Consider the following 69,501-nt stretch of genomic DNA (forward strand, 5'->3'; position numbering starts at 1 on the left):
AAATCAGCAGTCAGGGGCCAAACCCTTGGGGTGCTGAGCCCTTCTGCTGCTCCTGACCTGGCTGGCTGTTAGAGCCGCTCAGCCCTTCGCCCTCTTGCTCAGCACTAACCAGATTCAGCCTCCTAGGGTCAGCGGCTGCCATTGCCTTCAAGGTTAGTAGCTTTAAATGGCTGCTGAAACATAAAAAGGCTGTCAGCCTTTGTCTCCCTGTGCAATTATAATGCAGCAGTTCTTGTCATAGCAGTCATGAGTGGCTCAGTCGTGATTTTTCTCAACATTGTTTTCGACTGCCCTTGAAAACTTGCCAACAGAGAAAAAAGGAAAAAAAAATGCTTGCCAAGAATGCAGTGATGAACAGGAAGAAAAGATGGGAATGGTGTTTATTTATGGTTAAGGGGAAAATAAGTGGATATCATTTTGCTAAACTGGTGAACAATTATGAAATTAATTCAGTCATAATATCCTGGTGGATAGGAAGCCTGTGACACTGAGTTAATAGTAATAAGATGTGAGTCTTGATGAAGCATATCATAGCAGCAGCATTTTACAATAATGTAAATTTTTTTCTTGATGGCTTCCCCTTTCCAATTTATATGTGTTGGATTAGACCTTAATCACATAGAAGAAGGGGAGTGGGGCTCCTCCCAGAGTCTTCCTTCCTTGGGCTACTTGACCTTGGTATGAGGTCTACTTCTGTTGCCTAAATTTAAGTGCCATTCAAGACATCCCTGGGGTATCTGAGACATCCACATGGGGCTGCAGGTATTACACAGGAGCTAGGAAATATTTATGCTCTTTTGAAGAGGCAGTTTGCTGCCAGGTATCTGGCTGAGATGCTTAGACTTCACATACAGAAGACTGCAGGCAGAAAGCGATGGGTTAGGATGGAGCTGGTCTCAGCCAAAAGCATATAGTTTTGGGTAATAAAATGAGACAGGTATGCAGCAACTGTCAGCTCCCGAACCTCCCTATTTCTTCTAGTATTTATTTCCAAATGTTACTTTTATTGCTCCAAGAAACTGAAATATGTGTATGAGAGAAGATATAACCAATGACAAGAGAAGACTTTTTGTTACTGTAGTTTTATGTCCCCTGTGCTTGATTCTCTGATGTCCCACCATACCAGCTGTGATGGGTTGACCGTGGCTGGCTGCCAGACTCCCACCCAGCCGCTCTCTCATTCCTCCTCCTCAGCAGGACAGGGGGAGAAGGTAAGGTGGAAAAGCTTGTGAGTTAAGATAAAGGCAGGGAGATTACTCAGCAATTACCATCACAGGCAAAACAGACTCAACATGGGGAAAATTAATTTAATTTATTGCCAATTAAAAATAGAGTAGGATAGTGAGACACAAAGACAAAACTAAAACTACCTTTCCCCACCTCCCCTTTATCGCAGGCTCAACTTCACTCCTTCGTTCCTGACTCTTCTTCCTCCTCCTCCCACCTGCAAGCGGCGCAGGGTTTTAGGAATGGGGGTTGCAGTCAGCTCATAGCGCTTTGTCTCTGCCACGCCTTCCTCCTCACAATCTTCCCCAGCTCCAGCATGGGGGATGCAGTCCTTCATGAACTGCTCCAACATGGGAGCAGGAATGACCTTCATGTCTACAGGGTTGTTTCCCTCATATTTTTATTGCTCCTCTCTCACAGCTGCTGTGCAGTGGTTTTTACCCTTTCTTAAATGTTTTCACAGAGATGCCACCAGCCTGACTGATGGGCTGAGCTTTGGGCAGCTGCGGGTCTCGTTTGGAGTCAGCTGGAACCAGTTCCGCCTGGCATGGGGCAGCCCCTGGTCCCTTCTCACAGAGGCCGCCCCTGCAGTCCCCCTTGCCCCCCACTAACAAAACCTTGCCACAGAAACCCAGTTCATCAGCATCCCCCTTAAGGAGTCCTAATGCTGTATGTAAACTCTGAGATAAGGATATGGTTGAGCCCAGCTAGTCAGGATTATTGTGACAGTATCTGCTTTGCTTGAAGTTCCAAAAAAACCCACCCCAAACACACCAAAACCATCCAAAAAACAACACAAACCCACCATAGTTCCTTTCAGGTCCCTGAATAACTGAATTCCTTTTCAAACTTTCAGGTCAGCATGGAAAGAACATTTTTCAGAAATATCTGTCAAGCTGAAAACACTTCACTGAAACTATAACGACTGGTTTGGATCTTTGCCTAATGAAAACTTGAACAAGTATTCGATTACTGAAAGCATTTTTTACTCTATTAACCTTTCCTTTTACCTCTAAAAGGTTAAGAGACAATTTATATATTTTCTCAATTACATATCTGCCTTTGTCTCCTCATTGGCAACCTGCACTATGACTTGTGAAGGTGTCAAAATAAAACTGTTGTCCAGAAGAGAGTGGAGAAGTAATTAGAAAGTAAAGCATTTATAGCATTTCTCACATACTTAGATCCTCACCCAGCTGTTAAAAGAAGCTTAAGCAGAACAGCTGAGGTCTGGATGACAATTTTTGTCTGGCTGAAGGAGTCACTTTGCAATTAAACTCACACAGCTGGTTGCTCCAGTAGATCCCTGCAATCCCCTGGCCGTACACCTGGCTCATCTCCAATTTCTTGTCTCTGTGGTGCAGAAAGCTGCTGAGTGGTGCAAAGGAGAGACAATGTCCCCTGCCTGGTTTCCTTGTGTTCAGCATCTCCACTCCTTTCAAGGAAGGACAAGCTCCAAAAAAACGTGTCTCTGATGGTAGGAGCACGTTGAAGGGGTCTCTGGTCTCAAAGTATAAGGCCAGACTTGAACTTTTCCTTCATTCAGAGCAATTACAACGTATCTCTCACCCATTCATCACCCGTGTGTGTAATGCTAATAGGAACTTAATTAACGCAGCATTTGTGCCAAATGTGAGGGGAATTAGGTGGTGAGTTCAGACGTTATTGGCAGAGATGTTCACCTAGGCAACTAATGGGACTGCATGGAAAGTAGCACTTTTGGTGACTCCAATTACATTGCTAAGTATGACTTTTATATAAAATAATTTGCTATAAATTTAGTAATATGACCTACAAGATAGGGTTTTGGGCTGGGACTTGGGAGAACAGGAGTCTGTTTCCAGTTCTGATGCAGATCTGCATAGTGACTATAGCAAATACTTTTTCCTCCTGCTGTCTCAGTTTCTGCATCTGTTAAACAACATTAGAGTAGACCACTTTCAACTAGTACTTTGAAATCTGATTTCAAATGTGTATTGGTATTGAAGACCTTAGTCTTATTGTTACAGGGAGGTTAGCAGGCAAACCAATCTGTTTCCCTGAGTTTGAAAAGATCTGAACTATAACAGTCACCATTTATATTGTAACATGAGCTGGTCACTAGGACTACAGCACTTTTGCTCTTTACTAATGTCACCCTAAGATGAGGGTGTTTTCTACACTGTTGCCACAAGTGCTGCATGGCTGCAAAAATACACAGAGTTTATGTCATAGCCTTTACATGGTTCCTCTGGAGGTATGATTTTTATAGCCCAAATCAACAGGATTGAAGTTTATATTAGAACTAATCAGGTTTGTCTAAACCTGAGGTTTTACTTTCTGCAAAAATTTTAAAAATAGGAAGAAGCTACACTTCATCATTTCAAAGTCTTAGTAGATTATCAGACTTGGTTTCATTTCAGGTTTCTATTAAGATGTTTAATGTTACTTGCTTAATGCCTTAGATACAGTACTGGAAACAATCCTGCACTGTCAAAAGGATGAACCAGATGGCCAAAAACTAGACAGCTTCCCATGAATACATGTAATTCTGGGCCATATGCAGTGTTGATAAGCGGGGTAAGTTTTTCGTGTGAGTGCTGAAAAATAAAACATATGTGGTGATGTCTAGATTCCTTAAGGATAGGAATAACATTGGTATCGTATTGCTCTTAAGGCTGAGTTCCTATAAGAAGATTTTAAAAAGCCAGTTAGTTAAACCTGTGTTTTTGAAGATCATCGTCTTGGGGTATGTCTGATTTTTTTCACACTGAGAGCCTTTGTCTCTCATCGCATATTGCCTAGTAGTTGAAAATTTCTAGAGAGAACTGTCTTGTGATATTAAAAATAAATGCCCAGATAGACCCACCTGGGTTCCAGTTTATAAACAAAATGAAACGAAAACCCAGAAGCCAAGGTCCACGTTTCAATCTACTGTTGCCACGGTTATTGGCATATATAACTGAGACATAAAAGCACCTTACTGGGCACGACAGGTAACATTTTCCAAGGACTCTGGCTTGCTTTGTGCAGAACAGGATGGCTCCCAAACATTCCCACATTGGTGGGTTCTCTTCCTATTAGCAAAAGAGAGACATTTGTGTGATTTCCAGTATTTGGAAGTGACTATCTGGGTTAGGTGACGCAAAATAATTTTAGTGGTCACAAGGATGTGTTTTAGCAGTTATGGTCTTAAAAAAGGAATTTGTGTTGGCGACACAAACCTCTCTGTCACAGTCATTTTTCAAATTGACTTAATCTTGGAAAAGTCTTGTTGAGTATAAGTGCCGTTTCTAACCATGCAGACATATTTCAAACATATAGATAATGTATAGATGCCTTAATATATGGATAAATTGCCTGGTTCCTATACACATGTCGTGTTGGTCACCTTTGTTAGGAGCCACTGAATCCAGTAGCCTGAGAGAGGCAGAGCTGCAGCAGCTCCATGTTCCTTGGTCCAGCCAGTGGCACGTATTCCTCGTGGGCACACATGCACATACACGATATACACATATATACATGGACAGCCACACAAATTAACACAGACAGAAACACTCATGCAAACACAGACTGCCTAATCCTGTTCCCCTCTCTGACAGTTCAGGATGAAGGTCTGTTAGTGGGAAAGGTATACGTATATATGACATGGATCCCTGCACTAGCTGGCCCCCGGACCCCCAGTTTCCCCAGTTGCTGGCACCTGCACATGCAAGCCCCTGTGGCCAGCAGCCCAAGTCCATCTGCTGGTGCTGAGACCTACACACACAGAGACACGCACACATTTTGAATCCTCCAGTAACTGGCCTTAGACACCCAGTTTGCCCAGTAGCTGGCCCTGGGTTCCCTGGTCTCCTGTTGCCTCATGCACAAACACACACATGCAAACATGTCTCTCAGTTGACCCCCAGGAGCTGGCTTGGACCTCCTGGTCCCTCTAGTAGCCAACGTGCCGACCCTCTGGTCTTTCCACTATCCAGCCCAGACTTTCTGCTGCTTTGGTGTCTGGCTCCCAAGCCTCTACCCTACTTGCTGGCTAGTCCAGCTGGATATTTGGTAGTGATCACACACTGGCACATGCACCCACACAGTATGCACAGACTCTGGTCTCTCCAGTTGCTGGCACCCCAGGCACACAGCCCCTCTGACCTCTGGTCTGGCTCCAGCTGCTGCACTTAGACCTGCGTACACACACAGGCACACAGAATAGTCCCTCACTCAGAAAAATGGCTAGAAATTGAGTTTAATAAGAAGAGAGGACAGACTGCACTGATCAGCTGACAGGAATGGCCAGACAAGCATATTGACCAATAGCCTAGTTACATGCAACCGGACCCTTTTATCCATTTGTTTTCCCTTACTTGTTCCTCCTCAATCTACCTGGATCCCTCTGGTTCCGCCCCTAAACTTCCTGTAATGTCTTGTACAATCCTAAAATGCTCTTCCCATATCCCATATGGAGTGTCATACCCCTGCAGGCAATAACCCCTCTTAGTCTGAAAGGTGCTCCACAGAGCCCCTCCCATGGAGCCATGGTGATGGGTGTCACCATCAGATCATGAGACTTTTATTGGGGTTCCCCCCTTTCGTGGTGCCTCTGTCCTCTTTCATGTTCATGGAGATGAGCCTTTAATCAAGTAACCTAGCAATTTTCACCTTCAAAAGCCCAACCTATAAACTTCATAAACTTCTTTCCATTTTCTTGGTTGTGAGAACACTCTTTTCTGCCTCTAGCACTCGCGATTTCCCTATGATTATTAGGCCCTGTGTGTATCATTAATGCTGGCTATTTAAATAGCTAGTCCCTTTCTAATGCAATTTCTTCTCACAGATCCTGTGGATGAAATTCTCGGTTACTGAAAGAATGAGTTGCATGGAAGTCTGTAGTGGGAGGGCTTATCTCTTGTTTTGAATTGCTTGATTTCTACCATTGTTACACAAAAATGTATCTGGTTCCTTCTGTGAAGATGTTGGATTTATGCCAATTGATACCAGCTGATGAGCTGACCCCACATCTTTATTGTAATAGAACAATCTCTGCACAGACTGGCACAGTGCAATGTTAAGATTCCCAGAGACGGGTGTGAATCCATTTCAACTTCTGTACTGGGAAGGCATGGAAATGTGGCATGCAATAAGTACTCAGAACAGGCTCTGGGATCTGAATCACTTCTTGTGATTGTAGGAACGCAAAAAAGATCAAGGCACAGATCCAGATCAAAGATGCTCCATACAGGTGGAGATAAACAACACTCTAGGTGCTCAAGCCAACAAAGAGTGCACTATAAATTCTAAAATTCACTTCAAAATGAATCAGAGTGTTTTGTAGTAATTTAGATGTGAACTTTCAGAAAATAATTTCATATTCTCCACTTTTACAAGGTTAATTTTTTTGCAGCCTCTTGGTCACACAGATAACTAATGAACACCCAGATTTAGCTTCTGAAAGCATTTATTTGCCCTCTGGTTTCCTTCAAAGCTATTACAGTGTGTAGTTTAAATCTTCCTTAATCTACTTCGATTCTGGCAGACTGATTAATAAACATTAATTATAAAGGTGCTGAGTAGGCATTGTGAAATAAGAGGATGAAGAGGAGGTAATGGCTGGGGAAGGGAGGGTAATGTAATGATCTTTCTAGTCTGCTATGTATGTCGCTACATATGTCTTTGTGTTCCCTATTACACCAAGTCTAGCAAGCGATCTCACATAACTAACCCCTGACTTCTGCTGCCACACAGTTGAAGCTCCCTCTCATGCATTTGCAGCACTGTCTCAGTCTCTTCTCACCCCCGTGACCAAATGTGCCAGACCTTGTCCATCAAGGGTTCACCGCCTGGCTGTATCTTGCGCTCAGAAAAGCCCTGTTCATGACCATACTCACCTGCTGCACCCTTAGCCTGGGATTTTTCTCACATGGCTTGATACACTGGCTGCATCCTTGAACTCAGAAGCCAGCACAGTGTTGCTTCATGCATCAGAGGTGATATCACCTGAGAAGCCTTTATGCCAGGCACTGGCAGTGAGAATAGGCCTCGGTGGGAACGAATTGCTGTATTCATTTTTGTTTTCTTCTCTATATAACAGGTTTTTTGATGCTTTGTTGAAGAAAAGTTAAGAACAATAAAGTCTGCTTAACTAGACATATAACCACACCATCAGTTTGTGCCCCTGAGAGCTCAAGGGGTAGTGTCAGCAGTGGAGAGTGCTGTGATAGAGCACTGTGGCAGGAAATGCCAAGGAGAAGCAAAGGCATTTATAGAAGAGGCAAAGCTTAAAGATTTTATTTTTCAAGTCAGATAAGCGAATGAGGATAACGTTCTCTGGGGATAGAAGTGGAGAATAAAATTCCAGCTAATAGAACATATTCACTCAGGGAGATATATTTAGAGCTGCTGAAGAACAGTAGCAAATATTTATGGGTATGAATTGTGATTAGCAAAAGCATGTCCTTAATTTCTCCTCGATAAATTCAACTCTTCACTGACAACACAGCATATCATTTTCCTATTTACTCACTGACAATATGATTTTGTGGATGAGCTGGTGGATTGCCACATAGTTATATTAACTTATTGTTGGTCTGACATTAAAATGAAGCACTGTGAGAGGATAATACCTTCAACTTTGGAAGTAAGAGCCTCCACTTTGCCTTCCCCACAAATACCATGATGTTTCTGTTGCTACTGTGGTGACTGCTAGCTGGTTGTCATGTCCTTTGTCTTGTCATTGTTTCTTTATTACACCACATGAAATTGTTCCTTTATTACACCACATGAAATTGCTGCTTGTCAATTGAAAGGCATTGGATGGATTTAATTGCTGATTTAAATCAAAACAGAAAACACTCACTCACTGTTGTCAGTCCTAATGAAGCTTGCAAAGAAACAGACCCCTGAACTTCAGAGAGGTGACTCAGTGAGCAAAGGTTTCTGTTATCCTTCTATCATCCTTCTACCACATGAAGGCTTTGCTGCAGGGTCATTACCTTTCCTTTTTATCTTATATGCCCTACACACTTTAGAAACCATCTTCACTGGACACTTATCTACTGTATTTTTAATGTCTTCTTCTAGATTGTTTGTTTCATCATGAAAAGAACATGAATTTAGATAGCTGCAATGATTGATTGCCTTTTCTGTGTTATTATGCCATAGCATTTTACTTATGTGTTTTCAATTTCATGGTGGATTAGAATAATTTTTTTGTTCACTAGCAGAAGTTGGCATCTGTTTAATAAACTGTCCCAGAGATATATTCATTCCTATGCAGGTGATGTTCTAATGATTCCTTCCATTTTCAAAGCTATTTTGAGGCATTCAAAGTCAACTTTGTTAAGCTGATAGATTGAGACCTGGGATTTAGGCACAGAAAAGCTCAGCACTGCTCAACCTAACGTATGTGTCTAGCCCCCATAGTGTAATTTACAGCACTGCGTTATGTGCCTAGGCACAGTATTTCATAAGGCTCTTAGCTCCTTCTGGCTTTATCCCAAAACACGGAACTTCTGGAAGACAGTTTTTGTTCTCCCTAGACCCCATTTTATTGTACCCATGGGTACAACTCTGTGAAAAAGCTGCTTGTAGTCTTCATGAAATATTACTTTCACATCCTGGCTAAATCTAAATTAATCCAAGAGGCACTGTCAAAAATTCACTCCTATACTTTAGCTGACAGAAATGACTAACTATTATTTGGCAGTCATGGCATTTAAATATTGATAGTCTTCCTTAAAAGCTCTTTTATTTCATTATTTGATATTTGACTGTTTTACTTCGTATAAATGTGCAAGCAATTTGCACCTAATTATGCACTTGTCACTTAACTCCTACTTACAGTTTTCCACACTGGTATTCCGGATAAGCATGAATTAAAATGATTTAGCTGCGTTGGATCAACTATCTTCTTCTTGAAAATTCTTCATATCCAGGAACATTGATGAACAAAAAGTAAGTTAAGTTCTAAGTTAATAATGCAAACTACTGATGAAAGGGTCCAGAATGTTTATTGCTTAAAAATGGCTAATCTGAGGGTTTTTTTGGGTGAATCCCAACATATTACTGAATAGAATTACAAATAATAAAGTTCTAGTATTTGAACTAATACAATAGACCCTTAGTTAATCTTTAGAGTTAGCTCCAAATGAAACCTCCTGATCCTTCTCAATGCTTACACATTTGGGGCATTAGATTACATCTACGAGGAAGACTTCTGGGACAACAGAAAGATATAGATCTGGTTTGACTGAGTAATGTGAGCTCAGATTCAGTGTTCTGGCCAAAGTATCTGAAATAAATATTTTAGGAAGTTAGTTAGTTTAGACTAATTTTCTATAAAGCAGTATCTGCACTTACACTGAATAATACTCAGACCATAGTCTCCCACAAACTTTCATAGATACTATTGTCTGGGCAGTAGTATCTGTTTGGTCTACTACATCCACATATCAGTTGTTTTGGAAGGAAGCTGTGAGGGCAGGGGTTTATATGAGCTTTTCAAATACTGTCATTGGAAATGGAAATGAAAAAATGTTCCCTTAGCACCACTGACTAGACCTCTAACTGAAATTTGGAAAAGCGTTATAGAAAGGCAGGAGCTATGAGAAATCGCTTGGTGAACCAAGTTTTGTTATATCACAGTTCCCCAGACTGAGTCTTACATTGAGGCTTTTTAAAAAAGTTTTTGAAATGAGAAAGCATGATAATAAAAGTCCAAGGCACTTCATAGTAATTCTGGTACACTAAATTTTAATAATACTGATGTATTTTTATGAAGAGTAGGCAAGAATAGTAACAACTTAATAGAGAATGCAATTGCAATGGACCTGGAAAGCATATAAAAATGAGAGGTTGTGTCTGAATTTGTTCTTTAATGAGTTTTCATTGCATATGAAAATATGTGAAGGCACAAATGATACTCAGAGTCACAAAGAATACCTCAAAAGACACTGCAACAAAGTATGAATAGCTAACACGTGTAATGTTAAGAAGTAATAAAGCCAAAAATGATTTAGCTTGTGATCCAAAAGCCATTGTGCTCTAAGAAGAAAGGGTTGCAGGACTGTGAATTAGCCGAGACTTGCCAGAGCACAGAAATTTTCCTACTGCTGCCTACACTGCTAGCTGTACACCAGCGGGAGAGCCTGCATCCCAGCCGGCTGGGCAACTTGCTGAGCAGCTGAAGCTGAGTTCCCTGAAGGGGAAAGGGAATCCCCTGAAGAGGGAATTAAGTTTAATATACTCTATCTGTGAAGAAACCACGTACCCATTAATAACTCACAACTATCTACACATCTTTCAGTATTTATTTTGGGAACTGTTCTCTAGGATGACCGCAGGCTCACTACCCTGGACTTCAGGAGAGCAGACTTGGGCCTCTTCAGGGGTCTGCTTGTAGAGTGCCATGGGACAAAGCCCTGGAGGGAAGAGGGGCCCAAGAAAGCTGGGTAATATTCAAGGATCACCTCCTCCAAGCTCAGGAGCGATGCATCCCAACAAAGAGGAAGTCAGGCAAAAATGCCAGGAGGCCTGCGTGGATGAACAAGGAGCTCCTGGACAAACTCAAACACAAAAAGGAAGCCTACAGAGGGTGGAAGGAAGGACAGGTAGCCTGGGAGGAATACAGAGAAATTGTCCAAGCAGCCAGGGATCAGGTTAGGAAAGCTAAAGCCCTGACAGAATTAAATCTGGCCAGGGACATCAAGGGCAACAAGAAAAGATTCTATAGGTACGTCAGGGATAAAAGAAAGATGAGGGAAAATGTGGGCCCTCTCCGGAACGAAACAGGAGACCTGGTTACCCGTGACACGGAGAAGGCAGAGGTACTCAATGACTTTTTTGCCTCGGTCTTCACCAGCAAGTGCTCGAGCCTCACCGCCCAAGCCGCAGAAGGCAAAGGTGGGGACTGGGAGAATGAAGAGCCGCCCACTGTGGGAGAAGATCAGGTTTGAGACCATCTAAGGCACCTGAAGGTGCACAAGTCCATGGGACCCGATGAGATGCATCCGAGGGTCCTGAAGGAACTGGCAGATGAAGTTGCTAAGCCACTATCCATTGTATTTGAGAAGTCGTGGCAGGCCAGTGAAGTTCCCACTGCCTGGAAAAGGGGAAACATAACCCCCTTTTTTAAAAAGGGAAAAAAGGAAGACCCAGGGAGCTACAGGCCAGTCAGTCTCACCTCTGTGCCTGGGAAGTTCATGGAACAGATCCTCCTGGAAGCTATGCTAAGGCACATGGAGGACAGGGAGGTGATTCGAGACGGCCAGCATGGCTTCACCAAGGGCAAGTCCTGCCTGACTAACCTAGTGGCCTTCTATGATGGAATGACTACATCAGTGGACATGGGAAGAGCTATGGATGTCACCTATCTGGACCTCTGTAAGGCCTTTGACACGGTCCCCACAACATCCTTCTCTCTAAACTGGAGAGGTATGGATTTGATGGGTGGACTGTCTGGTGGGTGAGGAATTGGTTAGATGGTCACATCCAGAGGGTAGTGGTCAACAGCTCAATGTCCAGATGGAGGTTGATGAGTGGCGTCCCTCAGGGGTCCATATTGGGACCGGTACTGTTTAATATCTTCATCAATGACATAGGCAGTGGGATCGAGGGCACCCTCAGCAAGTTTGCAGATGACACCAAGCTGAGTGGTGTGGTCGACATGCCAGAGGGACGGGATGCCATCCAGAGGGACCTGGACAAGCTTGAGAAGTGGGCCTGTGTGAACCTCATGAGGTTTAACAAGGCCAAGTGCAAGGTCCTGCACCTGGGTCGGGGCAACCCCCGGTATCAACACAGGCTGGGGGATGAAGGGATTGAGAGCAGCCCCTGGGGAGAAGGACTTGGGGGGGTACTGGTGGATGAAAAGCTGGACATGAGTCAGCAATGTGCGCTTGCAGCCCAGAAGGCCAGTCGTATCCTGGGCTGCATCAAAAGAAGCATGGCCAGCAGGTCGAGGGAGGTGATTCTGCCCCTCTACTCTGCTCTGGTGAGACCCCACCTGGAGTACTGCGTCCAGCTCTGGAGCCCTCAGCATAAGAAAGACACGGACCTGTTGGAGTGGGTCCAGAAGAGGGCCACAAAAATGATCGGGGGGATGGAACACCTCTCCTGTGAAGAAAGGCTGAGAGAGTTGGGGTTGTTCAGCCTAGAGAAGAGAAGGCTTTGGGGAGACCTTCTTGCAGCCTATCAGTACTTAAAGGGGGCTTAATAAAAGATGGGGGCAGACTTTTTAGCAGGGCCTGTTGTGACAGGACAAGGGGGAATGGCTTTAAACTAAAGGGGGCTAGGTTCAGACTAGATATAAGGAAGAAATGTTTTACACTGGGGGTGGTGAAAGACTGGCACAGGTTGCCCAGAGAGGTGGTGGCTGCCCCATCCCTGGAAACTTTCAACGTCAGGTTGGACGGGGCTCTGAGCAACCTGATCTAGTTGAAGACGTCCCTGCCCACGGCAGAGGGGTTGGACTAGATGACCTTTAGAGGTCCCTTCCAACCCAAACTATTCTATGATTCTATGTTTCTATATAATTCTTGTGTAAATTGCGTTTGTTACCAGTTTGTGAGTGATCTAATGTCCCTCTGTGAGTTTTGTATGTCGGAACTGCAGGAAACCTGCATGTGTGCTTGTGTATAGCAGAAGAGTTATGGCTTCCCTCCCACTTTGCATTTGCCAACACAATAATATAAGCCCCATTGTGCCCTGGTGCTTTATTCAAACTACGTTTCCCACAAAAACAACAACTAGCAGTTTGTACCCTTCAGAAGTGATCTGCAGTTTAGTAGGTAATTAGTAATGTGGATGGCTATTTTTGCTTTTCAGCCTTTTTAGAACAAAGATGTAGAAGCCCTCTTGCACATATTTTCCTGAGCATAACCTTTGTTTCAGAATTTGGACTGCAAAGAGCAGAGCAACAACTACTCCCATGGTATTTCACAGTTTCTATTTTTGATTGACATTGACAAGTACAGAAACATGAAAAGTGCACTTTTCCACACTCTTCATGAGGAGACATGATGTAGCACCTTGGGGGAGGTGGTTCCCTGGGTGCTGAGATCAGTACCTGTTGGAGCGTGCTGCAGCTCCCATCTCAGCGATGCACCTGAACCTTCCTCCCATGGAAACCAGGGTGGAGAGTAGATGTGTATAGCTGTGCCTTGTCCTGAGGTGGAGGCAGGAGGCAGCCTGAACCTGCAAGCAAAACCACTCAAAAACTGTCCAGGTTCCACAGGCTGTTGTTGCTCCTGTTAACGGAGTGTGTTGGAGCAAAGAGGTGATAATAAAATCATGTAAGCACAGAAATCGTAAAGCACTGAGGGCTAAAGAAGAAATAAAACAAGCTCGGAGAGATCTAGGAGAAAGAACTATCAAAATGGAAAATGAGCTTCATTCAATATGTAAATCAATCTGAATCTGCATTTGCGTTCTGTCTTACAGCAGTCTGTAATTAGAACTATGCTGACTGCTGTTTGTTGCTGATACAGGAGCCAAGAGAAAATCTAGTTAATTCCCTAACATTGCAAAAGCCATACAGCTAAGAGAAGAGTTTCATTTAATGAATCAAAAATATGAACTTGGCCCACTGATGCTCAGGGAGCTTTTATACAGCCCATTTTACATGCAAAAACATTTCTGACTATCCCAAAATCCAGCTGAAGGTTTGGAAAGGGAAGAAAATAAAGTGGTATTATTGAATTAAAGGTTTGAGCCTGTCTGCCTCAAATAAAAAAAAGTTACTTACTAACACAGTGATTGTATTTTGTATATATAGGTTCAGTTGCTCATAAATTACCATAATAGCATAATAGTGTATTTTGTTGGGTCATGAGTACCATTACTGGTTAACATTTAAAAGCACCTTTTAAAATATAATTTCCAGGATATGTGGCCTTTAAAGACATTTTCAGCTGAAGGTCTTCTGCGTTAGCTGCTAGTCACTTGCATGTCCTTTGCTTATAATATATCTGGCAGGTTACAGTGGAATAGCTCTTGGTAACTCAGCACATCACTTTAAAGAAGGTACTTAGATTTGTTTTATCTTTTAAATTAACCTAGTCTAATCAAGACTGTCACCTTTTGGGGCAGAAGAGGTCTGAATTACCTAAAAAATGAAAACATTCAGATCACATTGAGAAACAGACAAGCAAGTAAAATGGACATGAAAAGTGATGGTATCACACAGCTGGATGGCTGCATAAATAGCTTTAGGAAGAGATCTTGAGTCTTTAGTAAGATGTACAATATTTATTGGGACAGAAAATTGTCATGAAAATATCAGGCTGCCCAGATTTTGACAGAATGTGAGTTAGATATTGAAGAACCAGGTTCTAACCGTTCTTTAACACACTTCTCCAAAAGGTAATTTGCTACGAAATCAGGAGCAAAACCATGTAATGGCCACTGCACAAACATGTTGCCCTGTTTAGTAAATTAGTTAATGGACTAATTATTTGCTAGATGTATTTTATTTACTAATTATGCTCACAATAATTCTCATAATTTCTGATTCCATTCCTTTCCATATTTCTCAGTGGGTTTTAGCTGCCCTAAATGAGCTCCAGGAAATTCAGACTAACAGTTAATTATTGTGGCAAGGCTATTATCCGAGTTGCAAAGAAATGTACAAAAACATTATCACAGAGTTTGTTGCCTGCTGTCACAGGGTTGAGACCTGGATTTATATCCTGGATTTTATAATTAAAATAAACAAAACATTAAAACATTAAAAATGCAAAGATAAAAATGTACGCCAAAACAAAATTTGGTATGACATGAAAAAAACTTAAACATTCCAATCGAACATGCAATCTCTTAGGGACAAATTCATGTGACCTAAATTCTACGAACGCCCATCTAACATGGCATCTTCTTTAGACTGATTCTTCTTCTGAGAAGCCTAACCATGGAAAATGGTGGCTGTTGTCAACAAAATCTTCTTAGAAAAACAAATGGAGATATGCCAGCATTTTGACAAATGGTTTTCATGCCTTTTTTTTTTTTTTTTTAAAGAACGTCCATCCCTCCTAATCAATAAGCTTTTTGACTATTCTCTGTTTGGCAAGTTTTTCACCCAGAACTGCCAGAAGTGCAGGGTACTGTGAGCTGATGCTGTAGGTGACAAAATCCAGGAAAAATTCCCCCCCTCTTGCTAGTGCCCTTCCTGCAAGAACCAGGTGGCACTGAGATGATCCCTGAAGCCTCACAGTGAATTATTCTGTTGTAATAATGTTTATAACAGCAGCATATAACCTGATATGACTGCATGCCAATAATGATACGTTTCTTCTCTTAGGGTAATAAACCATTTTAATTATCATACATTATGCCCCCCAGGTCATAACAGAGATGCAACGTTCACGGCAGAGCTGTCTATAGATTTCTTCCACAAACATTTACAACAGCGAAGGTGAATGTCACACTGCTTAGCAGCCCCTTTTTCAGATAAAAACCATTCTGTAAGAAGGAGAACATTCACAACTTCCATTGATTTCAATACAAAGTAGACGTTCAGCTTTTTCACAGAATTGCATGTAATAAGGGAGTATATCACATCTCAGAGATGCTCTGCTATTAGTCTATGAATAGCATCAGTTGAAAGACTGATCTTTACTAACACTGAACTGCTCTAAAATACATTTTAAACAATGGCAGTATGAATTTAAAGTTTTCTCTGCAAATATCAAACGCCTTCAAACTTTTTCTTCCTCTGCAATCCCAGCAGCTCATGTGAAATTACATTCAGACTTCTTGATGCACCTCTAATCATAGTGATTCTCCTCAGTTTTACTGACCACAATGGCATGATGTCCTTTGTGCACGGCTCTCTATCTTTTGATCATTTTTCTTCCTTATCTCTTAAATATATGATTGTTAACATCACTTTGCTTGCCTGTTCCCACTTCCCCATAGAGTGAGTCACACTTACAGAGGACTTTTCCAACATTCCACTAGATGCTTATGCCAAGACTGTAAGTGTAGAGGGTTCACAAAGTAATTTCACTTTCTCCCCTTGAGACCAGATGCATCAGCCACTCTAATCTTTGCTCCTTGTGCAGTAATATATAACTTATGGCTTTATTATTACATGCACTTTTCCCACTATCCAGTGACATGAATAGTAAGCAGCACAATCAGAAAGCCATGGAACGAACTCTACCTTGCTATGAGTCCATGAGTCTTGCCATAACTACCTAATTAATCTTGGACATCCTCCTAAACTAGGGATGACTGTAGTATAAATCGCACAGCTAAATAAGATACCAATAACACTTCTGGCAAGCCTTTATTGCTATTTGCAAAGAACTCCATATATATATTAAATAAATAAATAAATAAAAGCTTCACCCACCTCCATTTTATTTTGGACAATATGCAAACCTGTAACCATCCTTGACTCACATACCTGTGTATTGTCTTGATACTCCAGCTATAGATCCTGAAAATGAGCCATTAACATAACAAGTCTGAAAACATCCAGAGTTTTCATAGTTCGGCTCAGTTGCCAAAGGAGGTAATGTAAACAAAGTATCCGAATGCCAGTCTGCCAGAATGCTAACTGCAATCGCAGTATCTGTCTGTTAAACGCCAGTTTAATTTTCAAGCATGGAGTCCTCCTCGTGTACCCAAATATGGACAGATGAACCAATTGGCATAGAAGCTTTGGGAAAACCATAACACAGTTTTTGCCAGTTCACCTCAGATAAACTTGTTGACACAAAACAATGCTTTGAAATATATTTGGAAACAGTTGGGCATTACTTATTCATATCCAGAGAATTCAAGGGTAAGTCTGCTCTTTCATTCATGCAAAATTATCAGCTAAATTTAACTTAACTGGTGAAACTCTCACCTCCTGTTACAGTTACAAAACTCTCTTACGGCATGTTGATGTTAAGGACTGTGTCACACAGCTGTGTAGAGGCCTGTCTCATGTTAAACAATACCTCTACTCTACCTGTGGGTTATTGGCTTTTGTGAGCCTGCAGATGAAATGTTCACCTGTTTCAGAATATGGTCCTAAACAACTAGGAAGATTTGAGGTAAATACCAGTTTTAGACATACCTCTGAGACTTTTATACACACCTCTGAGCAAGGTATGGCATTTAAACTGGACCACCGTGGGGTTTGAGCAGAGGGCTGCTACAATTCACACACACCTCTGAAGCATAAATCATAGAATCATAGAATAGTTTGGGTTGGAAAGGACCTCTAAAGGTCATCTAGTCCAACCCCCCTGCCATGGGCAGGGACATCTTCAACTAGATCAGGTTGCTCAGAGCCCCGTCCAACCTGACCTTGAATGTTTCCAGGGATGGGGCATCCACCACCTCTCTGGGCAACCTGTGCCAGGGTTTCACCACCCTCAGCGTAAAAAATTTCTTCCTTATATCTAGTCTAAATCTACCCACCTGTCGCAACAGGCCCTGCTAAAAAGTCTGCCCCCATCTTTTTTATAAGCCCCCTTTAAGTACTGATAGGCTGCAAGAAGGCCTCCCCGAAGCCTTCTCTTCTCTAGGCTGAACAACCCCAACTCTCTCAGCCTTTCTTCACAGGAGAGGTGTTCCACCCCCCTGATCATTTTCATGGCCATAAAGTCTTTCTTCTGATAGTACCAATTCACCATCAACCAACCTCAGCAGAATTTTATTACTGTTCTCTTGCTAGGTTAGCTAGCGGTAGAGAAAGGTAGCAAGAACTCTATTTCTCATCCATTTCCTTCCCCCATAGTGCTACTTTCTTTCACGCAGAGAGTACAGCTATATGCCTATACAATACAAGCAAATTCATCTCTTAGTCTGTAAAAACGGTACACTCACATGTACACTGCAACAGTGTAGGCCCCAGAAACTCTTGTATGTCAGCTGTTAAAGCTGCCTGCCCGCTCCAGATGGGAAGCAAACCAGTCTTATTCCTGCATTTCTAGAGTCAAGCTCCAGACAGTCTCACAGCTTGTTCATAATCCAGCTGCAGCCATGCCAGCCGCTAAGGTAACTTTCCACACCCCTTATATCGTCACCATCTCTGATCTAGTTATGGGGCTGCTCCACTGAGTGTTCCCTAATATATTTTTTTTGAAAATGAGCCGGATTGACTTTCTAATCTGTATAAGCAGGTGGAAAAGAGGAGTTGAAGAAGGACGCTGACTTTCTCTTGCCCCATTTGCAGATCTATAAACCAAGTCACAAGTAGCCAATATCATGCTTATGATGTTCTGCAGCAGAACCTTCTTGCGTAAAAAAGCACAAAGCTACTTGACAAATTTTAAAAAAATCCCATTCAGTAATTCTCATCTGAAAGTAATTTGACAACCCAGAGAAAAGTATATTGGACTAAATAGTAAAAACAAGCTCTCAATAGCAAATCAACCTTCATGAAACTGTGTTGTATTGAAAGTATTTCTTGAGTTACATATTCTGCCTCACTTTTAAAAGTAGCTGTTTACTATAGAGAAGACATGCAGGTTCAGAGACACTAATGATTCATGCAACATTCAGCCCATCAGTAGCTATCTTGGTCTCTAATGGGCCTTTAAAAGCCGCTTTAATTTCATTTCATATAGAAACGGTGCATATAAATACTCTCCCACAGAACACATACTGACAAAAAAAGGAATACATTTTCCAGACTAGCAAAACCATTTGGGTCTTCTCGACCTCTGAACTAATATGTCCTATGTGGTATTCTGCAGTGTGGTAGGAAAGAAATTAGTCATTCTGATAAATGTTAAACATTCCTGACAAAGTTATGGTGAGCTCTTACACAGAGTTGTGTAATCCCTGCTTGTGTGGCTGAGCACTTAGTCATACAAATAGCATTACTGGAGCCAACAGCTCTCCTCCCAGGGATCAGTGCTCACCAAGGTTGAACGAAGACTCTTTATCTGGCTCAGGGGTGTTTAGCAGAATTGGTTCTATTTGCTCTTTTGTTTGAGATTGCAAGAAGCTGTCTCTTGTTTATACTGGGTCTGTTCCCTGTCTGGGGAGAAATGTCCTTCCAAGAAGATGACGACATAGCAGGGTTTATTATTTGTATGTGATTTATTGTATTTAAAACAGGTTACTGCATGATTATCTTGGGAACACTGCAAAATTTTCACACAGTTACATTTCAGTAGTGTACTGTATCAAGAATTAATTAGTTAAATGAGAACAAGGTGTATATATTTTCCCTCAGAAAGATGTGCTCTACTCCATCAGCTGCAAGCCCCCCCCCCCTTTCCTTTCAGAAAAAGTGGACGGACTGGGAGGAGAATGGGAAAGCAGTGTGGTCAGTGACTGATCCTAGAGCAGATTTGTAATACTGCTTGCCTTCCTGCCTCCTGTCTATTAGTCTGGAAGTTCTTTGGAGCTACAACTTCTTTTTCTATAACATAATTGATTATTTGTGAAAAAGCAGAGCTGGGATCTGAGTTAGAGACTCTAGAAGCCCTTTTCCCCCTAGTAAGAAAGGCTGCAGTGGGAAAGTTTGGGTTCTCTAAACTGAACCTGAAGTCAGGCAGGTTCATCACTCACTCGTGAAATTGCTTTTATGTTCAAGAGGAAATGTAAAACGAATAGATACAGTAATACTTCTTAAATTAATGCATACTTTGAAAGCATACTACTGCTTCAGAAACAGTAAGAGGAAGATAGCACTGTGGCTTCTGTGTAACATTAACTGCTATTCTATTCCTCTTCAAATTCAGATAAGGCTAAAGAAAAAAAATAAAGTTAGATGAGGACTGCCCTTGTTTTATTGTTTATTGCCAGGGAAAAGCAAAACCCAAACAAAATTCAAATACCCTTTTCACCCTATGGAGTCCAAATGTATTCAAGTACTCAAGACAATTAATAACAATGCAAGCCAAAATTAGGGTAAATTAAATCATAAATCATTAAATTCTACATGATGTGATCAAATTACTTTCAACATCTCATCTAGGAACTAATGAAAAACAATAATGAAATAAAATCAAGCCTTTTGTATTTTCTGAAATCATTGCTAGCTAAAAGCTTATCTAAGTGTGCTCTGCCAAATATTAATGAAATCAAATGTCTTTGCTGCTCTCTACACTTGTCTTCCCTGTTTACAGTGTATTGAGCTATATTTTTTAAAAAAAAGGGCTTGAACTAATAATTTATTAGCCTTTAGTTAGTGCTGGAAATACAAGGGGGGGCACTCTGCCACAAGGGGGTTAAAAGGAATGAGGATTGATGGCTTTGATAATGCAGTTGTAAGAACAAAATGTAAGAACAAAAATGACTGCCAGCATTTCATAAACTGAACAGCGCCTGTGTACAACTACTAGACGAGTTTAATAGGAGTGTTTTCTGGCATAGTAATTGATTTACTTTACATAAATAATGCATTAGAATTTTACAAGGTTCTCCATCATACCTTTGGAATATAACTGAGCATTAGGCAGGAACAGGATGAAATTTTTTTTTCTAAGTTATGGTATTGCAAAGGGGTGCATTCCAGTTGCTGAAATGTTTTTCTTTCTGACAGTGTCGGACATATACCTAGATTGTATGATTATTCCTCTCTTTGGCAGAATTCCTCGTTCCATTCTGTTTTCAAGTGTCATTCCTGTTTTACTGAAATTAACTTGCAGTAAGGACCAAAATTAACTGGCACTTGAATCAATAACTTTAACAACATACAAATGTAAAAATCATTTCAGACAGCCATCCTCCTCCCAACTCCCCCCCTTCCCCGCCATGCATTCAGTATATCAGTATAGCTTATACTATTAAACACTTTGTATCAAAACTGCATTAGGAAGTTTAAGCCCATTCTGCCTTCCCCATTGTCCTGTCAGGGACTTTTTTAGCAAGATTCTCTATTACGAGTTTTCAGGTATATACTACTCTTAAATTACCAGACCCCTTAGAAGCTGCAACTTGAGTCAATATTGTGCTAATTTAAAGTTTCTTGTAGTCTACCCTAAGCAGAGTTGTCAAGTGGCATATCAGAGTAACCTGACCAAAGTGTTCTCATCTAACATCATTTAGGTATACCCAAACATACGACAGTCTTATCTCACTATCTGCCAATAACGAGTTAAGCTAAAAACCTGTCAGACATTGGGTATGGCTCCTTCCCTGTCCCCAGTGCTCCCCTGACTCCTTGGAGTTGTTTCCCTTTGTATAAATACTGGATAGCTCATGGAGGCAAGCCTCCCAAGACTCATTTGACAGTCAAAGAACTCCTGTGCAATATGGAATAAGAGGTTATAGTTACAGCCGTGAATTCGTCCCCCAAGGCCTTTCAGAGCCCAAACGGCCTACCCACAAACCTATCAGTTATTCATTAGTCATTATCCTCCTCTTTCCATTGCTGTCAGAAAGCGTTGTGTTTTGTTTGTTTTTTTTCTTCAAGTCTGGTACATTTCCAAAGAAAGTTTCTGTTTTTATAAAACATCATTTTTCAAGAAAGAAAAAAAAAATCTGGATCATCTCCTCCCACAAACATCTTCCTAAAACCCCATTCCTTTTGCAACAGCTCCAACTTTGTTATCTTCTTGTACCTGCTCCGTTCTGAAGCTCCCTATCTGTAAGTGGCTCCATACACCATAAGTGTCTCCTCTCAGATTGCTTTAACAATGTCTCCTTTCTCTCAAGCTGGCTGTGGGCCAGTCCAGCTTCTTAGTGCAGCAATTGCTGTTCCAGTATAATAGGCGAGATAAGCCACTATCAGACTCTCTTACAGCAAAGTCTTCACTAATTGCTTTACTTTGGAAGGACTCCATCTCCTTGCTGTCCCATATGAAATTCTGGAGACTAGTTTGGCTAAAAAAATATTCCCCAAGCACACATTGCTTGGCACATTACACAAAGCCACTGCCTGTTTACAAACATTTTAATTAGACACAATGACAAGAAGAAAACCCAAGTGTTCCAGAAACGTGCATATGCAAATGCACATTTAACACAATTCATCCTATATGAATTAATTCTTTCTAAGTTTAGTACAAGGGATCTTATATTCTCTTCACTTGGTATAGACACAAAAAATATTGCAGCTCTTTCCTATATAAAGGAGGTCATTCAGATCTGCTGCTACTCACACTGTGCAGCTATAGTTCCTTCAGTATCAAAGCCCCACATATGTTGAGCAAAATCTACCAAGACAAAGCAACGGGATGAATTCTTATGCAAATTCCAACACACTCTCCTTTTTCCTCTAATGCCAAGTGGTCCATTCACTGTATGTCAGGAAACAGAAAGCTATAGATGATGTTATAATCATAATGGCTTAAGAATGTATGTGCAGGAAAACATATTAACTCTTATTGGACTGATAGATACAGCCGAATGAAAAAGTAAGTTTTCTGGCATACAGGCCATTTTTATGGTCTGAGACAGGAGTAGCAAGCTCCACAGAGAGGAAAAAGGTGCTTGGTGGCTGTGAAGCAGAAGGGGATGTTTGCAAAACAAGAGGTGAGAAGGTAGCTAGCCCCTGTGGTTAGAAGAAACAGATATTTATCACCTCTAGAGCACAGAAAGATTGATTGTGGGAAAATTATAGTATGTGATAAAATCAACACCTTGATTGAGTTCATGATTTTAGTATCTCCCAGACTTATATTTTAAAGGTATTTGTAGGCCTGCATTGCAACAAGACTTCCTCCACTTGAAACTGATTCGTTATGATGGCAATTGTTTGCTTTAGTGAGTCTATCAGGGTGCATAACCGAATAGGGTTTGCCCACACATGTTCCATGAAGGTATACGATGTACTGAATAAGGTGTATATATATTCAGCGACATGGGAAGTGGATGATGTGAGGAAAAAGCATGCAGAGCAGCCTGGGAACACTATGTATTTCCCACAGCTGCCTTCTGGATAACTCCACAGAAGGTGGTGCTAGCAGCAAACTGCATTCTTCCTCTTTTTGTATATTTCTGTACTTAGCATTCTGTTGTTTCAGTTTAAGGCTGTTTAGAGCTACTCCTATCTGTAAAAACAGCTCTTGCTTTGTTAAATAAAAAAAAAGAACTCTTATTTTGAATTAAAACTTCTTTTCAAAATAGAAAATTCTCCTTAAATACAGGTGGGTGAAATCTATAGAGTGAATGCCTCAGGAACGTAATGTCTCGCAATCGATAAACTCCACTGAAATCATTATCCCAAAGTTCTTGGGTTTATAATTCAACTTAAAATAAAGCCTCTAAAGCAAAAGTAGCATGTATTACAATTTGTTGTTTTCCAACTATACTAGTGACAATTCTGCATTTGAATTGTCATTTGAAACAATTTTGCCTGACAGGATCCTCATTTTTGTAATTCCAAGGTGTGTTTGGGATGAGCTCCCCAGGTCTTGTGCTTCTCTCAGCTGAACAGAGCAGGAGGACCAGTGCAACATGATTTCCTTCTTTCTGCAGGCCCACCTTTATAGTTCAGCTTGTCACAGTCAAGGTCTTGAAGGAAAAAATGGTGAGAATTAAAATGAGTAGAGTGGGACAAGAGAACAGCAGCTATACATAACTGCGTGGCACAGTTTATGCTCTGTGGAGAGCGAAAACATGGAAAGACAAGACATAACCATTGTGTGAGCCAGCATCCAGAATCACATTGAGCGAACAGAAAAAACTGGACTGATGTGTAAGAGAGTAATCCTGGTGCTCCTCCATAAATCCTTATAATACTGGGTTGGATTTTGTTCTTTTTATCCTTCCTCGCATGCCTTTAACTCTTCCTTTGATTGGAAATTCATGTTATAAATGTTCTGTTGTAAAAGTCAGTTACTTTCTTTTTTTGATGGTTGAGCTTTACCCTGGGATGTAGAAAATGGCTCGTTATCTTTGGAATAGACCTGGCTGCTACTTCAAGGGGGAACAGATTAAGTTTTGTGGTTTTATCCAGTTGAAATCTTTTCACAGGCACAGCTCCAACTAAAGCAAAGGAATATCACCCATCGACTGTCTCCAGTCCTAATCCAAAACTGAGGGGCTAGTTCTGATAGTGGTTCACTGATTTACAGTATCAAAACCAAAGGAATTGCATGAAAAATGCTGCAACTGCATTACACACAGTATCCATAAAAGATAAACATAGTTTGCCATTTAAAGCATGCTCAAACCTTTTTGACCAAACACCATTTTACCAAGAAGCTCCATGAGGGATTAAGACAGACTGCAGTGCATTAAGTAGCACATGTCGTTCTACACGCACCATAAATCTGGTATAAAAGCCTCTATAAACCTCTTTTTACAAGGGCTCACTGATGCACCCAACTTTGACGGGTGATATGGCAGTGCAAAGATCCAGAGTTAAGGCCTGTGAAACCATGGCCTCAATATCCAATGCTTTTCTGGTATTAGTAGTAACCATGAAACCTTAGTGAAAGTTATGAGGGCGCTTAAAAAACATTATTTAAGCAGAAACTTTCCTAAGGCATAAAGATTAACACAAGTTATTCAGTTGACTATCAGACTGTAGGATGCCTGACTTTCTTTGTACATTTGAAAATCTGTTGTCAGTCTGAACAAGGGTGCACTTCAAATACAATACACAGGGAATAAACCAACAGCTACAAAAGCTCACAGTTAAATGTGCAGCAAAATCCCCACAAGGATCATGCTTATCAAATGCTCTTTTCCACAGTCTTGAATTGCAAGTTTGCGTTTTAAATTCAAATTTAAAAATAGTGTGAATCTATGTGCTTATAGCTATATACATTATGGGGCAAATAAATGCTTGCCACAGATGTATGTTTGATGTTAATTTTGTTTGCTAGATCCTCAGGGGAGGCTATTTCAAAACAGTGCTGTTTTCAATGAAACATCAAAGCTTTTCCATTTCTTCAAAATAACTCTCTTATTGCAAAGCCGTAATAGCTCAGTTAAAGTGTATGTGAATGTGTGTATCTATCTACCTTGTAGGACATGAATAACTGAAAAAAATCAGTTTGTAGTCCCAGATGTTATATGCTACATTACCAAATCCCAATCAGAATCACCTAATTTATTCTATTAACTTATTCTTCAGCTGTGAAGGTTGCAAACTATGCAAGTTTTGCCATTTTTAGGAATCTAAGCAGGTTTTTAAATTATTTGACTGATTTTTTTCTTCAGTTTTGTGATCTAATCTACAGCATTGTCTGCTGGGACAAATTATTTTATTCACAAAAGTGAAGTAAAGCTTCTTTTTTTCTCATGTGGAGAGGGACATGTTACAATCTTACTAACATTGTGTTAATGACCATACCTTTATGTTGTTAAACGGTCAGTTTTTAAGATTTCTTTGTAAAATGTTTTGGTGAGAGTATTTGGTGTAGTCTTGTAAACCAATCCTGAATTCAAGGGAAGATATTATCCAAGATAGCAAATACTTTTATTTATATGGAAAATGCTCACATTTAGCACTTTTTAATCCTAATAAACAGCTGCTTATGCTAGAAATGTCATCCGTGACTTACTTTCTTCCATCTTGATATGACTGCAATGCTGATCTTCATTTGACAGCTAATATGTGCAGTATCATCATTTATATCAAATACCTGGATATACTCAGTAGAGGAAGTTCCCTGGAACTGATCACTGCTGAAACAGGAGACTTTTAATCCTGAAGTCTCGATCCTGCAATCTGCAGTAAATGTCAGGATCGCTGGTCTGGGTACCAGCTGTCTCTTTTCAATGAGACAACCATTTGGAATACAATTTTCTGTAGTTCTATACAACTATCAATTATTCACTGCCACAATGGGCCATTAAAGACCCATCAGTCAATGATTCATGTCTGGTAGCTATTTTAAGAAGCCTAAAAGGAAATCTCCTACAGAAAAAAAAAATCTTCATAGTTCCTAAATTCAAGAAAAATTCTGCTTATAAGAATAATCATCTCCAGTGAAGGAATTAATTAAACTTTTTGGAAGATCCCCAAAAGGGTAGCAGCAGCTAGACCTGTAGGTTAGAGCCAGGCTGGAACGGGAAGGCAACGAGGCAACTGAAATGGGATCTGAGGTCTGCTAGAGGAGCAGAGCATTGAGCCAAGCCGCTGAGCATAGCTATGTATAAAACATGTTCAGGAGAGAACCAAGGTTCAGGAAACTGGTCAAGCTGGGAGGGACCAAGCTGAAGAGCTAAACAGCAGCACCGCAAGAGGCTGGGTGAAGGCCAGAAAGCTGACGACTCTGAGTAAGACAGGGCCAGGGAGATGGGAGAGACAGGGCTGAACTATGTTGGATAACCTGGTCACCACAGCAATCGGTGCTCTGCCAGGAGTAATCGGGGATCAGGTGTGAAGAGACAGACGGCAGGAGCCAAAAATTAAGCCAGCAAACGGAGGGAGAAGAGGAGCTTTAACCAATATTAGGAACCAAGACTGTGGAGGAGGAGATGCAAACAAGAATGTAGATGAGAGATGCAGAGACGAGAGAGGCAAGAGCCTGATGCACAGCAGTAACCAAAAGGAACACCTGGGAGCAACGGATAGGATTGTCTCACGTCTCCAATAAATGGGGCAAACCACCAGCCAGCCTCAGGACCCATCTTCAGGATGCCTGGCTTCCCGATCCTCCTGGCTCTCCAAAGAGCTGATGACAGGCGCTGTCCCTGGAGCTAGATAATACGGCTGAGGCTGAAACAACTGGAAATAGGTAGGATTCGGGATTTCTCTGGGCAAATAAGCACTGTTAGGTGGCCATTCATCACAAACTAGGGTTAAAAAATAAATAAAAACTTCCCTAATCTGCTTCCAGAAAAAAAAAAAGGTACTTTGGTAAACATTGCACCAAAGTTTCCTAGAGTCAAATAAAGATGGAGCAAAGGACTGTGACTTGACTAAAACCAGTGCTGCAATACAGCCAAAAGAAAACATTTTTTACTTATGAGTGAGATGAGCTTTTTTGAAAAGAGTTTACAAATTTTGTAAATGGTCACTAAACATCTCAGGTTTTAGTGGAATAAAGTTGTGGCAGTACATGTGCCTATGTTGGTGCGTGTGTGTGTGTGTGTGTGTGTGTGTGTGTGTATGTAAGTACACAAACAGTTTGTTTGCCCTGCCCCCACCAGGTCTAATCCAAATCATTGCATAGTTTCATCTGATAATATGCTGCCAGTTGTTCTGTCTACACAAAGCCATTAAAGGACATTAGGAACTCTGATGTTTCACATGAGCATTTTCCAAGCTATTTTTATCTCATATACTGCCATCTCGGAGAAATTCAGCTGTTCACATCTCCTGCTTATTAGCTTCAACACAGAGCTGTACTGACACAGATATATTGGCAACTTTTCTAAAAAGTAGCTCAAAGTGTTACCCTTTCCAACTCTCATCTCTTCCATGCAGCTCAAGGGAAACTCTTGGAAACACTGGTATCCCAAGCTTTGAAAAGGTCACTTGAATAAAATTGGTACCGTGCACCCCCTGACACTGACTGAAAAGCAGATAACCTCTCCAAATAGCTACCTGCTATTCCTTTTTAATCAATAGCAAATAACGTTTCAAAGAAAGCTCCTCAGTAGGCATGAACTAGTTATGGACATTTTTCATCTCGTTCTTAATTCACAGAGAATTACAGCGGTAGGTAATTATCATCTTGATTGCCTTAGAAATTAAAAAAAAAAAAAAAAAGTAGAAACCCAAATCCCACAATTTGAATAAGTATATTTAATCAACGTTTCTACTGGACCAGATCCAATTATTTATGAGTCTTTTTTGGAATCAGTAAATAGCTTTTAAAACTACTCCTCTAGAGTGACAGCATGTCAATCTTTTAAGAACACATTTTTATGGCATTTGAATCAGATCAAGATAAAAATAGAGATAGGAGTTATAATGAGAGCTCTAGTACTTTCTGAACTGACTAGTCTGAATGACTTTGCTAATAAAAGATGGTAAATATTGCCAGATCCCAGTTTGCTGGGATCCATATGTAAAGCTTTAAGTCTTACATAATGTGCTCAAACTAAGGAGGAAGAAGATCACATTTTTTAAAAAAAAATCTTAAGACTATCTTGTGTGGTATCTATGTATGTAGGGGAACATTTCTCCTTCATTTCTTCATAAGGCTATGCAAGCCTATCTACAAACTGATACGCTGATTCCCAGGGATCTAAAATAGATGATCAGTTTTTTGCGGCTGAAATTCGTGTAGAATTTTCCAGAGTGCCTTAGCCATATAGGAACTCTTAAGTAGCTAAGATGTGTTTAAATAGCTGTGTTTTGCGAAATGCCATCTATATATACACGTATATAATATATAAGCCATATTTTTATCTTTATATATATAAAATAGCAATATCCATTGTTCATTTCATGGATTTATTTAATATTGAGAATAAAAGGCATCAACTAATATGCAGTTTCTTCGTTTTTTGAAACAGACTTGACTAAACTTTCAAGTAAATTAGTAAAGTAGATTTGGGAATATAAAATCTTTGTGTAGCTCAGAAGGGATCCAGAAATCCTTATAAAATCATTTTTACTGGAGAAATTATTTAGAATGCTCAGCTGTGAGGCTGGTTCAGTTATCCAACAAGTTACTTTTACTTCCGATAGCATTAATTGCTTGAGGGCTGTGATAGATAGGGAAAAGTCTGATTGTTAAAATTTAACTGCAAGAGAGCAGGAGTATTACATCTGCCAAGGAGCTACGGAGTAGCTGAATGATCAGAAAAGGTATCATTGACATTCATTGCAATAAAACCAGAAGAGATGAAGTCAAATTATGAATCCTTCACAGTAAATATTTTATTTTCCCCAGTGTATTCAAGCTAGCAATGAAACAACTGGTATTTCCAATATTAGATTTTGTATTTGACCATATGGTACAGCTTACAGAAGTAATTTTGGCAGAACCTGATGTCTTTTTTTATGTGCTTGCTAAGTTCTTTCTTGGTACAGGCAGATGCCAACATTAAAAACATGTCACTGGGTACTATTAGAGTAGGTACATTAGCTAGACATTAAAAAAACGAGCCAGTCTATATTTTCCTCAATGAATAAAGGTGCAGTTCATACTGCTTTAAATTCATAGGTCTAAGCCGCTGCCCTTTATATATGATAGTGATAAAGGACATATGTCTGAGCCTGTAGTTCTACCCGCAAGCTCCTCGTACGATCTGAACAGAGGAACCTTGCTAATTATTGTTTTGGAAGGGAATGTGATTTGTGGGTGGACAAGTGACAGCTCAGGTGGAAAAGCAAGAGGCTGCTTTCAAGTTCAGAGAGAGAAGAAGGTCTCGGCACTGCCTGAGCCACACTGCTGTGTAACTGTGGCAGAAATATGAATGAGTCATTGCACAGGCTGATGCTAAAAGAGGGTTGATAGTTGGATCAGCAAAAACATTTCTGGAAGTTTGTTTCAAGATAATGTGACTTTCACTACCTTATAACTGGAAATTACCAGTTTCTCGTAAAAAGCAAAGCATACGAGATCTTGGATTTTGGCTAGGTTGGAAGTGTTAGCAGCACTTTATTCGATAGTGCTGTATGCAGTAGTGCTGGCTCCTTATTACAGGTAGATTAACTTGGAACAGCTGATACAGCTACTGCCCCCTCTGCCTCCCCCAGCCTTCTGCCATCCCTCTAGCATATACTAAATACAGAGTCTGGATCCAGAGCCGCTAAATTCAACAGGAGTCATTCCTTTCTCTCCAGAGAAATAGAACCAGTGCTTTGGGTTTCTGTGCTACCTCCCTAGGAAGGTCTTGGAAGGCTGCCTGCCCGCTCCCCTGGATGCTGTTGCTTACTGAACACAGTCCATCAAACCTCAGCACAGGCAGCTACAGAAATAAGAAGTTTAGGCAATGACTGTGGGAAATGGATTGCTAGGGACAGCCTCACTTACAAACAGCCTTACAAACCCTGTCACCAGGCTTTCCTCTGTGCCTAGCTCCGTGCTGGCTGCGCATCCGCCTGCTCACTGCTGGGAAGCAGCATGGGGGAGCAGCCAGCAAGCAAGCAAGCTGAGCAGCAACCACTGAGCTCGCTCCCCGCAGAGCTGGAAAGCAGCGAGGAGGGGCTGGCTGCTAATTCCTTGGTATTACCAGCTTCTGGACCAGTGATGAGCTCGTCACCCAGAGAAAAGAAAACATGTGAAGACAGAAAAGAAAAAGTTTGCTCAATCCTAATGGGGGCTCTTCCTGATGAGGTAAAGATGGCAGATTGACATCCTACCTGCAAAGTTATTTTGCTCTCAAATTTTGCCTGAACTGCTCTGAATATATGGAATTATTCTAAATTCAAGATGTTTGTTTGCTTTTACTTTACTGAAAATCACAATTTTACTTTAAGGGGCTCTTTGCATATTATAAAACCAAAAAAACAAAACCAGTGAATGTAACTAGTTACTTTGCACCAACAGTTAAGGTGCTAGCTAAGCATGGATAACTGCAGCAGTAATGATTTGTCTTGCAGTAGCATCCAGTGTTCAGTTAATGTTGTCCTACTGTCATAGGAAATATATAAACACCTGGGAGGCAAAGATCTTCATTACATTAACTGTCTGCCATTTTGCAATCTCTTGTTACAACACCTGGTAAAACAGCCTTTCCTTTGGTAGATGTTATTAAAGGGTTATACTAAATTCAGTGTCACTTTGTTATGGTACTTCTAGTAGGTAGATTTAGGATATAAAGGGATAATTGTCAGAGGGAGTTTTAACATACACTGCTGCTGATGTAAAATCTAAATGAAAGATATAATTTTCCATCAAACAGAAAATATCAACTGTAGTGTTGAAAATATTTTGCTTTTATTACAAGCTAAATGATCTAATCTGTGCGTAAGCCAAGAAATTTTATAGCCGTTTCTATTCATGCGGTTCATAAATGCCCCATTTATATAAGCAGATTATGGAGGTATTTATGTAAAATGGCATCCAAAGCATAAAAAAAAAAGACACTGAAAATCTAAAATGTTATATTACAAATCTGTCTGGACTCCCTTTAAAAATAAAAAAGTTATATTGTGAAAACCAGAGAAAATCAGTTAACTCTGACTCAAAAGGATTAGCCACACAAACTAACACAAAGTAAAAAGTTACCCTATGTCAGCCAATCTGTAATGACTATCCATCTGCATGCCCTTAGCAAATGCAAAGTACTTTAAATTAGCTAGGTTCTTTGCAACTGAAAGCCAAGCTAACTCAAATTACCTGACATTTTCTATAGGCCAAATAAGGCACTCATGCTGAGTCTGAGCTAAGAGCAAAAGTTCCTTAGAAGCGTCAGGTAATTATCCCACCTAATCTCCATTTCTAAAATTAGATTCCCTGAATACTCCTTTTTGGGGTGCACAGATGACCATGCATATGTATTTGCAGGTGGTTTTTTTGTTACCCTGTTTGCTTCTGATCTTTAAGTGTGCATTCTTTACTCAGAATACTGAAAAAAACCAAGGGCTGAAAGAATTTTCTTTTTCCAGTTTGCTTTCTCTTCCCAGCTGCATTTCATTACTATCTTCTATGCCAACAACGTTTGATGCTCCATTGCATCCTCAAAGGAAGACCTCAAGACCCTTGCAGCTTCTTGTATGGTTGGCTTGCTCCTCCTGAGAACTAGGATGCTACTTCTTTGACAAAAGTAGTTTTAGCCAAGGGGAAGAGAAAAATGACAGCCTATATGGGAGTATAGCCTGCTGCAAACAAATACAAGATTTGGTATGGACATGGGATCAAATGTTATCTAAAAGACAGCTAAGAACCCAAGACCAGATTAAAAACAGGTTTGTATAATCCTATCTAAATAATAATTCAGACATCTATGTCCAGGAGAGTGGCCCTCAGAAAACTCACGTTGCCAACCAGGAGTCCTGCTATGTTTTCTTAAGTAAACCACTTAGGTTGGGCACCTAAAGTTTACTACATTCATAGAGGAACTGCGGCCTGCTTGGCTGCATGATATTTAAGGCCAAGTGACATTGACATGTTAGGCATCCCACACCTCAGTGTGGCGAAAGGCTGGATTCAGAAGGTGGGCTCAGAATTTGCCAGCAACCCTCTGCCAGTGTCAGAATTGCATTCAGTACAAAGCACCCCCCTTTGAAAGGAGAAAATAACCTGAATGCCCATTTTATTGTATAATAGTTAAATGATTACAGCACTTCACCAGGGCAGCTCAATTCCTTCTTCAGCTTGAGAAGATTCAAAAGTACATCTTCAGCCTCCCAGGAAACTGTTCATCCTCTCTTCATAAAATAGGCTGAACTGAAGCACTCTCCATTCTACCTGCTGAAGTGAGGCCACTAAATATGAAGTACTGTAAGATACCTAGCACTGAAGGAAAACAGGAAAGAGGAAACTTAACTCTGAAGCCCAGTGACAACTGCATTCCTCTGGAAAGAAACTTCTCAGTTGTGGGGGCCTGCTCCCAGTTCCACATCACTTTATGCATTGCATTTAATGATGTTTTAATGCACAGGACATCTCTGGAAAAACTGGGAAAAAGAGAGGTGGTCTAAGCTGAACCTCTTATTTTGCAATTGGGATGTGCTAAAAGCTGTGAAATGGTGCGTTAGTGTAAGTAATTTAACAGGCTAAGACTTCTTAAAATTAGACAACTTGATCAGTTGCCATCATATGAGTATGTTAAATATATTATCAATTACTGTAACAAAATTAAACCTAGAAGTTTAAATTGAATTCATTTGCATGTGTTACCACTTCTTGCAGTAGAAAACAAATGGCGAAACACAGAATCACAGAAAGGTTTGGGTTGGAAGGGACCTTTAAAGAGCATCTGGTTCCAACCCCCCGCCATGGGCAGGGACATCTTTCACTAGGTCAGGTTGCTCAAAGCCCCATCCAACCTGGCCTTGAACACTACTAGGGATGGGACGCTCACAACTTCTCTGGGCAACCTGTTCCAGTGACTCACCACCCTCATAGTAAAGAATTTCTTCCTTATAGAATATAAATTTAGCCTCTTTTAGTTTAAAACTGTTAGTTCTTGTCCTATCACTACAGGTCCTGGTAAAAAGCCTTGCTTCATCTTTCTTTCAAGCCCACACAATAAGGTCTCTCTGGAGCCTTCTCTTCTCCAGGCTAAACAACCCCAACTCTCTCAACATACCAAATGTGTAAGTTATGTTACTCAATGTGATTAGTTATTGCAAATAAACTTTCTCCAATTTATTATTCAGGTTCTAAATTGCTCATATGGAACCATGCTTAGGCTGTTCAGAAACTGTTTACTCAGAAAGCTGTGCAGGAAAAGGACTGTCTGTTATTTGTTCCTCTCTATTCTCTGTTACCCATTCCTTTTGTTTGTTTGTTTGTTTTAAATAGGTATCTGATGACAAAAGAGAAGAAGAGACTGTGGGATTTGAGTAACTACCCATGTTCCATGGTCAGTTCAGAAGTGAACCAAACAAGGTTTGAGTGAGTACAGGCTGAAAATTACTCATCCAGTCTATTAGACAAAGACTTAGTACCAAACATTTCAGCAAAAAATGGATCAGTTCACAAAATATTTGCAAATAAGAAAAATGGGGTTGCTTTCATCAGATACAATTATTCATAATGAATAATTTAATGTTATTTTTAGTACTCTGAAAGCATTGGTTCCATTTAAATGCCAAAACCTACTATGTGTTTTGATTACTATTGACAAACGATCATCATCTGTCTATAAAAGTGCATCTTTCCGGTAGGGATTCTGTGTCTTGGACTGCCACCACTTTTTTACACTGAAGGGAGAGGAAAAAGAATAAAATATGTTCTCTTCCCATAGTAAAAGCAAAATAAATGTTAACATGTAGAGACTCTTATGAGACAAATTTGTCTCCAAGAAAGTGATATCCTCATATCCTGACATGGAGAGCTAGTTGGTTTTTTAGACCACTTTTGTTACTGACGAACAAAAAAAGACACATGGAATATATGATAGTCAAAACTCGAATGTAATGCACAGCTCCCAGACAAATAGAGGAAATATATATGAACTACATTTAGTGAGGTAAGAACCACAACGTCCAAAGGGAACAAATGGCCTAACCTTTCTATAAGGACAAAGCAAACTTGCCAATTCTCCTTCTTTTTCCAGTGTAGAACAGTGTTTATTTTTACACACTGTACATGGCCTAATCATTTTTGGACATTTGCCCATGCCTCTGGGACAAGGAAAGATACGCATGCAACAATTTTATGTTACATGCACAGGAAGCTATGTTGGACCTATTAAATAAAGCCTGAACTACTGGATCTGAGCATATACAGCAAACTAATACAATTTACGTGCAACAGATTTTTTGCCCAGGAGCTGACCAATTGCACATCACTTGCACGATAGTTCCAGCACATCTGACATGAAAAACATGAAATGCTTGATATGCATATGTAAGCACATAAGTTGTTGTCCTTTAATTTCAAAAGTACAGGTAGGACACTATTTAGGCAGCTCCATAAGGCTGAGTCAGTAGTATCTATAAAACAAAGTGTCTCACAAGAAAAAGACAGGAGAACAAGCAGTTAAAATCCAGTAATATTGACGTTCTGGTGCTCAGGTATGAAAATGAGCACTTTAGAATGTATCAAACCTATTTAATAAAGCTATCTACTGAAGTGAGCCACCCAACATGTGTTTTCCAATTATGGTAAAAAAGGTTCACTGATTTTTTGAAAGTTCATGGCAGAGTCTATCATAGAGACCATCTGGTTAAACACAAAAATAATTCATTTGATCATAACATCTCTTGATGCTTAGTTATGACTGAAAACTAACCTTCCACCTTCTCATGCTGCACATAGCACAATGTATGAACAATATGTGTCACCACATACTGAGCTTATTAAAACTGTCTGTAGTTTCAGACATTACTATTATAAGCCCTATTTTAATAGCACAGGATTTTTTACACTGGATTTCTGAGTTTCAATGGCTTTCCAAGGAGGATTTTTTTCTTGAAGGGACCAAAAAGAAAAAGTACCACTATTTTAAAAAAATAAGAAAATGGAATATTGTTTATGGTTTTTAATCTTATTTTAATAGCTTGCGTTTCAAGAAAAATAGTTTCAGCAGAAAGTTGAAACAGCTAAGCAAGATGCATCATTGAAGAAGAAATTTCTTCGTGGACTTACCACTCTTTGATTATGTGAATTCTTATGTCTTCCAATAGGACAACTTTTATCCATATGTCTATGTAAAAAATATCTGTAGTGCTCTGAGAACTTTGATGTACACGTAAGCTACCAATGACAGGAGCTCTGTGCAAAGGCACAGAATTTACTAGGATAATCTGGGTCATAGAAGCCCTTTTCACAAATGAGGACTAGAATTTGCTACATTTGGCCTAGCAACACAGAAATGATGATTCAGATGTGATATGCTCTTCGTTAATTTCCGTGAAGGCAACACTTTTCAAACAATTTATTTTGTATCAATAGTTGTAAAAACAGGTTAAACATCACACACATATGTTAATTGAAAAACATATCTATCCCCCATTTCAGAGGGAAATAAGAAAACAAATAAAAAATTTGCATTAGAATAGTGCCAGATGAATGGAACTAAACGAAGAGTCAAACCTGCTCTAGCTGACCCTAGTTTGAGCAGTGGGGTTAACCTAGGTAATCTCCAGAGGTCCCTTCCAACCTCAGCAATTTTGTGATTCTGTGAATCTGATGCTGAAATATCTGCCTTGCCATTTAATTTCTGAACTGCTTCTGAAAGGTGCCGGCCAACTGCAGTGCTGAAGCAGAGACCTACAGTTAGGTTTATTAGCACTTAACATTTTCTTGTAGCCATGGTTATCCTAACTAATCGAGCAGCCCGGGCTCCCCTGAGCAACCCAGCAATTTTCAGCAGTGACAGTGAACAAACCACAGAAAAGAATTGCATTGCAGGAAACATTTGTGTTGCCATTGGGGACACGCTAGCAAAAGGAAGCGCAATGATCTGTAGCGGAAAGGGGAGTGGATCAATGCTTCAAATCTGCAGCATAATGAGTTCCTCCTGTGTGTGACAAATGTCATCTTTACTGCTCAGTTCCAGTATAAGAGAAATGGAGTATAATGGGGAAAGAGGTGGAGAACGCTCCTTCTCCAGGCTGAAGCTGCATTATTTCTTCAGAAATAAGAAGGGAAAATGCAATAAAGTTAAGGTGGTAGCAGCTAGAAACAATAGTGCAACAGTATTAGCAGGCAGAAAAACAGTCTCAGGAGCACTGCAATTTAAAGACGTCATTTTCAGAGGGCTAATTTCCAGAAATGTACCCTGGGATTTACTCATATAAAAAGACAACCTTAGGAGGACTTGGCAGGGGATGAGAACATTGTTAAGAAGTGTCTGTCCAATTACTTTGCAGTCTGCCATGGATCCCCATTTCTAATGGTGCTGGATGAGGCATGCTGCAGGCTGGCTTTATTCCTGCTTGACAGGGAGTCAAGTTTGCTGATACCAAGAACACCAAAACAGGGGACTTTGGTTCCACAGAGCTTCCTGAGGTTGGTTTTCAACCAACCCAGAAAACAAATAAGAACTGCAAAAATGCTGATGTTTTCACCTATCCAAGTCATGTTTTCAAGCTTTATCTCTGAAATTAAGCAGGTTAAAAGGGCTTTTAGAAAGCAGAATTTGGTCTTTACATATAGCAACATCACTACAATGATGTAGTGAAAGTCACTAGACTTTCCTTTCCCTTGCCCCCAAAATATTTATGAGAATCATGATTTTAAAAATGTTGATAACACAGGGAAACTTTTTTTTTGGGGGGAAGTGACACTGGTTTTGTGTCACTGGTCCTTATTTGTCACCTGCTTCTCTTGTAGGACTGAAGGCCTTGAAGAAAGTGATCCTGGATGATAACATGGGCTTACGAGTGCTATTACAGTACCATTAGTAGGAGCAGTCTTTATTATAGAATTCATATGGGTGTCATATCTTCAATGTCATGCCTTCAGTATCGTTTCTTCCCCCTCTAGACATAGCTAGCACTTGACATGAAAAACATATGTGCTTTCTTCTCATCTAGAACCACTTGTTACAATAGTTAATTGTTAGAATTATATGTGCTGTTCAAATTCAATAGGATTCACAGCCTAAAATAGTGCACCTGATCCTCCTTTATTTGTTTGCAGTACCAGAAAGCTTCTGTGAGTACAAACACAGAAGGAAAAAGTGGCCTCTGCCCCAAGAACCTTGCAGTCTGAAATGAAAGAAAGCAGATCTGTATTTTCAAGTGGACCAGGGGGCCAAGGAAAGAATGAGAGAACACTGGTGATAATTATGTAGCACACAGACAGCTCACCAGTGTAAACTGTTGATGAAAACTGTAATAGAAAGTTTATGGATAACGTATCTGCCTTACAAGGAACGCTACCAATCAAGAGAGCAGCCTGGGAACCCATGGTATGAAAAGTTTGGAAACTACCACCTAAAGAGAAATGACAGGTAAGGATGAATAAAAATATATGTCCTGCTTGGCTACTCAGTACCTGGTTTTCTGACCTCAGCTTTCTCAGGCTATCCAGGCAGGACTGAAAATAGACCGAGGCTGGAACAGAAAAATAAAGTCATCATTTTCCTGATTCAATTCATGCTACAGGGGTTATGAATTCTCCTCCCTTTTTGTTTTCCTCAGTTCAAACTTTACAATTTTGGGCTGGAGGAAATAGGAGAAGAATGGTTTCTAGTGTTATTTCCTGGAGATAAAGCTCATATCCAAAATGTGGGAGATGTGAAAATGGTGAACTTTAGAGACTGATTGATGATCTTAAGCACAGAGCAGGTTAGGAGTTTTGGACTGGGCCACTGAGTTTCATATTAAATCATGTTTAAGGCATATTATTTAGTGCTGTATCAAAGCACAACGCCCTTCTCTTATCTTCCTGAGCATGCCATCACTATTGAAATGAGAGAAGACTGAGCTGAAAGGAAGCCTTTTAAAATGGTACAGTTGAGGCTGGATTCCACAATACACCTCTGAGGAGTCTGCAAGGTAGGAGGTGCCCAAAATGTATTCCCCTGTCCTTGCTGAGCCCAACAGGATCTCACCCTGAGCAGCAGAGAGATCCTTCCTAGCCATTCTCACATCCGCTGCACAAAGCAGGTTCCCATAAAGGCTTCACTGAATAGGCGGTACCTCAGTTTCTTAAGCAGAAGTCAGTGAAAGCTTCACATGTGGATTTTTGATAACCAGCCCAAGGCACCCACAATGCAAACTCCAAACCAGAAACTTGCTATGAAGTGCAACTCCTTTCAGGCAGTAAAATGATACCCTACCTATTGCCATCTTTAACAGTATAAAGTGAAATATGTTTTCCACTGAAAATAACCGAAAGATTCAAAAATCCCTGCAATGTGTTTTCAAGCTTGATGAGCATTCACTAGGCACTTTTGTTTAACATTTCTTTCCCTTGAAGAACAGACGAAGTTATAAGACAATGGTTTAATACACTGTACATAATTACATCCAATATCCCTCTAGGATTGTAGGCTATTTTCATCTTGCTCTGCTTCCTCTATATTTTTACCACAACACAACAACATTCAGAGCCCCTATCTGCATATTTCCATTAGTCCATTGTTCATTAAGTAAGTCACGAACATGTAGAGCTTTGATCAGTTCTCAAACAACAACAGGAACATTTCTAGCTAAAATTTTCCCACAAGATTGCCATAACTGCATTGACACACCAATCAGCTGCACAAACAAGTGAGCAAACTATCACTATTGCTTTAACAGTCAACCAAATCTGGCCCTACTTTCATTTTTATTAACTCCAGAGTTGGCAAAGATGTAGTATTACTGAAATAAAACACAGGTGGACAATTTAAACATGACTGTAAGTATGTCTATACTGCAGTAGATCCTATTTTGTGCACCTTAGGAAAAGAATCAAGTTCCTAATATTTATTCCATGTGCTTGCTGCTGAGGGTTTAGGACAGAGTGATCACTGTAGCATAGAGTAGTTCGTTCAGAGAATAGTAGTAGCTTAACGCAAACTAATCTATCCTGTTTCTCAGACAGCTTTTTCAGCTTATACTTACCTATATTCTATCATGTTTGTATCAATATAAATACTGGAGTTAAACAGTTCAAGGCTAGTGATAGGTATATGCTCAATTATTTGTCATAGAATAAAGAGTAGGGATAAGACTTTTCTAGTTTAAGTAAAAGAGGACTGAGTGAGTATAGATGTAGAAACAGCACAGCTGGACTCTTCATCCAGACCCCCTCAGGATTGCTGGGGCAGAGGTTTTGGACTTAAACAAAGAATGAAAGATTAATTTATGTGCTTTGCATTCATGATAAATCAGTATTTAAACCCATGTTCTGAAATAATTTCCTGCTTTGTATTTCCAGGCTGGAACAAAGACCGTCCTAAGGAAATATATGCTAACACATAGCCAGGACAAAACAGTGGCAAAATGTGGAGCAAGGAAAATTAAACAACTCCATTAGTATTACACCACAGGGAATAAACATTGACACAAGATTGCAGAAAGAGAAAAAGATGCTGTTGTGGTTTAACCCCAGCCGGCAACTAAACCCCACACAGCCGCTCACTCACTCCCCTGCAGGGGGTGGGGGAGAGAATCGGAAGAGTAAAAGTGAGAAAACTCATAGGTTGAGATAAAGACAGTTTAATAGGTAAAGCAAAAGCCACTCACGCAAGCAGAGCAAAACAAGGAATTCATTCCCTACTTCCCATGGGCAGGCAGGGGTTCAGCCATCTCCAGGAAAGCAGGGCTCCATCACGCGTAACCGTTACTTGGGAAGACAAACGCCATCACTCCGAACATCCCTCTTTCCTTCTTCTTCCCCCAGCTTTATATGCTGAGCATGACGTCATATGGTGTGGAATATCCCTTTGGTCAGTTGGGGTCAGCTGTCCCAGCTGTGTTCCCCTCCCAACTACTTGTGCACCCCCAGCCTACTCACTGGTGGGGTGGTGTGAGAGGCAGAAAAGGCCTTGACTCTGTGTAAGCACTGCTCAGCAGTAACGAAAACATCCCTGTATTACCAATGCTGTTTTCAGCACAAATCCAAAACATAGCCCCATACTAGCTACTGTGAAGAAAATTAACTCTATCCCAGCCAAAACTAGCACATTCTCCACCCCTTATTCCATACCATTTATGTCATGCTCAGGTTCCGCACTATCCAATACATCCTCATTAACCACCACCCCTCTTCCCATCTTTTGATATAACACACGGGTATCATTCCCTTAGTCTATGGACCATCCCTATAAAATGTCTTTAAAATGTCCAGAAATGTCCACAAAATGTCCATTGAGTTCATTTATCCCATGACTTTGGGCTCCATCTGTTATGGTGGTCACTCAGGACAGGAGAGGTGATGTGTTGCATGGAGTTACTGGGCATCAAAGCCAGCTCAGGTCGGGTCACCGCTGCACTTGTACTGTTTCCTGTAAGGCTTGTCCTCCGTAGGTTCATGTGGTTCCTGCTATAGTAATTCCTATAACATGCAACTCAAATAATGGGTTACAACAATTTAAAGATATTTCCATTACAATCTCCACCCCTGGTCCCTTTGGACCAGACCATTGGGTTTAACACTGCAATGAACTCCTCCCCTTGCCCCTAGCCTGGCTAGCAACAAGGGGTTCCTGCTATAGTAATTCCCATAACATGCAACTCAAATCCCGGGTTACAACAATTTGAAGGTATTTCCATTACAAGCTCCACCCTTGGTCCCTTTGGACCAGACCATCAAGTTTAACATTGCAATGAACTCCTCCCCTTGCCCCTGCTCCGGCTTGGATTTATCCACAGACTGCAGTCCCTTAGGGATGTACCTGCTCTAAGTGGAGCCTTATCTATGAGCCACAGTCTCTCCAGAGGTATACCTGCTGTGGCATAGACATATCCACAGCCACAGTCGCTTTGAGGTGCACCTGTTCCAGCGTGGCCTTCTCCATGGGCCACAATGTCTTCAGAGATATACCTGCTCCAACATGGCCTTACCCATGGCTGCAGTCCCTTCAGGAGTGTACCTGCTCTGTCATGGGCTTATCCATGGCCACATGCTTTGAGGTGCTCCAGCATGACCTCATGCACAGCCACTGTTGCTTCAAGTTGTACCTGCTGCAGCATGGACTTATCCACAGCCACAGATGGTTCAAGGTGTACCTTCTCCAGCTCCAGCACCTCTTGGACTACAGTCCCTTCAGAGGTATACCCGCTGTGGCACAGACATAACCACAGCCACAGACACTTCGAGATGTACCTGCTCTGATGTGGACTTATCCACAGCCACAGACACTTCGGAGTGTCCTGCTCCCATGTGGACTCATCCACAGGTCACAGTCCCTTTGACTCGAGTTCACACTGGAGTTCCAGCCTCTCCAGTACAGCAGCACAGAAACAGCAGCGATGCCCTGGCCATCTGCCAGCCCAGGCGCATCGCCACTGCTGTTATCAAAATGTTCCCAGGCACAGCAGAGTAAGATGATAAGCAGTACAGCAGTACGGCAGTACAGCAAGCAGCGAAAGCAAAAAGCAGCCACTAATGAGCGCTAAACTCTAATACACAGTAAAGCAAGCAAGCCCCATGGCAAGCACAGAAGCCTGCTGATTAATAGCTAAACAGCAATAACAGCTATAAATTCAATCTAGCACATTCCAGTCAAACCTGTCATTATCTCAAACCCTTCGAGCCCCACGTTGGGCACCAAAAAGGACTGTGGTGGTTTAACCCCAGCCGGTAACTAAGCCCCACACAGCCGCTTGCTCACTCCTCTGCAGGAGGATGGGGGAGAGGATCGGAAGAGTAAAAGTGAGAAAACTCATAGGTTGAGATAAAGACAGTTTAATAGGTAAAGCAAAAGCCACTCACGCAAGCAGAGCAAAACAAGGAATTCATTCCCTACTTCCCATGGGCAGGCAGGGGTTCAGCCATCTCCAGGAAAGCAGGGCTCCATCACGCATAACCGTTACTTGGGAAGACAAACACCATCACTCTGAACATCCCCCCTTCCTTCTTCTTCCCCCAGCTTTGTATGCTGAGCATGATGTCGTATGGTGTGGAATATCCCTTTGGTCAGTTGGGGTCAGCTGTCCCAGCTGTGTTCCCCTCCCAACTACTTGTGCACCCCCAGCCTACTCGCTGGTGGGGTGGGGTGAGAGGCAGAAAAGGCCTTGACTCTGTGTAAGCACTGCTCAGCAGTAACGAAAACATCCCTGTATTATCAACAGTTTTCGGCACAAATCCAAAACATAGCCCCATACTAGCTACTGTGAAGAAAATTAACTCTACCCCAGCCAAAACCAGCAGAGATGCTTGTAATAGTGAAATATAATCACTTCCCTAAGATGACATTCTGCTTTTGTTTGCAGAAGTCAGGTGGGATTCTCTCTCACATAAATAAGACCAAATGATTTGATAATGAGCATTTTTGTCTCAGTTCCTAATGCATCTCAAGTGAGCCCTGCTCTTGCCAAATACATAATTTCTCACCACAAAGTTGTGGAAATTCTGATTTGCTTGGGTGAGGAGCAGTATTCTGGATGAATATATTCTTACCAAGATATTAGTGTAATACATCATAAGATTACCATTGGCACTAGTAGGATTTATCATTCAGAGAGCAACACTGACCAGCAGATCAATGGGGAACATTGTATAGTTTATTTGTGTCAACTTTAAAGCTTGACAAGGAAATGGAATATTTTTCATTAGGCAGGAAAATTAAAGACTTGTGTAAAATGAGCTGTAAATCTGCTAACTTTTGTCAACCTTTGGGAAAAGTTTCCGGTTATTCCTGACTGTTACGAAAATATATGAGAAGAGGCAAACTCTAAAGTGTTGTTACAGGAGTCCAAATCTAAGCATGTGGATATAAAGTCATAAAGGATGATGAACATAAGAATCCAGTTTATTTGCAGTAATAATAGAGTGAGATAAATGTGAAAAAGAAAGGATACTGTGATTTAAAAGTACCAGAACCCTTTTGTGTTTTGTCAGATTAATTTGTGTTAAATGTCCTATGCCGGCCTGCAGGAACTATGGGTCAATTTGATAAAGTGGGCATATTGCTAATTTTGAGCAAAGAGAATCCACATTCACAAGTTCAGTTTCCTTCAGTATGGATGGGAAATCCATACTGAAGTGCCTTATTATTGAGAGAAAATTTGCTGACCTCTCTTTACACTTGATGTGAGATTCCAGATAAATTTGGTTAGGTGAAGCCATCCTAGTTACAAAAGCTAATTTTAGAATGTGGACCTTTTTAGTAAGTGAAATAGTAATTAAAATAAAGCAAAAGCAAAAATCAGGCAAAGAATGAAAGAAGGGAGTGAAAACCTAAAAGAAATTATGAAATCATTTCTCTTGGACCCAGGTACCTGGGTACAGACACATTTACCACACAGTGCTATTCAGAAGACAGGCACCACATAAAACTGCCCTCTATCTCCCTGCTCTGCCAACCCCTACTACTTTTTTGAACTAAAGGTTATTCTCTGTAACCAAAGGAACAGCAATAAAAAAGTGACTAGAAACACTGCTGGTTAACAGGTGTCATGAAATAAAGAATGTAGAACAAAAACAACTAAAGGAACTGAACTACTGCTACAGTCTGAGCTGTAAGAAGCTGAATGTTTCAACAGAGCCATCATTCAACAAAGTACAGTCAGAATATAAAAACCTCTGAGTTTCCCCTAAATACTATATTGCAGTCACTGTTAGCTTTCAGTTCTTAATTAGAGGTAAGGAGTATATAACTGATAAGGAAAGTAACCCAAAAAATCCCAAAAACCAAACCTATCTTTAGCTTTCACAGATCTCTACCGTTATATCTGTCAGTGCACCTTTATAAAGACCTTTCCAGATTTCCATGTTCTGCCTTTCAAGTGACAGGCTTGTAAGCCCCACATCTCTTGGTAATGCAATGCCGTAATTCAGTCAGTCTCTGTGCTGCACTATGGTAGCAAAGAGCATTCATCAGCAAACACAATATCTTGGGCCCTTGCAGGCCATTCCCTTTGAGAGCCTGAGCGCATAGCAGCACAGAAATCAACTTCAAAACAGAGCAGAGCTTTTGTGTCAAAGGCTACGCAGTACTCAGAAATGAATTCAAATCAATAGAAAGACATATTCTGCACATTCTGTGAGACCTACATTTGGCATCCACCTCACTCCAGTTTAGCTCAGTAATGTGTAATGTAATAATAATGTCTTTAAAATGTCCAGAAATGTCCACAAAATGTCCATTGAGTTCATTTATCCCATGATAAATGGGATGTAATGTAAAAATCATCCTACAGGCATCAACAAAGATGCAACAAACACAGTTAAGGGCAAAATTTAACACCTGTCATTTTCATCTGAATAAATTCACCCAAGATTCATTAATTCTAAAAGCAAAACCAGAGTTTCAAGAATGGGAAATGTGGATCAAAACCTCCGGTTTTATAGATCTTATTCTGCTGCACAGAGCTTTGCCTTTAGACGTGTGTCAGACATTTCACAACTCCGTGCTTTCCCCAATGCTACTATTGGGAGCACTTACATCTTATGATTTCCTGGCCAACAGATATGTTATCTTCTATTTGTTTTAGCAAATTTGTGATATGCATAGCATGTTGAAAGAACTGAGCAATACACTGAAGCCAATGAGAAAAATTCTTTAACAGGTGATAATTTCTTTTGAGCTATGAAAAGAATATAGAGAATTGAAATGTGTTTCTTCTGAAACTTGGAGAATATACCTTTTAGGACTGCATTAATACTCTGCTCTTAGTTCATTATAAGCTTATAGAAATGAAGAAAAAATCTCATTTATAGACATATTGCACAAAATTAAGATGGATGGAGAACACGAAGATCTGTCATTACTAGTATATCTTGTTTTATATATGTCCATTTACCTTAACATGGCAGTCTTTGTAAATATTCTCTCACATTTCTAATAGTCTGAGAGACAAACAAGTATTTGTAAAGACCTTTTATTTAGAAGGTATACATATCAAATTGCATGATTGAAACCCACATACCACAGCGTGTGGTATAACACACAGAGGAGAGCTGGGCCATGCAAAAGCCCATCAAAAGGTGCTGCAGCAATAAGAAACATTAATACTCTTCATACTTTCCTCAGAACGGTTGTGCAGTTTTCTCACTGTAGCTTTTCATCTGCTTGACATTTCTTTACGGTGAATTTGACTATGAAATAGATGCAAGTGGTTACATTAAGTTCTTGTGAGAAATGATGAAGTCAGAGAAGTTTATTGACATCAGAAATGGCTTCTCTGAACCATTTGCTTAAATGTCCTGTCAGACTGTCAGGCTTATCTCAAAATTCCTCACCCTTCTGGAAAAGGCTGTCTTGAAATTTGTCACTGAAATGCTATTTAATAAACATTGTTACTTTTGTTTAGGTCACAACATTTAAAAAACAGTGATATTTATGAAAAGTCCCATGGAAGATTTTTTTTTTTTTGTAATATTAGAATTATATTTCAAACGTCATTTTGGGGCATATTCTTTTTATAATATGCTTTATATTTATTTCTCACATGGACTTAATGATCTCTCTGCTGGATGCTTACAAATATTTTGAAGGCATCTGCTGGTCAGTTCTGCTTGAAAAACCTTTTCTGTGGATCAGTGTATATCTCCTGTTGTTTATAGTGAATCAGTTTGCCTAAGCAAAAGAAAATAGCCAGTTAAATGTAAGGATGGAAGCCAATCCAATCACACACACATAAACAATTCATGACACTTTCCTTCCACTGCATGTGGAAAATAGAAGGGGAATGTACCATGGGATAAACAACTCTCTCTCATTGATTTGTTGTTACAGTCACAGTTCGATACCTAAACAAATAATTCTAAGAGTAGAGATTATTAAGTCTGGTTTTATGTGACATTTGCTTAGATTATTTAGTGTCTGATAAAGTGCAAGTTCTACTCTAACCTTTCCGGTGACTGGAGTGTTCATAGTGCCTCTCTCCTGGGGAATCTTTGGTTTCTAATAATGTAATTGATCTCACTCTGTGGGGTCCCCAACAGAGGGATGCCAATTTGACTCTTCCTCCTGTTCCTGTTTTCCTGCAGCTTGGAGGAATTTAATATTGCTGAGACCTCTAGACCTCTGTCCAGAAGTTTGGTTGAAAGTGGCTGTCAGGTTCAAGCATTACTGAAGGAGATAGAGAATGACGGATTGGCAGATACTGGAACAGAGACAATGCCATCCCATAAACCTAATTTCCCTTGGAAGTCAAGCTAATGTGGAAGAAAATTCAGATTCACATTCACAGCAACATTTAATACCCGGCTATTCTAGCCCCTGCTTTTGTGACTTTGCTTCTCAGGCCTGTTTAATAGAAGCCATATCTCAAAGGAGTGTTTTATATCCTAATTGCTGTGGAGATAGCAACAATAGACTTTTATCCAAGAATGGAAGTTCTCACCTGTAAAATACTTTTTTTTTCATAATGCCTAATTAACAATTAAATAGAAGCTTATCTTTTAAGTTCTCTTTTTTAGGTTATTAATCTTTCCCCACTGTGTATTACACATAAATTGTATGAAGACAGTCAGTTCCTTTTAACTCTCTCCCCACACAATAGAATTATATTCTAGTTATGGATCTGAGGACTTTGCAGTACAGAAATCACACATAATAGGCAAAGATATTATAGACCAGTTCAACTTTGCAAATGACCATTTTCTTGTTACAAGTTGCAGTCACTACTGCATCAAATAGAAAATCAGGTTTAATATATACCTTGGGTGTTACTGATTCAATTCCATCTTGGTGGTAATAGTAGAAAAATATTTCAACAATGTGTTACTTTGATTAAGAGTTGATAGGATTCACACTCACTGAAACTTTTTACATAATACTGTTGAGGCCACACCTCATAAAAGGCTCGGGCACCTTGCTATTAGGGCAGATGTTCATACTTCCCCATGTGACCCCACCTCTGGGCAGGAGGGATGTGTCAGGGAAGGATCATTTCATGCTAAGCTTTAAAGTCATTTATACTGGGGCTGCAGCACGCAGGTTTTCAGTGCTTGGTCCCTCACCGAGAAGCAAGACACCAGTGTCCAAGCACCCTAGCCAATGCTTCATTGGGACAAGCCAAACAAGCAGCATACTGAGCATGGAGAAGGCATACTGCTAGCAAACAGGGAAAACAAAGAGCAAGGGAAAAAATATCAGCAACCCAGCCCTTTCCAGAGATTACACTTCTAAATCAGGGCTGTGGGTAAACACCTCCATCTGTTTAGCATCCCAGTCCTCCCCAGAGCATAGGCACCTAAAAATGTCTTTGAAAGAATTTAGCAGTTGAGCCTCTCTCATGCTTTTCCTTATAAAGTGCAGTCTGAATAGGAGAGGATGAGGAAGGGTAGCTGGATAGTCAGTACTCCTCCTGAAAATAAGTCATCTGAATTGTAGGTTTTTCTCTACCTGTGGAAGTTAAACACATATCTTACATATCCTGGCAACACATCCAGACAAGGCTTAAGATGGGAGAAAAGCACATATTTTATTGGCAACCTGCATACTTGATTGTGCTGGTTTATTGTTACATTATTGTGTTCCAAAATATAACATATTGCAAGGTAATGCATCCTTGCAAGGCTGTAAGGTCTTTAATGGTTAATTTGTGTTCATTGAACATTTAGTAGTCTGTATTTAATAGCATATTAACTTTGTGGGAAGGAAATCCTGTGAATTCTAATAATCAAGAGTATCGCATCTAAAATCAGAAAACATTAGCATATGATCTGGAGATAAAAATTAATTTTGGAAGCTAACTCATGTTCCCTTTCTTTTAAGATTTGGTGAATGCTCTTTGGCATACATAAATTCTTTCCTTCTTCCTCCTACATACGAACTATTTTTTTCCCTAAGGCTTCATTCCTGTTGTGGAGAAGTAAAGATTAATGTAACTGTTCGCATTCATCATTTGGTTTGGCAGAATTCCAAATGGTGGATTTTGATTTCTAGAACCAGAATAATTCAAGATTGTTTAGATCCAAGGTTTTGAATCCATCTTGAGTTAGAAACGAGATCTAATAACAAGATAATTTTCTCCTTTGTACAAGCTCCCTTCAGAGTAGCTTTTCCCTGTTGAAATTTAGCATTGATTAGCTCTAGGTGTGCTTCTGAAACCTTCTTTCTCCACAGTTGCATTGTCAGAGCACTTTTATTATTTTTAAATAAGAGTGTTTCCTGCCTTTCCCTTGGCTGATTGTGAGCTGTCGGTCTGATGCTTACGAAGTTCAATTTGACAATATTGAATGTCCTGGAGTATATACTGCATGAGGATTTGAGGATCACTTTTCTCTTCTGCATTTCATGAAAAGAGGAAAGCCTTTTTGGTTCAAATTATTAGCTAGTCATTATCTTCTTTGTTGACACACTTTAATACTATTATCGAACCAGCACTAGAATTAAAAAAAAAAGTATGAATGCTATAAAAACCTGAATTAAACTCAAAAGCATGAAGACTGATGTCTAAGACCTAGTATATAAAAACATTTGTGGTTCTGTCCTCTTAGACCTATTGCTTCTAGTTTCTGCCTGTCAGCAATGCCCTTTCCATGGGCTTTTCTCACCTAAGCTATAAGCTATTGTGGATACACTGTATTTGGGTAAAATACTGTAAATAGTGTTGCATGGCTTTCTCTATTTGCTTTGCAAATATAATAACATGCAAATTTATGTTTCATCTTTCTTTGCTTAATTTTTTTCCAGTTGTAGGGCTTCTATTGCTGAGGAAGATACTTATTGCATAGATTTTCATGACAGTGATACAATATAAAAAGCCACAAATTAATTTCTCCTTGATCCTACCAAACTACTAGAGATTCCCAAGCCTCTTTGATGGGCTACACAAAATGCCAAAATTTCATGAAGTATCCCTACCTACCCCGATTATTAGGGTAAAAACCATTTTGATAGTATGCTGAGACGAGGGTCCCAAACAGTGGCAATGTCTCCTTTCAGTGAAAGCTCATCTCTGCTCTACTCTATATTTCATTTCTCTTTTTACCTGCATAATTTCTTCTAATTCTTGATTTTCCACCAATTATTCTTTTCCTTTCAGTCTTCCCATCATCACTCCATTTACATCACTCTTTTTTTCCCTTTAAATCACCCACTAAACATTAATGATCTTAATTTTTTCAAGATTCTTGTCCTTCTGAAATGAATTAGCCTGGCATACTTCATTCTTCACGGATTCTACTGTGAGAAAGAGCCTCTGTGGACCAGCCTTTAATGCCAGTTCTAAACCAGCAAAGAGATATCACAAGCTGGTTAAACCTAAAAATATATAACCAACCTCCTGCATGTATCGAGGAAGTATTTTTCAGTTAGCAGCAGTGGCTAATGGGTACTTCGTTTCTTATACAATTCCCTCTATTCCAGTTTCTCAAAAGGTCAGGCAGGATATAAAACAAAAAGATTTTGCAAACTCATCTGTATTGTAATGGGTTTACATCAAAGACGGATAACACGACTTGATGTTTGGAGAGCTGTCTGCTCCTCAAATGTGCAGGAAGAGTGTGTTGATACCACTTTTGTAGAATTTCAGTCAAGAGTAGGGGAAATTCTTCATGGCTTATTTTCATGGTACTTCTCAGTGTACCCACTAACCCAACATAAAAGGCAGCACGGAAGGAGCTGAAGGCAGCAACACTTGAGACAATTATGCTAAAGTTAGAAAATCAAGCTATTCAAGAGCAGCTTTAAGCATTACTGGAAAAAAAGAGATATCATTCTGGCTTTCTGAATGTCCCACTTCTGTGCCAGTATCAAGTGTATGAGAAAAATTATTTGTATACAGCTAAAAAAGAGCATTCTGTGAAACTCTTCCCCACACCTTGAAACTTCGAACTGAATAGCCCTATCTCTTGGGCTTTGCTCTTCACAGCTCTCTTTCTCAGTCTAATCAAAACGCCACTTATGATAAACCAGTACCTTTCTCTCTGAATTATTTCCTTGGCTTTCTGTCTCTCACTGCATCAGATTTGTTTCATTGTTCTTATCTTCCTCATAGTTCTCACCTTTCCTTGTATTTTTGTCCTTTTGTAGTGTCACACAAATATTTACACAATAAGAAGATATTTTGGTAACAGGTTTGACGGATTGCTACAATGGAAATAACAATTAGTAAATGTGTAGAACCACTGATAAAATCTACCAAAAAAATGTTATTGTTTAAAAGAAATTGGGAACAACACTAATTATCAAACAGAAGAGTTGTAACGGTCTTGCTGTGTTTCTTTTGCTAGTAGGGATTGCGATTCATGAATATAAAATTTTATTAATATATCAGAATAAAACACCCAGGAGAGTCCTGTGAATATAAATTGTAAATCTCCAATGATTTAGTAAAAGTTTGAGTAGAGACACAATCATGTGAAACATAGGAAAAGGATCAGATCTAAACACACAAAATTATGAGATAGCTTCAACCCAAGAAAGTGAAAAATCTGTATTGACACTCAATGGATGTGATGTTGCCATCTGTAGAAATAAAATTTCCAACATATGGACTGTTTATCTTCAGCAACATCTGCAAAACACAGACACACATTGCAAATTGTGTGATTGCTGGACATGTGACAAGCAGTAAGCTTTAGACTCATTAAACTTCTTCAAAAAAAGGTATTTTTATTGTACTAAGAGAAAATTAGATGGAAAGGAACAAGATGAATATATAACTGCCATGAAAATCCAGAAAAGAGATGTAATTAAAAATGAGGAGAAGCAATTAAAACAGGCACAGGACTTCCTCAGGAAACACAGCCATGTGTTTTGCTACTTATCTACTCTACATAAATAATTTAGATCACAAACTAAATAATTATCCTATAATATGTTGTTCAAATGCCATCATTAACTAGAAAGCAGAAATATGCTGTGTTCTTCTAAAGTTAATGGGTAGATGACATTTGCAGATAAGTAAAATATACACTCATCAGGTGAAAATACCAAATTGAATTATGGAATTATTTCAGCCTAGTCTAACTTCAGAGACAGAAATTTATGGGGATGTCAGAACGTTTTGAATACAATGACTCTTCTGAGCAGCGACACTGGTGTTGACTTCCCTCTCCTCATCACAACTTCCAGTATAGCCAGCAGAAATATTCCTTTTGAGACAGATTCCACAAAAATCTGTGCAATTGACTACAGAAATACTTTAAGATGCGAGTGATTTTATTAAATGAGACAGTACTTTTGGAGCAGTAGCTAGAACCAAGCTCCCTCTTCTCCCATGTGCATATTGTAACTGGTTACTCTGGGCTTTGGACCTGAGAAACGTAGAGGAAAAGGTGTTTTGGAGGGGAAAAACGTTGGCTTATGAGGCATGATTTAACATAGCAGAAGACTTGCTTGCAGGCATTTAGCATTCATTATTGTCTCTCTGAGCTGTCTGACTTTCTCCCAGCATTTCCATCTGTTCCAGTCCTCATCTACTCAGTCTCAGCCTTCACTTCTCAGCCTCCCTCAGCTTTTAACCAGCTCATCCCTGTCTCTGCTTTGGCCTCCCCCATCTCCCCACCTTGCTCTTAGTGTGCTTAACTCCACTATCCAGGCACCATTCCCTACCAGACTCTTTGATCTAAGTCTTTATATGGATATTTTGGGGGTTTCCCACCTCATTCCTACCACTAACTTCTCAAATTTGTCCTCAGCAGCAGTGCCATGGTTACTGGTGCCTTGTGAGACTCAGTCTCCCCTGCCTCATCTGATTAATTACTCCTGTAGCTACCTGGCTCTAAGCATCCCCTACTACCTCCTGTAACTCATAATCCTCCTTGCTCCCCCATTACTGGCCTCAACTCTTGTTTGTCTTGTCTCAAATCCCTTTCCCCATGTCTGAAAAATCCCACTTTCTCACATTCCCTTTCCTTCCTTTATCAATTTGGAGCATGCTGAAAAGGCAGGAGGGACAATCCCACTGCCCAGCTCCATCCCACCTGCAAAGAGATCTTTCAGGCTCAGCTGGTTCCTGCAGCCCCTGGGAACATCATCCTCAATCTCATGTCAGCACATGTGGGCTGAATCACTCAGAGCTGGCAAAAGTTTGAGAGCTTCCAGTGGGGGTGCTGTCTTCAGAAATTATAGGCGTTAAAGTCAATGAATATTGGACATACTTAAACAGTAATTTTTTTAAATGCATATAATGGAGCTGAGATGGTTTCTCCCCAAATCTGCGAGACGACCTCTCAGAATATCCCATGTTCTGGGGACACTAAAGAGGCAGGAAGGTGGTCTGGAAACCTCAGGGAACTGATACAACTCTGAGAGTTGCTTGTATTTCCTGCTCTTGCTAGAAGTTATAAAGCAAAATCAAATAAACACGCTAACAGGAAAGAAAAAAGTTTAAATCCAAGAAATTAAACCTCTCCTTAATTTAGCTGGTTTTTTTGTTTTTTTTCACAGAGCTGTTCATTAGCCAAAAAGGAGACAAAACCTAAAAAACAGTAGCAAACACTATTAGCAAATTCTTTATTCAGATTACATAAAGTAAACGAGCACTTTCTGAAAAGACAATGGGTTGAATGTAAAGGCCAGCAATACAGGAGACAATCACGACTGGCTTCTCATGGGAAAGGAAGCCAGAGCAAGCATTATTCAGAAAGATCAGAACATCATGGAAAAAATGACCCAGCTCTCTTCTGGTATTTGAGGAAAGGAATTCTGTTAGGATACAAAACTGCTGAGGCTTGGGCAGAGCCTCCTCACTGGGCATGTATCCTGGAGCAAGTGATGTTGTTTCATGGTACTGGCCATATTATAGCTCAGGAAGGGAAACACCTGCTCTGTATTTCCTTCTCAATTTTTGACATTTGGGAAGGATGAGATTAGATTAGGTCTTTAAAAGAGCTAATTGGCTAAGGCTGGTGAGGGAGGAAACATCTACTCTTCTGTAAGACCATGCAACTTTACTGTAGCCATAGTCACAATAACTTCTCTTAGAGATTACTCCGAATACTTGCTTATAGATTTAGCACTTTCAGGCACTGCCTCTGCAGTGCTGTTTTCTTTCAAGCCACAAATCAAACCAAGGACTAAAACATAATCAAGCTGGCAAATCAACTTTCCACTTCCTTTTTTTAAGTGGAGACTCTTTTGAAACGCAAGATTTTGTATCCCCTGAATGATTCTCAGATCTTCGTAGTCTTTTAAGCACTCCTCTGAGATACAGCGTAATGCTACCAGCATAATAGAGTCAGTGAAAAGCCTTGTTATACATAGATATGACACAAGAGTTAAGTACAACAAACATCCCTGTCAATCAAAATTCATGTTAAAATGGGCGCTCACGTCAATGCTGTTGTATCTTCCTGACAGCTGAATGCAGACAGAAAATTTTACAAGCCTTCAGCACATCTATGAAATGGCCTGCTCTGCTATTGCTTTCAATTGTCTACACCTGCTAAAACTATCCTAACAGTTCCTGTTCCCCTTAGAAGCCATCAGCCTAAAAGCCCCTCTGACTTCTTTCTCCTTCTGTAAGATGAAATTTTACATGAAGATCACTGTCTGAAATATATCTATGCTCCAGTTCTTTCAGAGGATGTGGAGTTTGATTTAAGAACTAGTGCATGGAACTCAGAAAAAAATCATAATGCCTCTTTTGGCCTTAAACACTGCAAAACTCTGCCTTCACTTATTCATATAAAGAAATTCTACGTTGCATGGGAGCTCTTCTACCACTGTCTAATAATAAATCGTCACTGCAGAATCAGTTTGAGTTATGTATGTTCGCATTAACCCCACACAAGTTAGTTTAAATGGAGTTAGAACAGAAAATGGTACTAAGCTACAGGTGCTAGCGGTAGTGGCTGGGGAATTACGTATAGGCTATTTCCCACAGACAGGCCAACCACTGTGTAGGCATTGATACACTTTAATTAGCCATTTTGGCTTGAGGAGAGGACAGAAGTTAGGTGCAACACATATATATCCACTAGAGAATAAAACAGTTCTATTCATTTTACCTCTGCAGTTCAGACAAATCCTAAGTGTACCATAGCACCCACAGAGCTTCACCATGAAGGAATCTTTCCTGGTAAGGCAGAGAGATTACATTCAGGAGTAGTGCGAAATGTTGGCATGAGTAACCCCTGCCTTTTCCCTTGTTCCCACTAGAAAATATGCTGATAGGTGCAGTTAGCAAGCAGTCCTCTTCTCCCCACGAGAGTTGTATGGCTCTGTTGCTGCTGCTTTCTTTGTCCTCACCCAGACATTCACGCTGTCATACAGCTGGCCCTAGCAAGATGTTTGTTGGATGGGAGACCCACACGACTACTTGCTCAAAGCCTTTAAGGAAAGCTGCAGCAAAGTCAGCACGTCCTTTGAAGGGATGTCACGTGTGAGCATATGTTACTGAGGTTCACTGCTCGCTTCACCCACTGTCCAGAAAGCAGAGGTGCAGGCAGCCAGCTGAGCAGCTGACACAAACCTGGAGGAGGCTACACAGAGAGGTTAGCCCTGGGTGCCATCATTGTCTCACTATGGCTTTGTCTGTGGATGACACTTTGGGGCAGCTGCTAGCAAAGTGCAGCTTTCCCCCCCTTTCACTAGGGGGAAACTCATGTCAAGGTAAGTGTATTCATTTTACCAAAAGCCAAAATGAAACTTTATACACTCTCACACTGGAGGAGATCAAAGTTTGGGGAGTCATTTTGCTGCTATAATGCCTTTTCTTGGTCTGCTACAAAGTGTGTGCACCTGTCTGCAGAGCCTAGCCATTTGTAGACTATTCTGGACACACAGCTGATTTGCTCCAGAACCTCTTCCTCCTCATTTCTGATCTTGTCCCTAAGGGCTGTTTCTGAAACAAGAATGTGTGTCCCGTAGCTCAGCATATCACATCCATAATTGCAAACAACAGAACTGAAAATTACACTAACTCTGCATTTACATCCAACACGTGTCTGGATCATTTTCTACACAAGAAATAATTAATCTTCCAGGGAGCTTTTCCATGAACCTAATGGTTGCTTTGAGAATTAAATTCCCCTTACAACTTTCTAGCAAGTCATTAGAGATTAGAGAGATGAGAGAATAAAGTTGACAAGATTCTTGCCTTTCGCTTCAGCTACAGTAGATTAGGGCTGTACTTGATCAGTGAAGTCCCTTGAAAGAATTTAGATGTAAAAAGCTGAGTTTCACATGAAATCTGAAGCTTTTATGAGTTGAAGAAGAGTGCTTTTTGCTTGTGTTTTGAATCAACTTTTCTCATAAATGACTTCAAAAAAGTTATTGTTATGATCATCTGCAGAAAATAATGCTAAATTAATTCCATAAAATTTTATGAGTGAAATTATGCAACATAGTAATGAAATGCAAATATCCTCATTCATTAGGCTCATCCATTTCAATTGTACCTACAGTATGTGTCTCAGCGGGGACTGTTAATCATACAGCAGCATGCAGAAAAGAATATATTATATTAATTAAATAGCCACATTATGCAGCTGGGTGCTGAATTATGCCCATGAAATTCAACATAGCGTACATTATTATTTTTATTAGAGCAACAGAATCTTCTGTTTGCTGAATTTGGGGGAACACAATATCATTTTGGTGTGCATCACAAGTAACAAATGAAGAACAGTCCAGTATTTCAAATGATAACAGTATTCTCCAAAAGAAACCTCTGCATGAAATTCACAAAACTGTGATCCTTCAAAGAGCTATTCACAGGCACATGGACCAGTCCATGCAGACCTCGTTGAAATACTGAAGAACGCAGGAAGATTAGAGGGTTGGACAGAGTAGAAAGGATTGGCAGAATTGAGCCCTCAAATTCAAATGTTCAGCCAACAGCTACTCAAGTTTATCCAAGACTGAATACAGTTTATTTGCAAAGGTCACTTGGCTAACTTATCCACCACACAGTGCCTTCAAGGACCTTGAGTGCTTTAAAGGCTAAGCTACTAGTATGCACATTAAAAAATCTTGTCATAAAGGCAGTGTGTGATATGTTCACATTCATAGAAGAAGACACTGCTTACTGTTATGCAAGGAAAACCAAAGGGAGTTTGTGTAAATTTCTTCTTCTGCCGTTACACAAATCTTGGGTTTTCCTCTGAAACACCATGATGCAAGAACTGTTAACCACTAATATTTGAAGAAAAAGCAGCATTTGCATTTATATACTATCAAGGATTTCAGGCTTCTTATAGATTTGTGGTGGTGGCATCAGAATGCGTAGAAAATAGGCATCTAGCACTGACAGGACACTAGATTTTAGGCTCTTTATCTAGCCAATGGCTGGAAACATGCATCAACAAAATTCATTGTTTATAAAGGCCTGGCCTAAAGAGAGGAAGGAAGCGGGTGGTCTCTTCCTGTTCTGGGGCCGGGTGATTCTGCAAGAAAACATACTTCAGTTCCTGTATTTGGAGGAGACACTGGGACTTGTGTTTGCCAGTTCCCAGAGGGCTTTAACCAGTAATCTGTCACACAAAACGCTGATACCCATTCATTCCCATCCTGCCTGTGTTTCTGGATAAACTGACAATACCTGCTGTGCCTCATGCCGATCTGAAGGCTGGCCATGGGCTTTCAGCATCTTTTGATTATGCCCAAAGGATCAGGCCCTCTGAGCTACAGAATTGGGCTCCTCTTTATACCTGTTATACCATCAGACCATCCTCGCTCTGTGAACATCAGGCCACATAAGTAACTTCACTCATATGCAGTCTTACTAAATTCAGTCTATCACTCTGGCCCCCAAAGGATTTACTTTGCATCTAGACAGCATACATGTTTCCCCACTAGATGCAGAGACATGCAGCTCCTGTACGGGAAGACATGTAGGCATACGTAAAAAGCTGTGCATGTATAGTGCCACTGAGTCTGATGGAATCCCCTCCCTGCCATTAAGTTAGCTGTAACTTTTAGAGACTTCCTGAACAGGAATCAGTATCAGATTGGGCACATTTTGTCCCATTTTTAAATAGATGACAGGACCAAACTGGTACTACGTATAATACAAGGGGAAACTTTTAAAATTATTTTGGAGCTGCATTTTTTGTTGCTTCCTTGCATATCAAACTTAAATTCACGCTTAAAGTGGCCCTAGTTTTTCACCCTAAATAAACATTGAGATGTGCAGTGGTTGTAATGCCATTCACGTTGTAGTGAAGACTGCAGCCATGATAGCGCTGTCTGGTTTCTTCACTGATTTATAAATCAGCTGTAAAACTGCTCTAGTTTTAAAACCAGTAAGAGATTTCTAGTTGAAAGCAACTGCTTAAAACAGAATTTTATATATAAATATATCAAAACTAGCTTGTGTTAATTTGCTGGATTCCCTTTACAGAAAAAGTATGTTACTAAGAGCCTTTCATTTCTTGAGCATTATGTCTAGATTGATAGCCTTGATTCTGAATGAATCAAGAGCTATTCAGTCAAAACTGGAGATCTGGATTCACTTGAATAGGCTCATTGTGCTCAATAGTTCCGTAACAGTTAATAAGAAGATTAATTCAGTAACTCTTTGCATGCTGGCTCAACACATGGTTCCTGGCAAACCATACTGAACTCATGATGGATATGAAATCGTTCAGGTCACCACTGTGTGACCCAGCTGATCTGACATTTAAATTCGATTCTGATTTTTAACAAAAGATCCAAAAATTGAAAAGGGTAGATTTTTTTGTACCGTAGTAAGTCACAGCAATGTTCTTCTATGTTCCCTAGGTTTGTTTTGACATTTGTCTATGAACAGAACAAGTTACAGCTAGGACCATTGCAATCACCCACTCTGACCTCCTACATGAAACAACCCATAGCATTTAGGGATGTTTCCATATTTGTACTTTCTAGGACCTAGCACATGTTTTTGCCATGATCACCCTTATCATTTTACTACAGCAAGAGCAAATAGAGCAATCACAACCGTTACAGGGATTACTATCGGAAGATGAAATTAAACTGCAGAATTCAGAGAAGAGCAAACTAAGGACAGGTAGTCAAAATCCTTCAGAAAGCTAAAATAAAATTTTGATTTTATTATAGTCATGTACACCTTCTAAAATTTAGATTTCCATGTTTATTTTCTCATAAATTAATGTTGTCTGATAACGGACTATACAGGAGTACCTTTTAGAGGAAACAGGCCCAGGTGACTTCAAGGTGTTTGTATAGACAAAAAAATCAAAAATGAAAGGCTTAGCAGAGTTTTGTTAATGTTCTAATTTTGGTTTTAGACACTTTAATAATTTCACATTTCAAACAATTTTTAACACACCCCTCTGACATCTCATCTCTAGAGAGCTTCATATAAACTCAGTGGTCTAAAAATTATTTAGGCTCCTTCTACAGCAATAGGGAGAAGATTGGCACCTCTCACCTGACTCAGCTGTTCAGTTGTCTCCTACCAGCTAAAATGGGGAACAAGATGGCAAAATTCCTAACAACTTAAATTTTAGACAGCTAGGTTTAATTGAGATGAATATCACAACTGAATGTAAAGACTAAATACAAGATACATGTCCTGGTAATCTTTCATGAGGAATAAGCACAGCTAGCAAACTAATTAACTACTTGGGGTTTTTTGTTAGCTAGAAAAAGCAGATGTTAGGGCTTGCAGGAAGTTCTTCATAAGGGTTCAGCATTTCAGCTGGGAAGAGAGAACCACACAACACTATGCCCAGGAGCAGCAACCATTTTCAGTGGAAAATTGAAGCACCTCGAAGAGCACTGAGGGTCTGCATCTTCAAGACACACAGATTTCAGAGAACAGAAACTAATCATTTCTGACAAAGGGACATTTGTTAAACTTTCAACTGCCCACAAGAGATCAAAGCTGAACCTTTCCTTCCTATTTCCATAGTCCATAAATCAAACTCAATTAATTAGTTGTCAGCAATTGAAGCCCTCAATTGTAATAAATAAATAAACAGATAGATAGATAGATAAATAAACACATACAACAGAATTACTTTTTTGTTTCAATTCTATTAAAGTGGTAAAGTGAAACAACTGCCTATAATGTCAGCCAGATTTATTATCCACTCTGACACAGTCACCCAATATTGGCATGGACTGCTGCAGGGAGGCGTTCTCATAATCAGAGAGTTGAAAGCAAGGCCATTGATCATGGTTCTCTTTCCCAGGCTCAATTAAGAAACATTCTTCTTTCTGCTCCTCTTTTATCACCTTTTTATGTTTTTGGTGTTGATTCTTCTTTGGGCTTTCTTCATGTTTTCTCTTGAAACAGTGGACACTGAGTGCTAATAAGTCAAACACTTGTCATTTAATTTCAGTACAAACATTGCCTGTTCAGACAGGGTTATATTTTGCTTTTTTTCTCACAACTGTGTGTCCTTTTGACACCATGTGTGATATAATATCATACCATGATAGACTTGAATATATACTATAATAATTATGGTCTCTTTTCAGACACGTAGCTTGAAACATGCTATTCAAATTAGACCCACATGTAAGATTTTGCTTGATTACTTTCTCCAAGATCATGGAGGTGTTGGAGCAAAAGACCAATTCACACAGTGCAAATAACATTTGATGCACAGTGCTATGTGCCATCTTAATAGATTATTGTAATTTTTTTTTTATTTTATATTTCTCCAGAGAGTGAAGTTTTGAACATTATTAACTGCCCTATACTTACTTTGTTTGCACAGTTTTCACGGAGAATGAGCCGGTGGTCCTTTCCAAAAGAATTTGTGGGATATGTTTGAGTGACTTAACAAATCAAAGCAATTCATATTGCTGGACTGATATCTTGAAATTAATAGAACAGGACTGGCTAATGACAAGATCCCAAAAAGGACAGAGGTGTCACAAGACTAACGTTAAGGTAGCTGGAACTCCAAGTAAGTACAGAGTCCCAGATTATATGCTTACTTTTCTACTATAATGTGTAAAAGGGAGTCTTCAGCACAAAGGACAGGGTACAAAAAACAGTATTCTGAATGCAGCCTTCCTTGCCAATGGCTACATACTGAGACAGCTATGTGTCCTAAATTCTCTCCCTTTCTGGAACTGAATGGAGAAATATAAGATTCCATTGGTTTTCCACTGGCTGCAAGAGGATGGACTATACATGATCCAGCATAAAACCTGCCAATACCAACTTAACATACTACACAGCTTCCGAGCAGAATTCAGCTGGCAGAGTGAGTTTTGACTGGATCAGCACTTTTTGTCATGAGACTGTTGTATTTCCAACTTGCTGCAGGGCATCAAAAGAAAAAGTGATTCCTCTTCCTTTAAAAACACTGCCAGTGGCAGAGGAGGCAGTAGTGCCAATTTTCTTTTTCAAATGGAAGTATGAAGTGCTAGAGGAGCCACTCACCTGATAGAAAGACCAAGATTCAGCTGAGAAGGGCAGGAAATACGCTGAGCTATTTTACTCCCGGCACATGAGCCTGGTTCACACGAACTGATTAAGCATAGCAGGAATGTACACTATCTGGAGGAAATGTATTTACTGTTACAATATGGAACCAATCAGCACAAATGGAAGGAATGAGGTTTTTACCATTAGGGCATTGCACATAAAGCTCTGCACAGAAAGGTTACTGTGAGGCTGTACTTTTTCTGTTGTATTTAATTGGACCCAATTCACTGAATAGCATGAGATTTAGTGGGACTTTGCTCCAAGCAGGATCTTTGTACTTAAACATAAGTCTACTTTTGCCAAAAAGACATCACGCTGCAGGAAGGAAGGCATTCTGTTTAGTAAAGTTTCAGCATTATTTTCAGGTCACAAGTGTTTCATTAAAACTTTGTTAAGATGAGCTGAAAGTGACTTTTTCCAGATTAGGTGAAACAAATCCCATTACTTAGTGATAAAATATACTCCTATAAAATGATGCACATGTACATGTTCATAATATCTTGTGAAATAAAAAATTAGACAAAGCATGTTCTGCCATGGAATAATCCTATTAATAATACCTCCGCTTACATTTCTCCACTATCCTTACATATGATAATTACAGAAATTTAGATGATCTAATTTTCTTTTTTGGTTTTTTTACTATGAACTATAGAGTCACAACATACTCAAAATTATGCAAGTTCCAGAAAATTTTACTAGCTATCTAATCAATCATCATATACAGGCAATCACATTCTCTACGAGCTGGATCATCCCCTGCTGTAAAAACATCCATAGGAAAGAACTGTGAAGGGAAAATGAATCTCAGAGAGCATTTGTCGTGTCTCATGTTCTGCCCTAGCAAGTGGAGTGCCAAAACAAAGCTGTGGAATTCGTTATTAAGACTTCAGGTTCCCCTGGGATGTTTATATTTTCCTTGTTCTCCCTTACTACCTCTTTTGTACCTTGAAAGTCACATGAACTTGTATGAAGTCATCTCATAAAATTATAAAAACTCAACTCATAAAAACCAACCATTTCAAATAAATAAATTCCATACTGGCAGAAAAGGAATTTCTGTAGAAAAAAGATGCGTCAGAATGCTATAATATGGCCATAAAATTCATGACAAAGGTAACCAAATATTTTGTATGATGAAACTACCCATATATACTACTTGTTTGTATGTAAGCTAGTGTCTTTTGAAGTGGGCATGTAGAAATATAGACAAGCGTAACTCTTCGTTTCCGCTTATTGGGGACATATCAGCACCCATTAGGAAACAATCTCACTGTTTCCAATAGGCTGGTGATGCAACCTAAGGTTTGCAGGAGAATCTATGAAAGAGTTAATGAAGCCTGAAGCTACAATCATCCTCCCAAAACCTCCCTTAAGGCTGTTGAACTTCTACTTAAGAATAGAGAAATTATACAGCCTGCATGTTCCAGCAGCATGGCCCACAGGGCCAGGGTGGCATACAAAAGAGAAATTCACAGCTCTCATCCTAATATCACTCAGGGTCCATAAATGACACTCATTCATTTAGTCATTTCAGCCAGAGAGATAAGATGTGTCAGCAGTCTGGACAGCAAGAGAGGCTGAGGAATCTTGGTAGCATCTGGAACATTAATTTTTTCATGGACTTTTTTTTATGGACTGTAAGCTGTCAGGTATAAACTATGTCTTCTCCTATATCTCAGCGACACCTAGTATTCTCTGGGCACTGCTGTAACACGGAGAATTTTTTGATAACTTTTACATCTCTCTAAGTCTATATGGGTTGTGTCCAATGCTTGCTGTTATATCAAATATTTCATCATTCTTTTCTTAACTTTTTATTTAGCATTCAGTGCAAAGAGTGTTTACTCTTAGTAGTGAAAGAATGTGTGAGTGAGGGGGTTGAATGATTTCTAACTTTTTTTAACAATGGTCCACGTTTTTCCCTATCCTTAACTTTGCCTTTCTAGAAGTCTATACTACTGACAGCTGGGAGCTAATAATTTTTAAGTTGTGTTTCTTTTCCTTTGCCCTTGAGCCCTGATGGAAATGGGACATATTTTTTATATTCATTATTTTTGCCAACATCTGGATGTATTTATCAGACAAATTATTAGAAACTTCACTAGAGGTTAGAACCAGTGGACACATGGATAACTATGATACACTGGGGGAAAAGTCAACACAGCTTTTGTGAAAATAAAGCCTGCTTTACAAACTCATTGGGGTTCTCTGAAGGCTTTGCTAAGGACTTGTATAAGGGAAATCTTGTTGACTTTGACAAAAGTCCTCTGAAAAAGGCTGCTGAGGAAGGTAAATTGCCATGGAATAAAATGGAAAGACCTTGAATGGATGAACAATTTCCAAAAAACAAAAAGCAAGAAACAGAATGGCAGGCACAAATGCTTAGTCCTTACAGTGGAAGAAGGTCTTGAATGGAGTTCAAGAGGGATATGTGCTGGGATGTGTGTTGTGCAACATATTCATAAACAGCCTGGAAAAGGAGTGAGCAGTAAGGAGACAGATTTTGCTGAGGTTCCTAACTTATTCTGGATAAAGTAAAGCTGTGAGGAACTGCCTATGAGGAAGGTAGTCCAAAACAAAGAGAGTTGTCATTCATACAGCCAGTAGTTTAGCTACAATAGTGCTGGCCACAAGATGCTGTAGAGTATAAAAGTTTATGGGGTTTCCAGGAGAGGTTAGCAAAGTTCACAGGAGACATACCTGCTAGTGTTATAAAATAACTAGAAACTACAGCTGTCTCCACAAGACCTTGAGCTACAAATGACTGGATGCTAGGAGAATATTTGTGGAGAGCATATTACCTTGTTCTTACACTCTTCCCTAGGCCTCTGCTTTTGGTCACTGTCAGAGACAGGATACTGAGCTATGTGGATTGACCTCCAAACTGACTCTTCATGACTCCTCTTCCATTTTTAATCCAGATGTGGTCAACAAATTAGCTCTATTCCTCTGTACAAGGTCCTTATGCCAGGTAGCCTATCACATATCTTTTCTTCTGCTCTAAAATTACTTGTCAGGCTTTAGCTGCCCTTTCAGTCACTGTTTTAATGTGAGAATACTTAAGTAACTCCAAAATGCAACACTGCAAAAATACTGGCAAAATAAAGAGCCCTTGATTTGGGCTCAGAATTATTTTCTTCCCTTCAGTTGTAAGAATGCATTGAAATGCTACTGAATTGCAGCATATAGTAAATGTTTTGTATCTTGTGCCTTTTGGTATTCTTACATAAAAAAGCTTTACTCTAACCTTGAATGGCTGCCAATACACCATACATACAATACATTGCAAAATAATACTTAACTCAGAGAAATGTATTTCGTAAATAAAGCCTTTTATAAGTCAGAAGTTGTGTTTTCATACAAGCTGTAAATTCAAGAAAGATTCAATGTCATTGTGCTCTCAAAGCAGGATATTTCAGCACGTACCATATTCTATGAATACCATTCAAAGCTCTTTCCCTCTGTAAACATTTCCAAAAGACACGATCAGAGTCACCTGGTAAACTCGTTTTTAAGTACAGTGCAATTATCACAGAAAAGCTTTGAAAGTCTGGGAAAATAGAATATATTACTTGGGATGTTAAATAATGAAGAAAAATAAAACATATCTGAAAGAATTCAAGGAAACAAATCATATTCAGTAGCCTTTACTTACACAGAAGTACAATTTCCAAATGTCTAATTATACTCCAGCAATTTACATTTTAATATACTATTTTAATAACATTTTTTATTATTTTTGATGGACAATGACCATTAAAATAACAACTGAAAACTGCAAAATCAGATTCTATACCAATTTGCATTGCCAAACAGATCCTTGGAGATCTCCCCTTTGAAAAGCCACAACAGATGGGTAAATTGACAGTGAAAACCCATAACAGACTTCAGGCCTGTACCTCATTTTCCTGTGCCAGCCTCAATCCTGAATAGTGTAGCTAAGAACAATGTTTACTCTTAGAACCATGCAAATATATAGCAGTGCTTGTTCCTGCCAGGGCAGTAGGACATTCTATCAAAAGTGCTGTATGGTTCTAATCAATGTGCAGTGTGTGGTCACCTTGGGACTGGAAACAATAAAAATTAGAATAAATAGGCAGGTCCAACTAAACATGAGAAGTTATGGAGTGATCTGTAAATCATGGTTTTGAAACACTGATCAGAATTAGCACTAAGCAAATATTGCAAAACACATACACAACATAGGTGATTTTAAACTAGCTCGTTCTGTGCTTGCTCCATATAGAACTGCTTTTTCATAAATATACTAATGACTGTTTCACACTAATAAACATTCAGTCTTAGGCTATTATTGGAAAATTCACCCATTTTAAGACCTTGAACCAGAAAACTGGCAAGATCACAACCTAAAGATATAAATACTAGCAGTCACCTCAGAATTCAGACATAGAGTACCAGTAAATCTTTGCTGTATAACTATTCATTTCTCATGGATAACAAAACGTAGCATTTCATAGACAATGGGTCGCAACAGTCATAAGTGTTTGCAATTCAGATAGATATTAAATTGCTTATGTTTGGTGGTCATAAGCCTGACAGAAATGAGCCTGCGTTTGGAAATGTCGTCATGCCTGTAAAAGTCCAGAAGACACTAACAGTGGTGCACTAGTCTGCTACAATCTATTAACTAACACAACAAAGTCTTTAGCTCAAAAATCAAAAGTTAATGGAATTAATGGTAGGGGTCCAAAGTCACTACCGGTGGCTCACTCATTCATTTGGCATCTGGCAAGACAACAAAAACACACAATAGTGAAAACCTGGCACTGTGGAAGCTCTGGAGAGCTTTGCTGTTGGCAAAACTCTGGAGAGCTTTGCTGTTGAGATGGAGATTACTTTTATGTCGAAAAAGAGATATAAAACATAAAAGATTCCATGAAATTACCTAGTTCTGTGCCAGAAAGTAAATCTATGAAGCACTTGGTGGTCCTTGCAGATCCACCTTCTGGGGCTGCCAAGGTTGGTTCACTGATGTTTTTTTGAGGGGGAAGGTAACCCTTATTTGGAGACTCATAAATAAAATCAAAGCATTTGCAAAGAACAGAACAGAAAATTAGAAGACTAACACCTCACAACTACATATCATATATTTGTAGTTTATTTCTTTAATTTTACAGCCAATGCTTTTTAAAATACCTGTTCACAGTGTTGTTTGTTGTTTGGAATCCATCTCTACAAATAAACTAATCCAAAATTTCAAAGTGCGGTACCACCTGTAGCTAAACTTCTGTTAGAAAGGTTTCATATCCCTGATGAGAGCTCTATTAAAAAATAAAAGGGACTTGTTCACTTCAGCTGGTAAATTTGCAGTCTGGGACAATCCCCCAGAACCTAGGAGACCCAGGCTTTCATCTGCTTTCTCATTAAATCATTTTCTCTCTCTCTGTGAGAAAATTAATGGTTAGTTTATACAAAGTGGACAACTTCGGACAGCAATTAAGAGACACTCCCCACCATAGTTCTCCACGTAATTATTCCCTAGCATAAACTACAAACAAATTTTCACACAGTCCCTCAGAACCCTAATGCTCACATTTTGAAAGTATCATTTTCATTCCAATGTACCAAAGAAGTGTCAAAACCTCACCATTTTTAACAAAACTGGTTTATTTTCTGGGCAATCCTACTCCAGAGTTGCCATCTGCTAGTTCTGTGCTGTGATTGCCGCATAATACTTTCATAGAAGGCAGCCGCTAATGCTAAACTGCCCAATTAATTGAATCATTCATTCAGCAACTGGATTCTTTGCACATTATGTCAGTCAGGTGTTTTTTGTTTACAAGATATGGATCTGAAGCAACTGCCTCTCAGCGAGCTTTTTCCTTTTTGTATCACTTGTGCTAAATACAGCCGTAAGACAAAGAAATCTTTTAAACAAGTTTGGAAGAAAAAACTTTTTCAAGGACCTCATTTCAGCTATGACAACTTGAGAGAACAGGCCAGTTAACAGAATGAAATTAGGACTGTTAACGAACAGAACTGTACTTTTCTCATCATCAGATCTGATTTTGCCTATTTGTAAACATGTACAAGTCTTAATTTGTTTTCCCCATCCTACACACTTAGACTGTTTTGCCAGCTTTACACAGAAAAAAACTAATTAGCAAGAGGAAAAAAAATCTGGAAAAAAAAGTCTTGAGATTCTTCACAAAAAGAAAAGCCCTGCAAGGGAGCTGGTAGTATGTTGACTTCTATGCAACCAGCCTTTTGTCCTCAGTTGTCAGGAGAGATGAGAAAGGCTTCTTTGCTATCATTTTAGATGGTGACAGGTTCCTTCTAAAACATCTGTTACTGATTCACTCAGTTTCTTTACTTTCACATTGTCTGTTGCAGGCAAAAGGAGAGTATTTTCAAGGGTTATGCACAGTGTGCAGAATATAACTTGTAGATCAAAGATTTCTATGCGTCATTGACAAACAGACCACAGTTTTTACCAACCTATCAGGGTGGACCGTCAAAATAAATCAGTTCTGCAGGAGAGGCATGTTCCGACTGCTGTTCACTGAAATGAACCATTAGTCTTTTAATAAGGGATCGGCTTCTGTATCTCTCCTCTCCAGTCCCATCTGAAGCACTAAGCTGCGGTTAGCTAGGTGATTTGTAATAGGAAGTACCCCATCACCTTCATGGAATGGGAAATTTCTGGACAAATTAGAAAGGTACGTAATGAAGTCACCAGCATCAAAACTACCCTAGCAACTCAACAAGAACTACTTGCTCCCTTAACACTACTAATCACACCACAGGGCTCAAACACCTATTCCAATATAATATTAACATGCAGCAACTTGTATTATTACAATCAGAGACGACTGTGCCTTTTTCATCACATAGCTTCATACAGCTGTGACATACTATGCTGTACAACCCACTGTACTTAGCTGGAACAAATTTTCGTTCCTAATGTTAGCCAAGCTGCTCTCAGTTACATATTACATTGAATGATATGAAAAAGAAAGTAAATGAGTGAAAGCTGTGAAGGATTCCTGACACCCAAACATTTCTACAAGACATAGTGTAGCCTCATGAGATACAATCTCCCCTCTTTTGCTGGAACCAATGGGACTGTTCCACCAAGTCCACCAATTCCATCAGGATGTCCACAAACAGACAGGACTCCATCCTCAAGTGTTAAGAATAGGCCACTGGGGGATTTAAGATGAAGACTTGGTAGATTGGCCAATTCACTGATCTACTGACAATGTCACCAGACTGTAATATGACCTGGGAGTGGTCAGGGAAAGAGAAGTTTAATCTTGCTGCTTCTTATTATTCAAAGTGCTAAGACTGAAACATGTATCTTAAAGCTTTTAGTCAATGAAGGAAAATAAAAAGGGGCAGCACAAGGATTTCTGCATACATAAGTATGCATTCATCCAAAATCCTTGCCTTCAGCTGCCCAGAAAGTTCATAAATCCCTCAAATATTTCTGCATTAAATCACATGCCAGCATGCACAACGTTTCCATGTTCAGCGAAGAACACACTGTGTACTTCAACCTTTAGAGTTACAGACAGAGAAGAAAAGCAGTTGTGCTCTTGGCATACAAATGTAGTTTGAAGAGAAAGAAACAAGAACATTACCAAAAAAATCCCTCAACCAGCCTCAGGTCTTTACTCCAGGGGCAAATGAACACCCAGACATTTTCTTTTCTAAGACCTGATTATATGTTCTTCTTTTCTTTTTCCCAGGTCATTACTCTTTATGACCAAATTACATCTCTTGACAAACTTAAACTTTGCTGCTAAAGAGTGCAACATTTATTTCTTCCATCATTAGTTACAGAGATTTTGCTGCCCATTCCTGTGCAAACACAAATTGAACTGGCTTCCTTCTTTTGTTTCCTGTTCTTAATTAGCCAAAGCAATAATGCCTTCCCTTTAGAACATGCGCACTGGACAGTGTTTACAGGAAAAGGCTGGTCCTCTTTCCTATTCCCAGAGCAGTTAATTAACATTTTCTTGTCTTGGCCAAGGGTAGGACACATCTCACACCCATATTCTATTGTAAGTAGCCTGTTAGGTAAGTTTGCTTGATACTATAAAGTATCAAGCATTTAGTGCACAGAGTCATTATGCAAAATGACTCAGAATGCCTTTCTTTTTCACCTACACCAATAATTAGGTCATTTTGCATCTGAGGCAAACAGACGCAGAATGGAGTAAAGTAAGGAGAAAGATGGGGTTTCTTTTGAAAGAAAAATGTCCTGCCAATTTTACATGGGAAGGTTTGTTATGCCTATGTTATTCTCTTGATTTGCTATTCCATCTTTGTCACAACTGTCTAAACCCTTAAAATATAATCTTAAAAGGACTGTGTGAGCATTCTCCATTTTCCTTTCACAATAGTGAATACAGGAGGTAATTTTGGCTGTGACTTGCCTGCACGCTTAGCTTCACACACATGTATGCACAAAGACAGTGGAACCACTCCCAAAGCCCAACTAAATCCTTATTGAAAACAATGGGCAAATTCCTTCACCTCTATTCATTGTGCTCTGTATGTGAAAAAGTAAACTTATACTTAATTTTTTTCAGGATTTCTGCAAACGTCAGCAGACCAAAAAAACCCATTAACTTAAACTAATTATTGAAGGGGAAGACTGTAAATATCCCTGTAAATGTCAGGAATTCTTCTCAGCAGTCATAGCCCAGCTACCCAGGATCTCTTTTTACAGTGCCTTGGTTGTTACTACTTCAGCATCATCTAACCATGCTAGAAGGCAACCTTCAATTGTAATAATAGGGATAGAAAGAATTTGTGGTTTAAGAGCTTTTCTGAGACTTAGAACACCAGAATTCAGAGCTAAGCTCTGCTAATGGCTTTTCATGTGAACCAGTCCTTCTGACTCCATTAAAACTATTTGCATGTCTAATTGGAGCTACCCTTATAGCTCACTCACCTGTTTCAAAGGTTCCATACAGATACACTCGACAATTGTATACAACGTGCACAGGTGCAACAACAATGGGGCCAAGTACCTAGAGAAGTTATGAGCCAGTTTTACCTTTCCCAACTTTTCA

At 39.8% G+C, this 69,501-nt stretch overlaps 1 long non-coding RNA gene across 1 annotated transcript; it reads left to right on the forward strand.

Moving 5' to 3' along the window:
* The first annotated feature begins 30,158 nt into the window (after positions 1-30,158).
* Positions 30,159-37,077, forward strand: LOC143162849 (uncharacterized). The gene is made up of 3 exons (XR_012995808.1): positions 30,159-30,281; positions 33,417-33,477; positions 36,897-37,077. It is a non-coding gene; the product is annotated as an uncharacterized LOC143162849 (long non-coding RNA).
* Positions 37,078-69,501: the final 32,424 nt, after the last annotated feature.

The sequence above is a fragment of the Aptenodytes patagonicus genome, chromosome 7, assembly GCF_965638725.1.
Source record: "Aptenodytes patagonicus chromosome 7, bAptPat1.pri.cur, whole genome shotgun sequence".
Taxonomy (NCBI): Eukaryota; Metazoa; Chordata; class Aves; order Sphenisciformes; family Spheniscidae; genus Aptenodytes; species Aptenodytes patagonicus.